This window comes from Lactuca saligna, chromosome 8 (assembly GCF_052625555.1).
Source record: "Lactuca saligna cultivar CGN05327 chromosome 8, ASM5262555v1, whole genome shotgun sequence".
Lineage (NCBI taxonomy): Eukaryota > Viridiplantae > Streptophyta > Magnoliopsida > Asterales > Asteraceae > Lactuca > Lactuca saligna.
This window is the reverse complement of record NC_136424.1, coordinates 236,521,974-236,594,062: the sequence shown is the minus strand read 5'-3', so window position 1 is coordinate 236,594,062 and position 72,089 is coordinate 236,521,974. Positions and strand designations below refer to the sequence as shown.

Here is a 72,089-nt window from a genome sequence, read left to right as displayed (position 1 = left end):
TTTATATATATATATATATATATATATATATATATATATATATATATATATATATATATATATATATTCAATGTAATGGTTGTGTTTACTTTGATTACTATGGTGCAATTGTTGTGATACTACAAATGACGTCCTCCACCTCCGAACGTTTCCACCATTCCGGTTTGGGGGTGTGACAATTTGTGCTTAGATAATTGAATTCCTGTTCCGCTCATGCCACCTCTTCTTCAGAACAAGATTCACTTATCATCTGCTTCTTTAGCTCTTCCCACGGGGTTTCATAGGCCTTTTGTATGCATAATGGAGTTGTAATCGAGTCCTTATGTGTCTTGATTTACTAGGAATATTTTATTTCCTTTGTTATAGCAAGCCACCAATGTTATCCTAGCAACCAGTTTTCTTATTGCTAAATTTTTTTCCTTTTATCCTATGAAAAATTTCCTTTATTGTTAATAACATCCTAACAAAATTAGGCGTTTAGGGTATTTACGGTATAATATAATCTAAGGGTAAAAGGGTCATTTTTGAAATTTTGAACACGCGCGACGGGCACACGATATGTGTTGCACGCACCTGAAATAGATCAACATTAAAGTCGATTTTTGGCTTCATTTTACATTCATTTGGTCCTCCCTTTCTCTCTCAATTGGTCCCACTTGCACGACGAGCCAACCACAAGCTCGATCCTAGGCTTCAAATTCTAGTATTTCCTTTGATTCCTCTACTTATAAGCACTATCTACACTAATCCTAACTTTGTATATTGCTTAAATTCGGGTTTTAGGGTTTTTTTTAGCAATTTTTGCATTGGTTGAATTTTGGTTGAATTTCTTGTAATAGGATACCATTTAGGCTTGTTATACTATCGATTTTACCACCTTAATACTCAATTTCGAGTTTAGATTTCTAAAATTTCAACTAAAACTTTCAATTGGTTGTGTTTTAGACGAAATAAACTACTTACTTGTATTCTAGAAGCTTAGTTGAACATCCTTATGTGGTAATTCTGTTGAAATTTGGACGAAACAACAGGTTTCCATATTTGTTATTCTTCGTGTTCTTGGAGCACGTCGCGTAAAGGCTTGTGCGCCACGTGTACTCGCATGCAGTGCACACCCTTGTGTGCTTGGTCCCTTTCAACACCTTTTGCAGCATTTATCTAATCTAACTCATGCCTAACTATCTTTTATCTATTTTTCTACAAATATGTTGAGATGAGGTCGACAAGTTGTGGGTTAGTTACCTCCTAACTGGCCATCACATCGATGAGGTCGACATCTTCCTGATCGAAGTTCATTCGTTTCTCGCCTGATTGCTCTTTTATCCAAGAAGATCATTGTTCCCCAGACTCTTTCCTGAAGTGATGCGGATGGGTCTGGGTTAATGGCTGGTTTGGAGCCCACAGGTCGTACGAGAAGAAAGAACTTGAAAAATCAAATGATATTCCTGTCCACCACCACCAAATCATTGCTTAAGGGCCATTTCTTTTCAGAAATCAAAATTAACTCATCTAAAGTCGAAGAAGGGGCTTTTCAGAAATCGAAATCAAATCACTTAAAATTCAAAATTGATGTAGAAAGGGGTGTATGGTTCTTGATTTTCAAACCTATTTGGGATTTCAGAAATGAAATAAGGAAACCTTGTTGGAAAGATGGTGGTGACATACATGGATGTTGACATGGAAGAAGATGATGTTGGTGGTGGGAAAGAAGAGCTCGTCGAAGCCTTGTCGGAGAGGAGAGACAGTAAGAAATAATGTTAGGTAGAGATTAGTTGTTGAAGAAGAAGAAGAAGAAAAAGAGAAAGAGAGAGAGAGAGAGTATTTTCTAACTTAACTAAGAGAAATAGAAAAAAAAGAGAGATACCGGATAAATGTTATTTTATTTTTAAATTATAAATAATAATAAATATTATTAAATTAATTGGAAATAAACATTTAAAGATATTACGGTCATTTCAGATTTCAGATATTATGTCTCTTTAAGATAAAATATTGAAGTTTAAAACAAATGAAAACACTTCAAACCAATTTTTGAAAATAAAAATTTAAATCTTTGTTTACTGGGCCGCTTTTGTCGGGCCTTACGATTATTGGGCTTTGTAACCGATATCAACCCTTTATCCTTTCTTTTAGAACGCTTTCCCTCGTCTTCTCCATCCGACGTCTGTTCTTCACGGCGAATTCAACGATTTTTTCCGATCGCCACCGTCATGTCTCAGGTAAAATCTTCCTCCAAAGCCTCTCATTACCCACTACTTTTATTACTAGATCTGTATTTTGAACTTGATACATCATTTTCCATTTCTTTTCCTTTTATCGTAGATTGAAGAAGTGACTTTAGGTTTGTTATTCCAATTTCATGTTTTTCTCAGTGCCATGATTTGTCTTTGGTAATTTTTTTTCTAGGTTGATAACAGAAACTCCTCTGCGGCCAAACGTGCCAGAACTGATGGTATGCCTTTATCGATAATGTGTTTACTTATTCCTCTTTCTCTTTGTTTATTTCTTTCTCTTTTATTTGGCTTCTTTTTCGGTGTTTGTCTATAAAAGGGTTTATCCCGAGAACGATTTTCTCCTGAATTGTAGTCCTTTCTGTACGTTTGTGAATGCGTTAGGTTTGTTATTCCAATTATACGAGCAGTAATAGTATACAATTTTAGATATAAACCAAATCACAAAGCAAAATTTCCGTTGTTTAAATTGCTACTATTGATATGCTATAATACGAATAAAATAGGGTTTGATGACTTAAAAATTCACATGTAATTTAGCGTTGCTATGTTGATATGCGATAATATGAAATTGATATAGAATCTTAAAACTTAAAAGTACATGTTTTTTGATATATTGTAAAGTTTCTTCCTATAGTAATCATAACCAGTTATTTTAATAAAACAGGGGGTCGTAGAGAAGATGATTGGACTTGCCCTAGCTGTGGAAATGTGAATTTCTCTTTCAGAACAACATGCAATATGCGCAATTGTACACAACCTAGACCAGCTGATCATAATTCTGTAAGTTCCACATTTTGTTTATATTTATACAATTATACCATTTAGCCCCTATTGTTTCATTTTAGTCCCCTCTTTATGCAACTTTTGTTACACTTGTACATGTACAACTAATAGTTTTTACTGTGTTGTAGAAATCTGCTGGAAAGCCAATGCAGACCCCACAAGGGTATTCATCTGCTACTGCTGGTCCTTACGTTGGTTCTGGTGCACCTTCATCAATGTATATTGGTGTACAACCTTATGGCTCCTCTCTCTCTATGCTTCCTTATGATGTTCATGTTCCCTCTACTTATCATTATAATTATGGAACTCGCCTTTCTGGAGGCAGCCCCTTTCGACCCCTCCCACCCCCCTACTCTGGTGGCTCAATCATAGGTAGTAATATATATATATATATATATATATATATATATATATATATATATATATATATATATATATATATATATATAATTGTTTTAAATATATATTTTTTTGCAGGTGGTATGTATGGAGTACCACCGATGATGGACCGATACTTGCCATTGGGCCACAATGCTGCAATGGTATGGTTGTATGAGTAGTAACATTTTTTTGTTATGAATTTATAATGAATTGACTGTTTTGACCCTTGAAAATTGATAGGGTCCACGACCGGGGTTTTATCCAGAAGAGAAAGCAAAGAAAGGTATTGAAAACATTTTGTAGGTTGGTTTTATTTTTGAATGAACAGATGGGTAATGTTTATTATTTTTATATTTTAGATGGAAAAAGCGACAATGATTGGGTATGCCCTGATTGTGGAAACGTGAATTTCTCATTTAGGACAGTTTGTAACATGAGAAAATGCAGTACACCTAAGCCAGGTTCTCAGGTATTTAATATTTTCTTTACACCTAGTTTCATCTTCTGTATTTCTTACACCACCAAATGTTACAATAAAACCATTTTTTTTGTTTGAACTTTTTTGTAGGCTTCGAAGTCAGGCAAGAACTCCAGTAAGTTAAAATTTGTTTTTGGAAATCAAAGCTTTTGATATTCATAAATCATAAATGATAACGTGTTTATTTTCAGAAGGAGATATGCCTGATGGGAGCTGGAAGTGTGATAAATGTAACAACATAAACTACCCATTCAGAACAAAATGCAACAGACAAAACTGTGGAGCTGAAAAACCAACAGAATCCGGGAAATCCCCTTCAGAAGAAGCAGAAGAAAACGATCAGGTCTGTTTAATTTCATTTTCATCAAAATTATGTTGCTTCAAAAATGTTTGTTTTCTAATTCTATATTCTATAATGCTGTTTTATAAATGTAAAAGTCAAAAAAGCTATTAGCAGCCCTTTTTTTACACAAGTCAGTAGTCATCTATCTCCCTTTGGTCGTTTTAGCAAAGTTGTTGTTGAAGGGTATAGTCGTCTTTTTATTAATCCGCATTTATCTACTGTTCCAGTGAGTCGTTTGAGAAGGTCGTCCAGCTGTCGTCTCGTCTCGTCTCTTCGGTCATGTTGCTGCGCTTATGTAGTTACTCATTTGTGGTTGTTGTGTCTTGTTAACTTTGTATCCAATAAAAAATATATTTAAAAAAAAAAGGTATGTTTGTGGTCGTTATGAAGAAGGTTGGCTGGATGTTTAAGTCTCAAGGTCTAAGTTTGTTGGGCGTTTGGAATCATTTAAAAAGAATGTGAATGGAATTCAGATCCATCATCTGTTACAAAATTAAAAGATTTGTCAATTCTTTAATTTCTAAAAATCAACTAATGTTTTAAAGAATTATTAAAAATAATGCGCAAGTAAAAGTTAATTGTTTACAAGACAGGTGATAGCGAGAGTAGGGTGATGGTGATGTTGTGGCAAGGTGCCAGGTGGCTTATGGTGGCTCTGCCAGGTGTTGGTGGATGAAGAGTGGTGGCCGGTGGTTATGAGATGGATTGCAAAGGATCAAAGGAATTGAAATTCGATCTTTTATTTAACCAAACGAGGGGTTGGAATGGATTTTAATTCCAAATCCCCTATAAAACCAAACACACCCACATTATGAAGATTGGTTACATCCTGTAGTTTTTATATAATCATGTGGGTTTGAATATATAAAAAATGACGACAGTTGAGCAAGCAAGAGCGTAGAGAGTGAGACACAAGCCTATAATTCCTTGCTCGTCTAATTCTTACAAACATTTGCTGAATGAGATCCCATGTATTTTTTATACTTAAAGTGAACTGCAGGCATCATTTTCTTTCTTTTTAGCGTTGCGCCATATTTTTTTAAAACATTTTTTATGTTGTTACTTTTAGCAAGCTAAAAAATAGTATATAATAAAACTAGAAAAGGGTATTCGGCACTGCCGTTTTTGGACTTGATTGCAAATCCTTCAATGTATTGTGGCAAACAATGAAATTAAAAAATTTTGGTGGCCAATTTCTTGTACCTGAAACTTCTCTATTCATAAATCCCTTGGGATTTAATTATATACATAATATTTATGTTAGTTTTTAAAGAGTTTTTTTTCCCTTGTAAACGTCTTTTTATATTATTTTATATCTTTTAGTTAGTTTGTCAGTTATTTCTTTTGATCAAATATTATTTTTTTATTTGCAAATTTATAATCTAGCAGTTATTTTTTAGCTAACAATTACTTATTCAGTTAGTAGTACGTAAAACATAATAATGAATCTACTTATCTTTTTTGTATTTGTACTTTACAATTCTAAATTAGTTTATTAGTTTAATATAAGTCTAAAGAATTATAATTTTTTATTTGGACTTTTTTTTTCTGTTATAATTTTCTAACGATAGAAAGAGGTTTTTAAATTAATTAACAACAATAACTAATTAATGGCAATTAAATTATAGGTTACATTATCTTACAATTTCTTTTTTGATATTTTACTTAATGAAATTAAAAACTACGCCGAATAAATAATTAATGATATAACATTAAAATGAGAATTGTCTTTAATTTTATTCACTTTCTAAATTGTGGGTAGATGTCTAAGACCTGGTTTTGATTATGTTATAACTAGCATATTGGTTAGGAAATTTTACCTACGTGTACTCAACTCTTATATAACTTAAATTGATGTTATGTTTTATGCTCATTCAAAATCAACTATTCGAATCAAAACTCATTTGTGAAGTCCAAAACCTAATTCAATACATCTCATATATTCAACTGTGGGTTTGAAACTGTAATATCCCGGTTCAAACATTTTAATGGGTTAGGAATCATTTATTAGGCCTAATGGATCAATAAACCCTCAACTTGATTCTTTTAAGCTAAGAGTCTTCAATTGAATCGTAATTGGACCCTAATTGGCTGTAAATGGTTTGTTGAACCTTAATGGGCTATTAGGCCGTAAACCCTCATATGGGCCCAATGGGTCGAAAACTTTCAATTTGGACCTCATAATTTCGAATATAAGCAAACATGACCCAAACTCTTCATTTTCTTTTCTTTCTCATTTCATTCTCGGTTTTGGAACAAAAAAAATAAAAAAATAAAAAAATAAAAAAAAATAGAAAGGATAATAAGGATTAAGGCTTGACACCTCATAATTATTTAATGGATTTCCATCAATTACCCAACAATTATCTAGTCAATTCTCATGCTTCCATGCACCATCACATCTCACTTCTCTCTTCCTTCTTCTTATCCTAGGCTAAGAACACCCACAACACTCCTATTTTCACTTCATAATCCACTAACAAACCCTCTCATATCTCTTTATAACATCAAAGATATTCTACCCCTTGTTTCTTAAAAAATTTGTGAACTAGAGTTTGCTCACCAAAGTTTTCATCTAAGATCATCACTTTTGGGTAAGCTACTCCCTAGGCTTGATGATTAACTTCATTTTATGTAATCCTTCACTCCTTAATACATCATTTCATGATCCATGCTCTTAGATCCATCTTAAGTTTGAAAACTCCACCCAAGAAGCTTGCTAGGGCCAAGATCATTCTCATCCTTCATCAAAAACCGAAATCTTCAAACCAATGTGAGTTCATACCCCTTATTTTTTGTTTTTACTATGTTTTGGGGGAGAATACAAGTTGTTTTGTGTAGATCTATGTGTGTATTCATGATTATGTGTGTTTTTCATGCTATATGTTGTGAGTATGTGTTATAGGCTACATAAACTCTAAAATATACTAAAATATGATGATTTTTGTAGAACATAACATTTGAGACAACTTATTATGCAAACAAAAGGCTTAAAACATTTCAAGGTTGTTTAAACAAAGAAAAATCGTATAAGAGGGCCAAAAATGACAAAATAACCAAAAAGTGAAGTTATTATGCATAACTCACGTTTTTAAAAAGATTTATTTGAATAATTATGGATCTATATGGTATTTATGATTTTAGAAGGGCTAAAAGTGTAAAATTTCACAAATAGGCCTCATATTTGGCTTTCACGGTTTTTGGGCTAAATTTGTAAAATTTTGGACCTTCGTGGGCTTAAGTGTCATTTTAAACAAGGTTGAGCTAAAAGTGTTATTTTACTCGAGTCAAGCCCTTAAATGTAAACTCTTAGTTTTAAAGGACCTAAAGTGTCATTTTTACTAAAAATGTGCCTTAATTGTAAATTTTCGATTTTAAGTACCAAAAATGTCTTTTTACAAAAAGTGGGCCTTTATGTCATTTTGGTAATCAAATAAACTTAACAACCAACGTAACAACAAACAGAGCAATTACGTCATTTACACTTCTTATTGGGCTTGGAATATAATCTACATGTTTAGTGGATCTTAGTTGTCCACTTACATGTTTATTGAGCCTGATATATACCTTAGATGTTTATTGGGCCTTAGCTTCACACATTCACATACATACTCGTTTGGCTTTGTAAACTTAAAACTTATATGAAAACAATATACACTGTGCAATTCAATATTTGCGTAAATACCGTTAAGGATCTTGAGAGGCATTGCATTTGACACTTATTGAGTGTATAACTGTAGCATGTAGTTATAACAAGAATCTTCTGGAGAGAGAGCGAACGTTTGTATATATATATATATATATATATATATATATATATATATATATATATACGGGGGTGACACCCCACACCTGAGTTGTTCGCTACAGTTAGACTAGGTCAGTCTAGGGTGACAAACCTTACCTTAAACAAGTCGGCGTTTGAAAGACGTCATGATAGTCGAATTTGTCATTAGCAAGCATGTTTATAACGGCTCACTTAGAGGAATTAAGACCATTATAAAATTTACGGGAAATAATTTTTGTGGATAACATGGTAACCTACACGCACTAGTACTCAACTTCGGGTGTTGAGATCCCAACGTTTTCATAAAAAGGCAACATCGGGTTGTCTGAGATCATTCTCTTTATATTCTTACAAACATTAACACACATGCATTAATACAAGATCGGACGCAAACATTTCAAACCGTTTTTCAGAAAATATTGGATTTTCTGGCGGTTACAAAGTAATACAAAACATTTTACTCTAACATGTTTATGAACTCACCAACATTATATATGTTGACCTTTTTAAATTAACTTGTATTCTCAGAAAATCGTTGAGCAGGTTGGTCAGTAAGAATATCTGGATATTTTGTTGTGTTTTGCTTTCATCATACTTTGGATATTTTGGCATGTAATATTGAAATGCAATACTTGATGTAAACAATGACAGTTGTAATATTACATGAATGATGATGATGATGCTTTGTTTCAATTATATACACTATGATGATACTACAAGAATGAAGTCACTCAAGCCCTCAGATGTTTCCGCCATCTGGTTCGTGGATGTGACAGATTTTTAGCAGATCATTGTTTATAGTGAACTGGCATATCTAATCATGCAAGATATGCAACTATAAATACAATGGGACTAAACTACTCTGCGCAAGATAATTAAAATCCATACCTATGTGTACATTTTAGGGTAGTAACATAATAAGAAACAGTAAAAGTCTTTGGAGGATTTGAACATCGCGGTTAAACCAGACAGTTATGTAGTCGTATTGGGGCTAAATGTAGCCTGGTCAACTACATTTATTCAAAATACAACCAACATGTGTTTGGGAGTGATCGTAATGGTAAATGAACCACAAACTTATCATCTAATTATCCTAAGAGTTATGGAACAAAACCTAAACAATTAAAATACTATAAAGCATTTAGAATGCTATTTATAAACACTCCTCACACCCTTCTCACCCCTTCATTTCTCGCGCAAACATCATGGAAGAATTCCAACAAGGTGTCCTTTACTATCAGGCCCTAGTGGAAAATGGACTGATCGAAGGAGAACCTGGTATGGTTCAAGGGGCAGATCCAGGTTTAGGACTTGAGGAGTATGTGGAGACAGACTATGAGTATGAGAGATCCGATGAGGAGATGGAAGAAATAGGGGACATTAGGGGAGTCTCTAGTGAGCCTCACTCTTCAGAGATGATACAGGACCACCCTATAGCACCAGAGGATTCCACCAATCGGATGCGCTCCTTAGAGGAGGAGGTTGCCACCCTCGAAACCAAAATAATCTATGCACTCTATGGATAGACTTAATATTCGTGCAAAATCTACGATTACTTACCACCATAAACACATCATACGGATGTAGATTGAAACATTGTGAACCATACAACAAAACGCGAAATTTATAGAGTACAACCAGGAATGACCATCGGTACTTATGATCTTGCTTGTCATCATGCAGTAGAAAATGTCATCCCATAGAAATAACAAGCATACCCGTGAGAATATGGCCACATTATGAAGATTGGTTACATCCGGTAGTTTTTATATAATCATGTGGGTTTGAATATATAAAAAATGACGACAGTTGAGCAGCAAGAGCGTAGAGAGTGAGACAAAAGCCTATAATTCCTTGCTCGTCTAATTCTTACAAACATTTGCAGAATGAGATCCCATGTATTTTTTATACTTAAAGTGGACTGCATGCATCATTTTTTTTTTTAGCGATGCGCCATATTTTTTTTTAAAACATTTTTTATGTTGTTACTTTTAGCAAGCTAAAAATAGTTTATAAGTTAGTTTTTTATAAAAATATTTATGTTAGTTTTTAAAGAGTTTTTTTTCCTTGTAAATGTCTTTTTATATAATTTTGTATCTTTTAGTTAGTTTATCAGGTATTTCTTTTGATCAAACATTATTTTTTATTTTCTAATTTATAATCTAACAGTTATTTTTTAGCTAACAATTACTTGTTTAGTTAGTAGCTAGGTTTTTTTAGTTAATACATCAAAGATAATCTTCATGAATGAATCTACTTATCTTTTTTGTATTTATATTTAACAATTCTAAATTAGTTTATTAATTCAAGATAAGTGTAAAGAAAAAAATAATCTTTTTATTTGGACTTCATTAAATTGATATCATGTTTTTATGCTCATTTAAAATCAACTATTCGAATCAAAACTCATTTGTGAAGTTTAAAACCTAATTCAATACATCTCATATACTCAACTGTGGGTTAAACCCTAATATCTCGGTTCAAACATTTTAATAGGATATGTGACAACTCGATAGTTCGAGACAATGAAATATAACATCAGTCAAATATAGGTAAAAATTAAACTTTCCTAAAACCTTATATGGGTTAAATAAAGTAGTAGGAATCATGTCAAGGTTTTCATACATATGAAGAACCCTAAAATCCGAGTTATAACGAAGAAGTTATGGTCAATCGAAGATTCTCGGCAAAACCGGCAATACTGATAAACGTAAAACACAAAGTTTCAATACAATAGTTTTTGGCCTTAGGTATCTAAATGAAAGTTTTAGATATCATCAAACCGTAAACGTACATAAATAGAACGTCCAAATCTGACTTCATATGAGGAAGTTGTGATTTTTCTAAGTTACAAATATAACAGTAGACAGCTAAAAACTCGAAATAGAGATCGAGAGACTTTTAGCCGACACAATCTAAATGAGAATCGAAGGGCTCAACAATACTAGCACGACGGTAAAAAGTCTGACGAAAACGGACGTCGGATAAAGAAGTTATGGAACTTTAACGGACTTTTCCTGTCCCGACCTATTAAAAATATAATATTAAAAATAAATTCAAAACTAGCCGACGGAGTCTAAAAGAAAGTTGTAGATCGTAGTCTCACCTTCGCATGGATATAAAGAACGTCAAAAACGGAGTTCGTATGAGAAAGATATGAATTTTTGAAGTTTGCTAATTAATTAAAATATAAATTTAATTAAAACCCGGTATTATCCGAAGAACGAGTCAGCGGTCCGATCCCTCGTACGCCCAGCGTACTCAGATGCTAGGCTCCAGATCGTCCACGTCGCCCAGATGCTTCGACCGAGGATGCGGTCATCAGTGACGTCTCGTACGCCCCGCGTACCGAGGTCCTCCAGCCCCTATATAAAGGGTGCGAGGGTGCCGGCCAAAATTGCTAATTTCCTTCTTTTCGAGCGCTGAAGCTCTGCGTTTCAACCCTCGAAATCATCCTAAAGGCCCGGTTTTCATATCCAAGGTGGGAAGAAAGTTTTACACTCCCGAGACTCCCAAGATTTCCCGAGAATCTCGAGGGATCCGCTTTCTCGAGTAGAAGTTCTGCTCGGTTTTCGTCACGCTTTCTTCAATCAATCAAGTGAGTTCATACCCCTATAAACTACACTTTTAAATGTTTTATAAGTACTTTTATATGCTTTTAAGGGGGGGAATACAAGTTAAATACTCGACTACTATCGGGTGTTATATATAAAGATTATTATACACTTTTAATAAGTAGAATCATATGTGATTTATAAACCTTATAGGAAACTTTTGTATGCAAAATATATCACGATAACATCATAGCTTTTGAAATAAAAAGTGTTGTTATATATATATATATATATATATATATATATATATATATATATATATATATATATAAATCAAACACTCTGCTTATACTGTATGTATATGTGTCCATCTTTGATACTACAAACATACGATTATTTTGGCACGAAAAACATCAATATTTTGGGATACTTGTTGTTAATAAATCAATCATATGGGATTTATAACTAGTATACAAATGGATTTACTACAAGTTTAACAGTTTTACTAAACATATTACTTCAAATGACTTTCTTAAACGTTTTTACATGATTAAAGCTCGTCATCAAACTGTCTTACATACTGTAAGCTTCCTTTCAAACTCGGTTACAAAGGTGTTTTCAAACAGTGGTTTTCCGTGTACTTAAACTGTCTTATCAAACGAAATACTTTCAATCATTTTATAAACTGACATCAAGTCACAAATTCTTTATTAGACTTTTTAACGGATTTACAAAACTTCTTTATGCTTTTATATTATAAATTGCATGCCTCTATACGTATTGTTATATAAGAAATGTTTAAAAGACTTACGAAGGCTATCCACCCTGTTTCCTTTTCCTCGATTTGGATGTGGTTTGGTAGGATATCGGGTACTCCTACGAAGGTCGTTTAAATATTAGTTATATATCATGTATACATATATGGTCATAAATGTTCCATCAGTTAATTTAGTTCCGATACTCTTGGGTAGCAAGAGTGTATAAACCTACTTGGACACTCATTAATTACATTCTAGTAAACTATTATAGGAATAGTTTAGAGTAAACAAAACATTATCCCTACTACAAGAAAGTACACCAGAGTCAGTTCATTCATGAGTCTAGACTACATGCTATATGAAAGAATACTCTTACATGAATACTTATACATGAATACTTTTACATAGACATTATATGGCAAATTACTATTACATGTTATATGTCTAGATACTGTTATATATTTCTCCTTTCTATCTTTACCTTGTGATACAATCACATCATCGACGAGATAGATTGGACTTTATATCCTAGTATAAAAGGATACTTTGAGGGACTAACCATTCCTAGAACCACTGTTAGCTACAGAGGTAAATGAACAATCTACGGATGTTTTAGGTTGATACCATTTCAGGTATACTTAAGGGACTAACTATTACTAAACCCGATTGTTAGCAACAGAGGTAAATGCACATCTACGGTTGATCTGTTTACGGCGAGTTTCCACGCCGTGTGTATCTTAGTACCAAAGGATACAACATGATTTATTATATTATTACTTTTAGAGTTTTATAATAAAAATAGTTAAACAGGGAAAAACCATAACATTTTCAAGTGATGCATACTTTCAAAACATTCGGGTGTTGGTAGAAGACTACTTTTATACTAGTAGGAAATAAGGGATTTTCTAGAGTTTTTCATACTTATACTAAATGTTTCATCAATCATTCACTAGTCTTTCATAACACTAATCAAAGCAATGACATTAAATACTTATGAACTCACCAGCTTAAATGCTGACCTACACTTTCAAAATAACTTGTATTCTCAGGTTACAAATAGACAGGTGCCGGTGCGAGGTTTAGAGAAGACAAAGCAGTCAAGACTCGTCTTTTATTTTGATCAGTTATCTTGTTGTCTTGTACTATGAAAGAAAACAATTGTAACTAAAATTATACTATTAATGCAATGGATGATGTTGTTGCTTATTTACTACTTTACATTTGTTGTGATACATTACATGACGTCCTCCGCCCCAGAACGTTTCCACCGATCTCGGTTTTGGGGTGTGACAGGTCAGGAATCATTTACTGGGCCTAATGGACCAATAAACCCTCAACTTGATTATTTTAAGCTAAGAGTCTTCAATTGAGCCCTAATTGGATCCAAATTCATTAAACAATAACATTTTGGGCCATAAGACTTATCATGGGCCTTATTGGGCCTAAAATGTCTCACTTTGTTATCATGGGCCTTAATGGGCTGTAAATGGTTTCTTGAACCTTAATGGTTCGTAAACTCCATTTCCTTATCATTATTAGGCTGTAAACCCTCATATGGGCCTAATGGGCCGAAAACTTTCAGTTTAGACCTCATAATTTCGAATATAAACAAACATGGCCCAAACTCTTCCTTTTCTTTTCTTTCACCCTCCATTCTCAGTTTTGGAACAAAAAAAAAGAGAAAAGATAATAAGGATTAAGGCTTGACACCTCATAATTATCTAATGGATTTCCATCAATTACCTAACAATTATCTAGGCAATTCTCATAGTTCCATGCACCATCACATCTCACTTCTCTCTTCCTTCTTCTTCTTCTCATCCTAGGCCGAGAACACCCACAAAACTCCCATTTTAACTTCATAATCCACTAGCAAACCCGCTCATATCTCTCTATAACATCAAAGATATTCTACCCCTTGTTTCTTCAAAAATTTGTGAACTAGAGTGTGTTCACCAAAGTTTTCATCTAAGATCATCACTTTTGGGTAAGCTACTCTCTAGGTTTGATGATTAACTTCATTTTATGTAATCCTTCACTCCTTAACACATCATTTCATGATCCATGCTCTTAGATCCATCTTAAGTTTGAAAACTCCACCCAAGAAGCTTGTTAAGGCCGGTATCCTTCTTGGTCTTCATCAAAAACCGAAATCTTCAAACCAATGTGAGTTCATACCCCTTATTTTCGGTTTTTACTATGTTTTGGGGGAGAATACAAGTTGTTTTGTGTAGATCTATATGTGTATGCATGATTATGTGTATTTTTCATGTTATATGTTGTGATTATATGTTATAGGTTACATAAACTCTAAAATATACTAAAATATGATGATCTTTGTAGAACATAACATTTGAGACAACTTATTATGCAAATAAAAGGCTTAAAACATTTCAAGGTTGTTTAAACTAAGAAAAATCGTATAAGAGGGCCAAAAATGACAAAATCAACTATTCGAATCAAAACTCATTTGTGAAGTCCAAAACCTAATTCAATACATCTCATATACTTAACTGTGGGTTTGAAATCCTAATATCCCAGTTTAAACATTTTAATGGGTCAGGAATCATTTATTGGGCCTAATGGACCAATAAACCCTCAACTTGATTCTTTTAAGCTAAGAGTCTTCAATTAAGCCCTAATTGGACCCACATTCGTTAAACAATAACATTTCGGGCCATAAGACTTCTCATGGGCCTTATTGGTCCTAAAATGTCTCACTTTGTTATCATGGGTCTTAATGGGCCGTAAATGGTTTCTCGAACCTTAATGGGCCGTAAACTCCATTTCCTTATCATTCTTAGGCCGTAAACCCTCATATGGGCCCATTGGGCCGGAAACTTTCAATTTGGACCTCATAATTTCGAATATAAGCAAACATGGCCCAAACTCTTCCTTTTCTTTCCTTTCTCCCTCCATTCTCGGTTTTGGAACAAAAAAAATATAGAAAAGATAATAAGGATTAAGGCTTGACACCTCATAATTATCTAATGAATTTCCATCAATTACCCAACAATTATCTTGGCAATTCTCATGCATCCATGCACCATCACATCTCACTTCTCTCTTCCTTCTTCTTCTCATCCTAGGCTAAGAACACCTACAACACTCCCATTTTCACTTCATAATCCACTAACAAACCCTCTCATATCTCTCTATGACATCAAAGATAGTCTACCCCTTGTTTCTTCAAAAATTTGTGAACTAGAGTGTGTTCACCAAAGTTTTCATCTAAGATCATCACTTTTGGGTAAGCTACTCTTTAGGTTTGATGATTAACTTCATTTATGTAATCCTTCACTCCTTAACACATCATTTCATGATCCATGCTCTTAGATCCATCTTAAGTTTGAAAACTCCACCCAAGAAGCTTGTTAAGGCCCGGATCCTTCTTGGTCTTCATCAAAAACCGAAATCTTCAAACCAATGTGAGTTCATACCCCTTATTTTCGGTTTTTACTATGTTTTGGGGGAGAATACAAGTTGTTTTGTGTAGATCTATATGTGTATGCATGATTATGTGTGTTTTTCATGTTATATGTTGTGATTATATGTTATAGGTTACATAAACTCTAAAATATACTAAAATATGATGATCTTTGTAGAACATAACATTTGAGACAACTTATTATACAAATAAAAGGATTAAAACATTTCAAGGTTGTTTAAACTAAGAAAAATCATATAAGAGGGCCAAAAATGACAAAATCAACTATTCGAATCAAAACTCATTTGTAAAGTGCAAAACCTAATTCAATATATCTCATATACTCAACTGTGGGTTTGAAACCCTAATATCCCGGTTCAAACATTTTAATGGGTCAGGAATCATTTATTGGGCCTAATAGACCAATAAACCCTCAACTTGATTCTTTTAAGCTAAGAGTCTTCAATTGAACCCTAATTGGACCTACATGCGTTAAACGATATCATTTTGGGCCATAAAACTTGTCATGGGCCTTATTGGGCCTAAAATGTCTCACTTTGTTCTCATGGGCCTTAATGGGCTGTAAACTCCCTTTCCTGATCATTATTTGGCCGTAAACCCTCATACTGGCCCAATGGGCCGAAAACTTTTAATTTGGACCTCGTAATTTCGAATATAAGCAAACATGGCCTAAACTCTTCCTTTTCTTTTCTTTCTCCCTCCATTCTTAGTTTTGGAACAAAAAAAAAAGAGAGAGAGAAAAGATAATAAGGATTAAGGCTTGACGCCTCATAATTATCTAATGGATTTCCATCAATTACCCAACAATTATCTAGGCAATTCTCATGCTTCAATTCACCATCACATCTCACTTCTCTCTTCCTTCTTCTTCTTCTTATCCTAGACTAAGAACACCCGCAACACACCCATTTTCACTTCATATTCCACTAACAAACCCTCTCATATCTCTCTATAACATCAAAGATATTCTACCCCTTGTTTCTTCAAAACTTTGTGAACTAGAGTGTGTTCACGAAAGTTTTCATCTAAGATCATCACTTTTGGGTAAGCTACTCTCTAGGTTTGATGATTAAGTTCATTTTATATAATCCTTCACTCCTTAACACATCATTTCATGATCCATGCTCTCAGATCCGTCTTAAGTTTGAAAACTCCACCCAAGAAACTTGCTAGGGCCGAGATCCTTCTCGTCCTTCATCAAAACCGAAATCTTCAAACCAATGTGAGTTCATACCCCTTATTTTCGGTTTTTACTATGTTTTGGGGGAGAATACAAGTCGTTTGGTGTAGATCTATGTGTGTATGCATGATTATGTGTGTTTTGCATGTTATATGTTGTGATTATGTGTTATAGACTACATAAACTCTAAAATATACTAAAATATGATGATTTTTGTAGAACATAACATTTGAGACAACTTATTATGCAAATAAAAGGCTTAAAACATTTCAAGGTTGTTTAAACTAAGAAAAATCATATAAGAGGGCCAAAAATGACAAAATAACCAAAAAGTGAAGTTATTATGCATAACTCACGTTTTTAAAAAGATTTATTTGAGTAATTATGGATCTATATGGTATTTATGATTTTAGAAGGGCTAAAAGTGTAAAATTTCACAAATAGGCCTCATATTTGGCTTTCACGGTTTTTGGGATAAATTTGTAAAATTTTGGACCTTCGTGGGCTTAAGTGTCATTTTAAACAAGGTTGACCCAAAAATGTTATTGTACTCGAGGAAAGCCCTTAAATGTAAACTCTTGGTTTTAGAGGATCTAAAGTGTCATTTTTACTAAAAATGTGCCTTAATTGTAAATTTTCGGTTTTAAGTGCCAAAAATGTCTTTTTACAAAAAGTGGGTCTTTTATGCCATTTTGGTAAACAAATAAACTTAACAACCAACGTAACAACAAGTGGAACAAGTACGTCATTTACACTTCTTATTGGGCTTGGAATATAATCTACATGTTTAGTGGATCTTAGTTGTCCACTTAGATGTTTATTGGGCCTGATATATACCTTATATGTTTATTGGGCATTAGCTTCACACATTCACATACATACTCGTTTGGCTTTGTAAACTTAAAACTTACATGAAAACAATATACACTGTGCAATTCAATATTTGCCTAAATACCGTTAAGGATCTTGCGAGGCATTGCATTTGACACCTATTGAGTGTATAACCGTAGCATGTAGTTATAACCAGAGTCTCCTATAGAGAGAACGGGAGTTTGTATATAGGTCTATACGGGGGTGACACCCTACACCTGAGTTGTTCGCTACAGTTAGACTAGGCCAGTCTAGGGTGACAAACCTTACCTTAAACAAGTCGGCGTTTGAAAGACGTCATGACAGGCGAATTTGTCATTAACAAGCATGTTTATAACGAATCACTTAGAGGAATTAACACCATTATAAAATTTACGGGAAATAATTTTTGTGGATAACACGGTAACCTAGACGCATTGGTACTCAACCTTGGGTGTTGAGATCACAATGTTTTCATAAACAGGCAACATCGGGTTGTCTGGGATCATTCTCTTTATATTCTTACAAACATTAACAAATGCATTAATACAAGATCGGGCGCAAACATTTCAAACCGTTTTTCAGAAAATATTTGATTTTCTGGTAGTTACAAAGTAAGACAAAACATTTTACTCCAACATGCTTATGAACTCACCAACATTATATATGTTGACCTTTTTAAATTAACTTGTATTCTCAGGAAATTGTTGAGCAGGTTGGTTAGCAAGAATACCTGGATATTTTGTTGTGTTTTGCTTTCATCATACTTTGGATATTTTGGCATGTAATATTGAAATACACTACTTGATGTAAACAATGACAACTGTAATATTACATGAGTGATGATGATGATGTTTTGTTTCAATTATATACACTAGGATGATACCACTAGAATGAAGTCACTCAAGCCCCCAGACGTTTCCGCCATCTGGTTCGGGGATGTGACAGATTTGTAGCAGAGCATTGTTTATAGTGAACTGGCATATCTAATCATGCAACTTATGCAACTATAAATACAATGGGACTAAACTACTCTGAGCAAGATAATTAAAATCCATACTTTTGTGTACATTTTAGGGTAGTAACCTAATAAGAAACAGTAAAAGTCTTTGGAGGATCTGAACGTTGCGGTTAAACCCAGACACTTATGTAGTCGTATTGGGGCTAAATGTAGCCTGGTCAACTACATTTATTCAAAATACAACCAAAATGTGTCCGGGAATGATCGTAATGATTAATGAACCACAAATTTATCATCTAATTATCCAAAGAGTTATGGAACAAAACCTAAACAATTAAAATACTATAAAGCATTTTAGAATGCTATTTATAAACACTCCTTACACCCTTCTCACCCTCCGTTTCTCGCGCAAACATCATAGAAGAATTCCAACAAGGTGTCCTTTACTATCAGGCCCTAGTGGCAAGTGGACTGATCGAAGGAGAACCTAGTATGGTTCAAGGGGCAATCCAGGTTTAGGACTTGATGCGTATGTGGAGACAGACTATGAGTATAAGAGATCCGATGAGGATATGGAAGAAATAAGGGACATTAGGGGAGTCTCTAGCTGGCCTCACTCTTCAGAGATGATACAAGACCACCCTGCAGCACCAGAGGATTCCACCGATCGGACGTGCTCCTTAGAGGAGGAGGTTGCCACGCTCAGACAACAACTTTTAGCAGCAGAAGCCCGAGCAGTGTGAGCAGAACATGAGAGGGACGAGGTCAATTGGGAAATGAGTGAGATGGCTGACCTCGTGGCGCGACATTTTGGCATCTGAGCACCACCACCAGATGCATCCACCCACGATTAGGATCAACTCCACCCCCTAATAATATTTGTTATGATTCTCTTTCGTGTACTAACATGGTATTTATTAATGAAACAATTATGTGTTTTCCCTATTTCATGTTATTGCATGAATTCACTTATATGCACAACCAAACCCCCGAAACCGCTAGATACTCAAGGATCTCGAAACCAAAATAATATATGCAATCTATGGATAGATTTAATATTCGTGAAAAATATACGATTACTTACCACCATAAATACATCATACGGATGTAGATTGAAACATTGTGAACCATACAACAAAATGCGAAATTTATAAAGTACAACCACGAATGACCATTGGTACTTACGATCTTGCTTTTCATCATGCAACAGAAAATGTCATCCTACAGAAATAACAAGCATACCCATGAGACACCAATCCTGCATATGGACTCTGCTATATTCCAAGTTGTTGTAACAACTGTCGTAACCGCTTCTGTGACACAGCTTAATGAAAACAACACCAACAGAGGTGGCAATAGTGTCGACAATGCCAACCGAAGTAACAACCATGGGAACCAACGAGTGATAACTTATCAAGGCACTCCAAAACCCAAACTTAAGAGCAGGAAACAAGAGTCTGGGAATAAGACAAAGGGATAACTCAAGGGTCCTTGAAGAAGCAACATGCTGCTGCTATCCATGTGGCCATATGTAACAACCATAAAAATCAAGCCAATTTAAAAGTTGTCAAAAAATTTAAAACTAGCAATTATTATAAATTTGTTTTCAAAATAGTCTAATATCAGAGTTTTCCCAGAAACATAAATAAAACATGAGGAGCTATACGATCACGCCTTTTCCTTGCCGCGATCCCCTGATGTACATGAAACACTAAACTGCAATTGTAAGCATGAAAGCTTAGTGAGTTCCCCCAAAATACCAACCTTATATAACCATAATCATATCATATCAAGAAATACAAAACAACATGCATAATGAGGCTTTAGTATGACTGGACCGCCTTGCAGGCGCTCAGTCTTTCTAGACCGGTCTCTGAGCTTTCAACACGTTTGGACCGCCTCTCAGGGCCTTCAGCATATCCGGAACGCTCAACGGGCCTTCGGTTTGACTACCATACTCTTTTGGGTTTGTAGTCTATCCGGTCAGCCCTAGGTATGTTGGCATTCTGAACAAAGCAGGACTGCCATAACCTATCCCAAATCAAAACAAACATCTGCACATAAGTATCATACGCTAGCATACATATATAACAATCAAACCAATCTAACATATCATATATCATAACAATACCCTATAACCAGGACACCGACCTAACTAGGTCACTAAGCATAAACATAACCTCATCCTAACTACCAGGATGCAAACCAATAAATATATCATGCCATAACCGGATAAAATCCATAAAGGGTCGACCTTGGTGCCTTAGACCGTGTAGATATAGTGAGGATAGCTCACCTCACAAGTAGTGCTGAAATACTGTAAATCTCTGAGTGCTGTCTCGCCGGGAATCCCAAACTATTACACAATAAACACTAAGTTAATACCCAAAATAACCTTCTTGACTAAATTTCCACACCATTCATTAAATCCATTCTCTTTATTGGGCCAAGGCCCAAATACCCAGTCCTTGACTTGAAAGTCTATATATAAAGCCCATTATCGGCCCGATTTACTAAATTGGGCCCAACTTCATAATTAGGCCTCACCCTCTGATCCACTGTCACTACCGGGCTCAAAATATCTTATTTACAAAGTCCAGCAAAGGCCCAATTCCATTTAGTCCATAAACAACCCAAAATCCGAAGCCCATTTGACAAAGGCCCAACTAAGGATGTACGCGGGGCGTACTCGTCCAGATGTTGACCACCATCGGGATGGTTGACCTAGTTCATTGAGAGTACTGGATTTACGTTAGGCGTACTCGACAGTTTGCCAAAACCTTATTAAGTGGTTAACGGCTTAAGCACATAAGCCCAAACTTAAGATCCAGAGACCTAACATGCCTATGATCCATAATGTCATCAACTTTATCACTTTGGACGTCCATAAAGTTCTTAATGCTTGGTATTAATCCATCAAGACCTTATTTCTCCATGCATGAGACACATACAGCTAATGCAACCTTATTTTTATTACTCAAGGTCCCTTTAAGAGTCTAGAGGGACAACCCTCTTCGTCCAAATCACATCATGCACCACCTTATGGCTTTTGGGACAAGAAATGCTTCCATTGAAGTAAAATGGTGAGATCTATGCATATATGCATAAATTTTGTAACTTTATACCTTCTAGAGCTTCTTGAGCATAAGATAACTTCAAATCTACAAGCTTGATCTTCTTCTCCAACTCTTTGATGCAATACCTTCCTCTTAAAGCACTCAAGAACACACCAAATAAGCTTAAACACACAAAGGAAAGGCTAGGGTTTGGGGAGGAAAAATATAATCTGTGGAGGCCGAGGTAAGGGAGGTTTTGATGCGCATGTTACTTATATAAGCCCTAAACCCTAAATATTAGGGTTTCACCCTGACATTAGTATGCCCAACGTACTAAGGCGAACCTTAGTACGCTTAGCGTACTCTTATGTACGCGCAACGTACTCCCTCTTGGCCCAAGATTGCAAACTTGGCCCTTAAACTTAAATTGGCTCTTCACTTCCAACCCCAAGGACTGTAAATGACAAGGTAATGATAGAAGAGGGTTTGGGAATACCTGCCAAACCTCAGGATGTTACAATTCTCCCCCACATGACTTAGACTTCGTCCCCGAAGTGTGTTGCAGAAAATATATCTAGGTAATGCTCCCACATCTCAGACTCGAGTTCCCACATCCACTCGGATCCCCTCTGATGCTCCCACTGTACTTTCACTAATGGTATCTCCTTGTTCCGTAGAACCTTCATTTTCCTCTCTAGTGTAACAACGTAAATTCTCAACCAACATTTTCATTTTTAAAACACACTAAACCACAAGCCTCATTTTCTTAAAACTCACAAGTAACAAATTATTAACACATTTTAAAAATCTTTTATCACAAATCCAGGATCCTCCAAAGGCATATCTCCAACTCGGATGTGTGTACAATCAAGCCGACGCCTTCCCGCGATAATGATAAGAACCCAAAACACATAACACTTATCACGGTAAGCACGAAGCTTAGTGAGTTCCCTAAAATACCACATACAATACATTAGCCACTCGAGGCTATAACACTATAAGACCCTCCGGTCTATGTGTCTCAGTGGGACCCTCCAGTCCCACGGCTCGTTGGACCTTTGGTCCGGTTTGGTTGGGACCCTCCAGTCCCATAGCTCGTTGGACCATCCGGTCCAGTCACATAATATAGCATATATATCACATAGAAAAATGCACAAATCAAGTAAAGCACATAAGACCTTCCGGGCACACATAAATACCATTCTAGGTAAAGTATAGTGAGAAGACTCACCTCACAAGCAGGTGACCAAATATCCTCACGCTCAAATCTCGAACTAGCCTCCGCCTAACACAAAGGATGAATATCTCTAATTAATAATCTTTTCATGATTCAATTAATTGAAGCCTATTCTTTCTCTCTCTAACTCATTGAATTGGATAAAAGTCCATTTTACCCCTTCAAGGTCTCTATTACTCATGCTGACCAAAATCCCAAAGTCAACAGAAGTCAAACTCGATTCAACAGTCCATGTTTGACCTGGCTCATCGAGTGCAATCTTGCGACTCGTTGAGTCCCCTTGTATCCTCACAAGTCTCAAGAAAGTCCATATAAACTCGTCGAGTTGACCTCTAACTCGCAGAGTTATCACACAATCAACCCATCGGGGCAAACCCTCACCGAATCGTCGAGTCAGGCCATGGACTCGGTGATTCCCTTCGATAAGATTCCTCATTCAGACGATTTAAGGTAGATCCATCACTCCAAACACTAGATCTACCCTCCTAAGGGTCGATTGTCATGTAAAGCTGCAAGCTTTACGTTTAAACATGGCATATAAGACTCATAATGCCAATACATGCTCCCACAAGGGCTAGATGCATGAAAGCTAGACTCTAGCTCAATAAAGCTTGGATCTTTGGTCTCTCAAGTCCTTCTACATTCCAGATCGGAGGTTTTAACCTCATGATCTGCTCAAATAACTCATTGCTAAATATGGATGGGAGAAAACCCTCAAAATCTCCCTAAACTAAGATTCTTACAAAGGAAAGGTAAAGATAGGATCTTTTTACCTTTGCACTAAAGCAAACCATTGAAGAACTCTGGATCTACAGTCCCTCCTTGATCAAACACACCAAGCTCTCCAAATCTCCTTCAAAGGATGCACAAAACCACTCAAATTAGCTCCTTACTCAATCTATAGCTCTAATGGCGATTAGGGTTTGCTCTTAGCGATGTAGGGTAACTGGTGAGGCGTAAATGGGGGCATAAGTTCCCTTACATAAGCCCTAACCCCAAGAAAATAGGGTTTCTCTGCCCAGAACCTACTCAATGATTCGGTTCTCTGACTCGTCGAGTCCACTCATTAAATTCACGCGAGCAACTCGACTCGACTCGGCGTGTTGGACCCTCAACTCGCCGAGTCTCTCCTTAAATCTCAAGATTAACATACACAATAATAACCCTAAAACTCCTAATGTTACATCTGGTATGGCCACATGCCTCTCTACGTAATTCAGGTCCTCATCGACCTAAATATCATCCAACGACACCACTGCCTCCTGATCCATAATGCACTTTCGCAATTGCGAAACGTGGAAAGTGCTATGGATATGGCTAAGCTCCTCTGGTAGATCTAGCGTGTATGCTACCTTGCCAACCATGGAAACAATCCTAAACGGTCCAATGTAGAAGGGAATCAATTTCCCCCTCTCCCTGAAGCGGATCACACCCTTCCAGGGTGAGACCTTCAAGAGTACCATATCACCCACTTGGAACTCTAACTCAGATTGGTGTATGTTGGCGTAACTCTTCTGTCGACTCTGAGCGATCTGTAGTCACTGCCTAATCTTCTAAATCATCTCGATAGTATGCAAGACTACCTCCATTTATCCCATCACCCCGTGTCTGACCTCACCCGAAAAAACCGGGGTGAGACATCTCTGCCCATATAACAGCTCGAAAGGTAGGGCAACAATGCTGGAATGATAGCTGTTGTTGTAGACGAACTCTGTAAAGGGTAGGCGGGAATCCCAGCTCCCACCGAAGTCAATCAAACACACCCTCAACATATCCTCGAGGGTCTGGATGGTCTATTCACTCTCACCGTCTGTCTGCAGATGAAATGTTGTACTAAAATGCAGCCACGTGTCCAGTTCCCCGTGGAACTTCTGCCAGAAACAGGAGGTAAATCTAACATCTCGGTCGAAAATAAAGGAGACTGGAACCCTATGGAGAGCGTCAATCTCGCGAACATACACATTGGCCAACTTATCGGCCGATGAAATCTCCTATATATCCAAGAAATGGGCACTCTTGGTCAATCGATCCACGGTGACCCATATAGCATCAAACCCCTTCGTCGTCCTCGGCAACTTGGTAATGATGTCTATAAGATCCGTTCCTATTTTCACATGGGAATAAGGGCTACAACATACCATGCGGCCTCTGATGCTCGGCCTTAACCATCCTACAGGTCAAGCACCTCTCGACGTACCAATCAATTTCTCTCTTTATACATGGCCACGAGTAACTCAAACTCAGGTCTCTGTACATCTTGGTGCCCCCTGTGTGAATAGAGTAGTGCGAATTATGAGCCTCCTCCATGACTGTCTGTCTGACCCCACTAGAAATCGGAACCCATACCCGACAGCATCAGGTCAATAATCACCGGCTATCTTGCACAAACTGGGTGTTCTCACCCCTGATCCTCTCCAGCTTCCAGTTCTCTGGTTGCATGCCCTCAATCTGAGCATCTCTGATCAAACTCACAAGCGGAGAATCCACCGATATCCTCATACATATCGCTGGGGTGGAAGTCCTAACTGACTTGCGGCTCAAGGCGTCCGCCACCACATTCGCTTTACCAGGGTGGTAAAGGATCTCGCAATCGTAGTCCTTGACTACATCCAACCACCTGCGCTGCCTCATGTTCAGGTTCGGCTAATCCATGATATATCTCAAGCTCTTTTGATCCGTGTATATGGTACAATGGACCCCATATAGATAATGCCTTCAAATCTTGAGTGCGAATACCACACCCCCTAACTCCAGATCATGCGAAGGGTATCTCGTCTCTTGCGGCTTCAGGTGCCGTAATGCGTAGGCTATCACTCATCCTCTATGCATGAGGACCGACCCCAAACCTATGATGGATGCATCACAGAACACCACATAATCCTTAACTCCCTCCGGGAGAGTCAAAACTGGAGCCTCGCACAAACGCTGACAGAGGGTCTCAAACGTCCTCTGCCGCTCAGGGCCCCACCGGAAATCCACTCCTTCCTCGTCAGATAAGTGAGGGGTACTGCAATCTAGAAATCCCATATGAATCTCCAATAGTACCCTGCTAATCCCAGAAAACTCCTGATATCTAAAGGAGATCTCGACACCTCCCACTGCATGACTACCTTGATTTTGGCTGGGTCGACAAAAATCCCATCCTGGTTAACGAGATGCCCATGGAACTGGACCTCTCGTAACCAAAACTCACACTTTAAGAACTTAGCATACAATCTTTCTCATCTCAGAACTCCCAATAACTCCCTAAGGTGCTCCTCGTGGGTCTTAGAATATCCCAAGATATCATCAATAAACACTATGACTAAGCGATCTAGCATCTGTCTGCAGACCCAATTCATTAGGTCCATGAATACCGATGGCGTGTTCATGAGCCCAAACAACATCACCACAAACTCGTATTGACCATAACGAGTCCAAAACGTGGTCTTCTCTACGTCCTCTTCTCTAACCCAGACCTGATGATACCCCGACCTCAAATCTATCTTGGAGAACCAAGATGCACCCTGTAACTGATCAAAGAGATCATCTATCCTTGGGAGTGGATAACGGTTCTTCACCGTCAACTTTTTCAACTCCCTATAATCAATGCACATCCAATGCAAACCGTCCTTCTTTCCGATGAAGAGGATCGGTGCTCCCCATGGAGAACTGCTAGGTCGAATGAAATGCTTGCCCAATAGTTCTTCTAGCTGTGATGACAGCTCCTGCATCTTGGGTGGCACCAACCGGTACGATGCCTTGGCAATAGGGGCCACACCTGGCACCAGCACCATGTCGATTCGAAACTCGACCTGTCTCTCCGGAGGTATCCCTGGCAACTCCTCCGGAAACACATCATCAAACTCCCTGACTACTGGAACCTCTAAAACTGAAATCTGATCCCTGGCTCGCGTATCCACCACATGTGCCAAATAACGCGCACACCCGTGCTAAATATACCCCTGAGCCTTTGCAGCTGAACAAAAACCTGATCCCACTCTGGTGCCCTCGACATATACAATCAATTCTCCCCCACTTGGGGTTCGGACTACCACTTGTTGGCCCTCACAATCTATCATGGCACCAAATCGAGTAAGCCATTCCATCCCCACAATCACGCACACCTCCCTCATGGGGATCGAAATCAAATCTATCAGAAAGGACACTCCAAAGATCTCCAACTCGCATCCTCAGTAGACCGAAGAAGCATAAACACCGTGTTCGTTGGCGATAGAGACTCAAAACGGACACTCTAGCTTGCCTATTCGCACACTGAACTCCCTACTAAATGTCTGAGATACGAAAGACCGACTCGCCCCCAAGTAAAATAAAACAATGCAGGAAAGGAGTTCACTAAAAACGTACCTAATAGGTGCAACAGATAAGCATAAAACATATATATAATAAATGAGATAAAGGATAGAAACATACCAACAACCACATGTAACACCCAGAATCAGAAAGACTAAGAAAGAAAGGGAAAACCCTAAGTCAAGGGGTTAACTCGTCGAGTCCATAGGTGAACTCGATGAGTCGGAACGGGATCCGGGTTAAGCAATAAATGACCGACTCGACGAGTCGGAAAGTGGACTCGGCGAGTCTAGTCTGATCGAGGAAAGCCTTAATCCGAGGGTTTGCACCCTATTTAAAGGACCTTAAGTCGTCTCCTTAGTCCCTCTTGCCGGCCAGAAGCTGTTATACACGATTCCAAACCCTAGTTGAGTGAGAGAAGGATCGAAGTGGGTTTGGGGCTTTTGCAAGAGGAAGGTTTGGAGGATTTGACCATGAAGGAGCTGGAGGATCCAATCCTTTTGTTGTGAGCATCAGTTTGAAGGTAACAATATCTCACTTTGCCTTTGTTGCTTCTAGATCTTCTCATGGATGATGTTTTAGGGCCATTTTGCAATGATAAGGAGCCTTTTTGAGTTAGAAGTCCAGATCTGAGGTTGCTACTTCAAATCTAGGTGTGTCTTGGCCCAAAGATCCATAAAGTATCAGTTTTTGGTGTGTTGGTTAAGCATGATTTCCCCAAACCCTAATCAAAATTTTATTATTTCGAGTAATTTTTGATCCAATTTAACAGATCTTTTACATATCTATATTTCTTTTTTATGAAGAGAATATTATTTATAGAAAAAATAGATAATGAATAATAAATAATAATTTGTTTTGAATAATAGATGTCTTTCACATCCAACTATAACAATGATTTTCAAATGGCAGTTCCAAAAAAACATACTTCTATATCAAAAAAGCGTATTCGTAAAAATATTTGGAAAAGGAAAGGATATTGGGCGGCGTTAAAAGCTTTGTCATTAGGGAAATCTCTTTCTACTGGGAATTCCAAAAGTTTTTTTGTACGACAAAAAAATAAGTCCTAAAATATTGGAATAATCGGAATGGATTTGACTCACAAATTTGGCTCAATACTTTTTGAATATGAAATTAACAATGGGCAGTCCCTATTCTAATCAATAAGAAATAGACCAGGTTTCCATCTTATAAGATGTCTAAAAAAAGAATTCTTCTGTTTTCTGAATTCTAAAAAAAAAAAGAATAAAGAAACAAATACAAGATTTTTTATTTCTTTGTAGTATATTTTCACTAATATTTTTATGGTGGGGAGTCTTATTTTCCCCATTGACCTTTACAATAATGAACAATTTTTCTCTTTCTCGGGAAGGGCGTATTTTAAGCCCATATCTCTTTGGTTTCACGTAAAGTTTGCAACTTTACGTGAGGAATAGATTTGGGAAGAGTGGATCTATGAGTTGAAGCCCCATGCATGGCTTGAAAAGCCACTGTATGGATTAAGATCTGAAGCGAATCGGCGAGTCACATGGGTAGACTAGGCGAGTTGGATGAAGATGGGCATGGACTCGACGAGTTGGAAGAACAACTCGGCGAGTCTGTTAAAGATTGTCATGGACTCGGCGAGTTAGGTAGGGAAACACTAACCCCTTCTGGTTAAGGTTCAGATCAGTGAGTTGAATGGTGGCCCAGTGAGTTAGACAGGATGGGACTTAGAGATCGTTAAACTCGACGAGTCTTGGGGTGACTCGGCAAGTTGGGTCGCATTATGAGAGTTTTGAGTATATGTACTCGACGAGTCGAAGGACTGACTCAACGAGTAGAGTCAGCCAGAAAGATTGACTTTGACCAGAGTTGACTTAGTTTGGCTTCTAGAGTTCAGTTGGAACTAAGTGATATATGTATTGATATTGGTAGCTTGGGGAGCTAATGGAGTGACGGTTCAAAGAATTGTCGATCAGCAGTCAGAGGGTTATTAGCAAAAGTTCAGCAGTGCAAGTGAGTTTCCCTTTGTGTGAATGGGTCTACGGCCACAATTCCGGCCCATGTAGTTATGAGTAGGAAGACCCGGGGGTTAGCCCTAGGCACTGTTTTCTAGTATGATATTCCGGACCAAGGTCCGATGTCGGGTGGGTGCCCAAGGATTGGTTTGCATGATAGAATATACTTGTTGTCTGTGTGATGCATGTGCCTGGTAGGAAGATGAGTGTGGGCGAGGTCCCATATCTCACCAATAGCAGAGTATGGACGGTGTTCCATATCTCATTAGTAGCAAAGCATGGGCGAGGCCTGAGATAGGCATGGGGTGAGTGTGGGTGTGGGCCCGTATCTCACTTACCGTAGGATCTTGGACGGGGTTCCATGACTCACTAGTGACAGGATAGGGGCGAGACCCAAGACAGGCGAGGCCTAAGGACAGCATTACAGTAGGGTATGTTCAGTTATGTGTTATATGCTATTTTGTACTATATGTGGTTAGCGGGCGGGGCCCAGAGATAGGCGAGGCCTAAAAGAAACAGATTTGTATCCGAGCGGGGCTCGAAGCCAGACGGGGCCTGGAGCGGCGGGGCCGTTGTAGCGGGCGGGGACCGAGGTAGGGGGCGAGTCCCGAAATAGCGGGCGTGGCCCAATATATGCTGTATGTGTTTGTGCAGGGTATGTGGTAGGTTAGGGAACTGACTAAGCTTTGTGCTTACGGTTTTCAGTTTTGGTTTCAAGTACTTCCGGTAGCGGAGGGAAGAGGTCGGGGTGATCGCATGGCACACACATTGATTAGTCAGCCTGGGATGTTTTACTCTGATAATGAAATATGTTTTGGAATTAATACTCTGAATTTATGTTATGACTTATGATATGTTTTTATAAATATGGCTTGATAATGATTTAAAGAAAAATTTTTGGTACGGATTTTTAGGATGTTACAAGTTGGTATCAGAGCCTTGGTTTGAGGGATTCGGACATACTCTCGGGTGTGTCTGAACTCAAACTAAGGGATTGGTCTAAAAGTTTTCAAAATGAAAAGACAGTTTTGTAAAAAGAGTTTTTAGAAATGAAACAGTTTTAGAAAAGCGAAAAGAATTCAGAAAGAAAAAGAACTTTGATAAGAGAAAACGGTGTGGTGAATGCAATAAGCCGAGCTCAAGTAAGTACCCCAAAATACCAATACAAGTTTATGTTATGATTATCAGTTAGTAGAGCAGCATGCTAGATTAGAACTAAGGATCTAGGGAGGATGACTTATGTGCCTGTTATATGTGCTTTGAGCAGCATGGTAGTGCTGATTAGATAGTAGTAGGATAGCCTGTTTAGGTTATGCTTGAGTTTATGAGCTTATGTCGCATGCTAGTGCAGATTCTTGATAAGAGATTATGATTGTTGAGTATGTTATGGTTAGATTTTTCCCTTGTCCGAATGTTGCTTGCTTTGTGTATTGTGGGATTCTGAGTGATGGGAGTTAGCCATTGGGTGAATACGTCACATCACATGTGATCAGGGTTGAATAATCTCAGAGTGCTGGATTTGGCCCTATTGCACAACTCTTGTCTGAGTCCAACTTGGTTGTAGGGACGAGTCTTCTACTCGAAGGATTATTTGAGCCTCGTCACATGTGATGGTATTCAGGTGATGGCTAATTGGCATCACAAGGAGGCCTTCAACAGCTAAGGATTGGTTTGAGTTGAGTCAGAGGTTTCCATAGGTTAAGCCTAGGATGAGATAGTGTTGGGAGCAGTAGTAGTAGAAAAAAGGACCTGGTGGAGTCGAAGAAGTTCTTGAGGAACATACGGATAGATGTGGAAGGTAGTATGGGCCAGTACTACTGAAAGTAGAGGATCCGTACTCTATTCGAGAAAGGCCGAGATGAGATCGGTAAACTTGTAGTGTGTGTGTATGATCCCTCAGCAGTGATGAGTATTCTGATAGTATTGCGATATGTTTTCAGCATGGTGACATTACGAGAGAGACCAGTGGGCGGAACAGGTACCGGAGATGGATCAGGCTCGGGTTCAGGGGCCGAGCAGCTCAAGGAGCGGATGAGGGAGTTGATATCAGCCGAGGTTACGTGCAATATCCTAGATTAGACTCCTGTGCTCTTTGGCATGGTCAAGGAGGGTACACTGGAGATCTTGGATCAGAGGCTGGGAGCCTTTCGTACTGAGATAATGGCTTTGATGGGAGCATGTACTATGACATTCCGAGAGTTTAGAGCTTGCGGAGCCCCAGATTATCATGGGGCTAGGGACCCCATCGCTAGCAGCAGGTGGTTGGCCGATGTTGCCAATGCATTCCGTTTGAGCCGGTGTCCCGAGGGGGACAAGGTCAAACTTGCCTCTTATCTTCTAAAGGACAGAGCGAGGGATTGGTGGAAGGAGGTTGGTCATGCCATTGGTGATGATGCCGCGTTGGACGCGATGACATGGAGCGATTTCTCTACCAGGTTTAGGGCTGAGTTTTCACCGATTATTGAGGTGCAACAGTTGGCATGGGTGTTTTAGGATTTGACGCAAACTACTAAGACTGTGGCGGAGATCACCACCAAGTTCAGGGAGAGGTACCTCCTTGTTCCGCAGTATGTCGCGGACGAGGAAATGAAGAAGGCCCGATATCACGAGATGTTGAGGGTTGACATCAGGGAGTTCGTGAGCCGGTCCGACTATAAGACGCTGGAAGATATGATTTTTTAAGCTAGAGAGAGAGAGAGATTGATTTGGAGCAGATCCGGAAGAGGAAGCCGGATGAGGTTCAGGTAGCCACATGTTCGGGCAAAAGGCCTAAGGGGTCAGATTCGAGATCGAGGGATTACCAGAGCTGCGGTCGATACGGGAGGTGCGGCAGGATGCATGAGGGTGCGTGTAGGAGTGGTAGTGGTGGAGATTCGGGCTGCTTCAAGTGCGGCCGGATCGGTCATCTTAGCAGGGATTGTACTGCTACCACCACATAGGGATCAGACTTGATATGTTCCAATGTAGTCAGTGGGGCCACAAGAAGGCCCATTTCCCTAGTTTTTTTTCGGCAGGACAAGTGATAACACCTGCCCCTACAACTATGAGGATCACAGACGGCCATCAAGGACGAGCATAGGCGCCTGCGGGTCAGAGGCAAGGCTTTTTAGATGACTACCATGGAGACGCGAGCTGCGCCGGATGTTGCAGGTATGCAAATTCTGTTTTCTGTTTCCTTCATTCATGATTATATTGTTAAGGTTCTGCATCATTATTGGTATAAGTATTTTAGAATTGTGTGGCTTGCTTGTGATTTATATATGCCATCTGCATACCTTGGGTATTAAAATGGTAGTTAGGGGTCGTGCCCTATGGAGGCAGGTTACTTAGGATGCAGTAACTATAACATGCTTGTGCGGAACTCAGTAGTGACCTGCTGGATTCAGGAAGGTGTTATCAAGTGATGGATCGGTTAGACCCCTAGCTATGGCAAGCTTGGTCCTTCAGCAGATTGATTGCGGTATAGCTACAAGATTGGGAATTCTTCTCAAGAATTGAGTAGTGAGCTATAAGCAAGATCAAAGTGGTGGAGAACCCTCCGAGTGTACAAGGGTAAGAGCATGCAGATCCAGAATGAGTACACGACCTCTGAGAAGGAAAAGAAGTAGCACATCGATTGATGGGTTGAGGAGTTTAGCGTTGGGAGTTTGGGAGACTTCCCAACAGTTAGTTCATGTATTCAAGATGGTTAGTATCTGGATGGGAATTCAGGTTAGAGGGTTAACTGTAGGGCTTGAGAAAGTTGGAAGGAGGATTTTAAGAGTTGTTATCATGGGATGCTTTCGTGTTAATAGTTAGTGGCAGAGACAACATGTAGAGCATGATAGAGCGGCGGGAGAGCCACAACTTTCTCTAGCAGCAGTCAGAGGTGGAAAGTGTTGTAAGACTATGGGGTAGCCATAGCATTCACTAGCAGTCAGTGAGTATGGAAGGTGTTGTAAGACTACGAGTAAGCCGTAACAGTCCCTAGCAGCTTAGTTAAAAGAGTTGGGGCAAGGCCCTTACCTCCTAATGATCCAGGTAGGAATCAGGAATTGTAGTGGATGAGAATAGTATGGAGCTTGCCTGCATAGCCTTAGAGAGGTGAGACCTTGGGAGAGGCCGCTCCAGGATGTAGTTGGGTAAGACCCGTGGGCGAGGCCCGTATGAGAGTAGCAATATAGGTGAGACCTGAGAGCAGGGTTGCTCAGTAGTATAGTCAGGTGAGACCCATGGGCGAGGCCAGTGAGTTTTAGTAGCACAGGTGGGACCTGGTAAGGACCTTAAGGTCGAGTTAGGGGGATCTTCGTTACCAACTCCCCATCCTGTCTCAAACTCAAAAACTATTGAGCCAATCGTTCCTGCTCAACCTGTGGAATGTATCAGGTCGGAACATATCCCTGAACTGCTCCCAAGTAATAGCAGCTCTATGATCATCAGTGTACGACCCTGTTGTCAACCTCTACCAGTCCTTGGCACTGGACCTAAGTAGGGTCAGAGCACACCTGAGCTTCTGGTCAGTAGGACACAAGCAAGTAAAGAAACACCCCTCCATATTAGAAACCCACCTCATAACCATGATGGGGTCCTGAGTCCCATCAAAAGTAGGGGCTTCGTGTTATCGAAGTCCCTGTACTGGAAGCTCCGAGTGGCTTTTACTCCTCCCCTTGCAACTGATACAACCGATGCAACTATAACGACAACCGTCTCTGCAAGGTTTGCATATCTATCATCAAAGTACTCTATCATAGCGGTCTTGATAGACCTAAAAATATCCGGAATCTTACCCCAGGCAATATCAACCACCTCCTCATGGATGATCTCCCTGAATCGATCCTCTATCAACACTGGTCCCTCCTAGCCGCTAATCCCATGCGTTGCTGGGGCCTCCTGATCGCCCTTCCCTGATCCCGATCCGGATCCAGTCACAAAATGCCTTGTAACCACCATACTAAAAATATAACAGGAAGATATCATACAATCCTCATAAATAACTGGGAACCAACTCTTGACTAAACCCTAGGGGTTGTGACTTCCTTGCTATACGTATGGGTCCTGTGCTTTCAGTAGTATGAGCCTATACTACCTTTCACACCTACCCATAACAATATACATGCATATGGTGGTCGCTCAACCTTAATCCTAGAGGAAGGCTAGCCGTCTCACAATGACCTACCGGTCTCACTCAACTAAATCATCCATGAAACTTCCACAAACCCTGCAGCACTAGTGTATGCTAACCATACATAACGCTGGACCCTATAGAATTTTGAATATTGGATCCTACCCTAATCCCTAATCAATAAGAACAGATATGGCCAAATCAAATATTCTCGGGATATAAGATCTTAATTATGTATAGTCGTGATACATACACAAGCAACTACAATAATGATGTCAATCTCATATATGGAAACCCTAGGCTAGCATGCATCATGTAATCAGAAAATTCTATCATGCAATTCCTGAAGATCCCTAACCTGGTACTACAATGCTGCTCTAACATATCACATAATCAAATAACTGTATGGTATTTTGGGGTCTACTTACTGCTCCGGCTGATTGTACACCCTGCATCCTCCTTTACTTATTTTGAAAACCATTTAAAACTGTTTTGAAAATCTTTCCTCTATTTGAGACTGGATTCACATGAATGGTCCTCCAATTCACTCAAACCAAGGCTCTAATACCAACTTATAACACCCATAAAATTCAAGCCAATTTAAAACTTTTCAAAACATTTAAAACCAGCAGTTATTAAAATTTGTTTCCAAAATAGTTTAATATCAGGGTTTTCCCAGAAACACAAATAAAACATGAGGAGCTTTACGATCATGCCTTCACCTTGTCGCAATCCCATGATGTACCTAAAACAATAAACTGAATCTGTAAGCCCGAAATCTTAGTGAGTTCCCCCAAAATACCAACCTCGTATAACCATAATCATATCATATCAACAAATACAGAAAACATGCATAATGAGCCTTCAGTATGACTGGACCGCCTTGCAGGCCCTCAGTCTTTCTACACCGCTCTCCGAGCCTTCAGCACGTCTGGACCGCCTCTCAGGGCCTTCAGCCTATCCGGGCCGCTCACCGGGCCTTCGGTCTGACTACCATACCCTTTCGGGTTTGTAGGCTATCCGGTCCGCCTTGGGTATGTTGGCCTTCTGCAAAAAGCAGGACCGCCTTAACCCATCCCAAATCAAAACAAACATGTGCACATAACTATCATACGCTAGCATACATATATAACAATCAAACCGATCTAACGTATCATATAGCATAGCAATACCCTATAACAGGACACCGACCTAACTAGGTCACTAAGCATAAACATAACCTCATCCTAACTACTAGGATGCAAACCAATAAATACATCATGCCATAACCGAATACAATCCATAAAGTGCCGGCCTTGGTGCCTTAGACGCTGTTGATATAGTGAGGATAACTCACCTCGCAAGTAGTGCTGAAATACTGTAAATCTCTGGCTGCTGTCTCGCCGGGAATCCCAAACTATTACACAAGAAACACTAATTTAATACCTAAAATAACCTTCTTCACTAAATGTCCACACCATTCATTAAGTCCATTCTCTTTATTGTGCCAAGACCAAAATACCCAGTCCTTGACTTGAAAGTCCATATATAATGCCCATTATTGGCCTAATTTACTAAATTGTGCCCAACTTCCTAATTGGGCCTCACCCTGTGATCCACTATCACTACTGGGCCTAAAATATCTTATTTACAAAGTCCAACAAAGGCCCAATTCCATTTAGTCCATAAACAACCCAAAATCCGAAGCCTATTTGACAAAGGCTCAACTAAGGACGTACGTGGGGCGTACTCCTCTGGTACGTGGGGCGTACTCGTCCAGATGTTGACCACCATCGGGATGGTGGACCCAGTTCTTCGAGCATATTGGATTTACGCTGGGCGTACTCGGCAGTTTGCCAAAACCTTGTTAAGTGCTTATGGCTTAAGCACTTATGCCCAAACTTCAGATCCAGAGACATAACATGCCTATGATCCATAATGTCATGAACTTTATCACTTTGGACGTCAATAAAGTTCTTAATGGTTGGTCTTAATCCATTAAGACCTTATTTATCCATGCATGGGTACAACTAATGAGACCTCATTTTTATTACTCAAGGTCCCTTCAAGAGTCTAGAAGGACAACCCTTTTCGTCCAAATCACATGATGCACCACATTATGGCTTTTGGGACAAGAAATGCTTCTATTAAAGTAAAATGGTGAGATCTATGCATATATGTCACACCCCCAAATCGGGACGGCAACAATGTTCAGGGGCGGAGGACGTCATGTTTAGTATCACAACACATGCATCATAGTAATCAAAGTAACAAACAACCATTTCATTAATATTTAAGTGTTTACAAAGATATGTTTCACAAAAGGTTGACTCTTATTAGTAAATAACACAGTAAGACATGAAGCTACTATGCTCCATCTTTTGAATCCCAGTATGCGTACCTGTCTTCTAGTTTCCTGAGAATACAAGTTATTTTGAAAGAGTAGATCAACATTTAAGCTGGTGAGTTCATAAGATTTAGGTGATGTAAAGTAAGTTGTAACTTCTTTTTAGAAAAGTTCACCAATTCCTCCAGAAAATCGTATATTTTCTGATATAATGAATGATAAGTAAAATGACTCTACAATCCTTTCTATGAGTACTAAATGGATACAAGTTATATAGAACTCCGAGTAACAAACAATCGACTGTGTGAATCTGCCCTAAGTCCACAACTAAACAAGGAACAGGAGATGAGGCGAAAGTCACACATCCCATTGTTTGGTAGATCTTTATTGTATATAACCATGGTGTATTCATTTGGTACTCACAGAGTTAACTGTAATAATTTTTTATATTTGATGAAAACATTCTTTAAGAAAATCATATATTCCTTTAGTAAAAATGGTAACCATAATAGTTCCTTCTATAACCACTTAGTTCATCCAAGCTATTTAGGATCTAATATCGAACGGAGAGTAAAATGAGTGAATCTGTGTAACGACCCGTCTATGGTATGTTGTTTTTATATTATTTATTTTAGAAGTTTGCAGAGGGACTCGACGAGTCTATGGCCCGACTAGTCGAGTAGAGTCGTGATCTTGAACAACGTATAGATCGGCGACTCGGCGAGTCCATATTCGGGACTCGACGAGTCGGCCTGCCAGGTAGAAACCCTAAATCCTCGGGTTTGCACCCTATTTAAACCATCTTATGAGCCCCCAAACTCGTCTCCTTCACCCTCAAAGCATTATTTAGCAAACCCTAACCATTCCATTGAGTATTTGAGCATTTCTTGTGTAAATCTTGAAGTTTTGAAGAGAAGAAGGAGGCTAGATCCAAAGGAGAAGAAGAAGATCCAAGGTCTTGCACCCATTTCAGAGTTTATTGAGGTAATAATCGGATTCCTTCTGTTTCTATGATTTATTCTCCTTTATAAGCATATTTAGCCCATTTGATCCATTCCTTAGCTTGTTCATAGTAGAGAAATCATATTAGATTGCTTAGCCTTCAGATCTAGCCATGTTTCAGTTCCAAAAACGTAGATCTATCACCTTTATGGAGCCATTTTGCATGATAGCCCTAGATCTATCCTTCCAAGTGCCTTTTTAGCCTTTATATCATTTTTCATGCATTTGTACACGTAAAGTTGGAAACTTTACGTGGTAAACCAACCTTAGGAACTCAGATCTATAAATTGTATGCAGTGGTTTTGAGCAGAAACGAGTTTTTAGTAGCTGCATGCATGTGACTCGGTGAGTCGTTCTTCGGACTTGGCGAGTCGAGTCGCGAGTCCCCGATCTCTCCCCTTTGAGTGATTCCGAGTAGGGACCAGTGAGTAGTAGCATGGACTCAGTGAGTCGGAGGTTAGACTCAGTAATGGAGGGACTCGAAGAGTTGTTCATACAACTTGGCGATTCTAAGACAATCTTCTTAGATTCAAGAACAACTCGTCGAGTTGGATACAGATAGCCTGAGTTTTAGAATCGAATGGGAACTCGTCGAGTTTATGCCATACTCGACGAGTAGCAGCGAGCAGGGTTGAGAAATGAGAGTAGGGATTCAACGAGTTGGCGGCCCAACTCGGCGAGTCAGGTCAACTGTAAGTTGACTTTGACCAGAAGAGTTGACTTTGACCAGGAGAGTTGACTTTAGCCAGGGGTAAAAGAGTCATTTTACCCCAATGCAGTTATTAGTATTTGATTGAGTGTATTTGTGGAATTGTAGCTGGGGAGATACCGGAGCAGCAGCAGATAGCTTCTAGAGCCATACACTCAGCAGCCAGATCAAGAGGTGAGTTTCCTTTCAGTAGGAACGGATCTAAGGCCACAATGTCGGCCCGTATAGCTAGTAGTAGTTTCTGGACTTCGGCCCGATGCAAATTTTAATATGTTTGATGCCTTTGTGGCTCAGACAGGATTTATATGTTATGTGTTCCGGGTTACAGCCCGATGCAGTATGCAGTTTATGTGTTCATGCTAGTTGATATGTTTATGCTATGCTATGTTCAATAGTTTCAGACTTCTATCCGATGCAATCAGTTCCAGACTTCGGTCCGATGCAGTTAGTTCCGGAGTTCGGTCCGATGCAGTTAGTTCCAGATTTCGGTCCGATGTAGGAGGCAAGGCCTCAGTAGTTCCGGACTTCAGTCCGATGCAAAGGGCAAGGCCCTGGTTAGTTCCGGACTTCGGTCCAATGCAATTTCCGGACTTTGGTCCAATGCAGTGGGCAAGGCCCAGTATGTGTTTATATGTATTGTATGGTATGTGGTAGTTTGGGGGAGCTCACTAAGCTTCGTGCTTACAGTTTCAGTTTTGGTTTCAGGTACTTCCGCAAGCAAAGGGAAGAGCTCGGGTTGATGGCATCGCATAGACCACAGTTTTAGTTGTCCTAGGAGATGTTCTAGTTTTTCATAATGTGATTTGATACAGTTTTGACACAGTCTACATAACACTTTGCTATTGTTTTGAGATATTGACGTATGAGTTTTATTTTATGATATTATCTTAGTATTTTTAGTAATTGTTAAACAAAATTTTTTGGGTCTTATTATGGGATGTTTCAAGTTGGTATCAGAGCCTTGGTTTGAGGGATTCGGATACACTTTCGGGTGTGTCTGACCTCAAACTAAGGAAACGATAAAGATTTTCAAAAGAAAAACGTTTTGAAAATGATTTTGGAAAAGAACTTAAAAAGAAGAAGAGTTTTTATAAAAGGAAAATGGTGTGGTGTATGCGATCAACCGAGCTCAAGTAAGTACTCCCAAATTACCCATACAAGTTATGTTATGATTGCCAGTTTTAATTTCAGTAGAACAACATGCTAGAATAGGACTAAGGATCTAGGAGGATGCCTTATGTGCCTGCTATATGTGTTTCAACTTTTCGAAATTTGCATGCTAGTATTGAGTAGACAATAGTATGATAGTCTGTTAGGGTTATGCCTGATAGTATGAGCTTAGCCTTGTATGTTAGTACAATATCTCGTTATGAGAATAGATTTGCTTGAATAGTTTCCTGTATCCGAATGCTGTTTGCTTTGTGCTTTGTGGGAATCTGAGTGATGGGAGTTAGCCATTAGAATACATCACATCACATGTGATCAGGGTTGAATAATCTCAGAGTGTTGGATTTGGCCCCATTGCGCAGCTCTTGTTTGAATCTAACCGTTGTAGGGACGAGTCTTTTACTCGAAGGATTATCTGAGCCTCATTACATGTGATAGTATTCAGGTAATGACTAATTAGCATTACAAGGAGACCTTCAGCAGCTGAGGATTGTTTTGAATGGAGTTAGAGATTTCCCCTAGGGCAAGCCTAGGATGAGAGTAGCAGAGATCAGTAGTAGTAGAAGTGACTTGGTGGAGTCAAGGAAGTTCTTGAGGAAAGTACAGATAGATGTGGAAGGTAGTATGGGCCCGTACTACTGAAAGCAGAGGATCCGTAGTCGAATCAAGGAAGGCTGAGACAAGACCAGGAAACTAGTATTGGTATCAATGATCCCTTGAGATACTCCAGTTTTTTTCTGATGTTGCTATGATTTGTTTCAGAATGGTAGTTTTGCGTTCGAGGCCAGCAGTCGACAGTTCAGGTGCCGGAGGGGGATCAAGATCAGGATCAGGCCCGGAGGCCGGGCAGTTGGATGAGCAGACTAGAGAGTTTCTTTCTTCTGAGGTTACTCGTATCATACTGGAGCAGACTCCTGTGATCTTCGGTTCGATCAAGGAGGGTATTCTAGAGCTGATGGATGAGAGATTGGGCACCTTCTGTGCCGAGGTGGCGGCCATGATGGGGTCGCGCACACTTATGTTCAGGGAGTTCAGGGCATGTGGAGCTCCAGATTACCACGGGGTGCGGGACCCCATAACGAGTACTAGATGGTTGGCGGATGTGGCCAATGCTTTCCGCACGAGTAGGTGTCCCTCGGGGGACAAGGTTAGATTGGCGTCCTGTCTTCTGAAGGATAGAGCACGAGATTGGTGGGAGGAGGTCGGACATACCATTGGAGATGATGCAGCGTTAGATGCCATGACCTGGGCTGATTTCTCCACCAGGTTCAGGGCGGAGTTTGCACCGGTTATCGAGGTACAACAGTTAGCCAGGGAGTTTCTGGACCTCACCCAGACTACAGAGACCGTGGCAGAGATCACCGCCAAATTCAGGGAGAGGGCTCTTCTCGTTCCTCAGTATGCAACCGATGAGGAAATGAAGAAGGCTCGTTATCATGAGATGTTGCGGAGCGATATCCACCAGTTTGTGAGCCGGTCCAGCTGTAAAATGCTGGATGACATGATTGCTAGGGCTCGGGAGAGGGAGATTGACCTTGAGATGGAGAAGAAGAGGAAGCCGGAGGCGGTTTCGGGTGCAGGCAGTTCGGGAAAAAAGCCCAAGGTTTTAGATCACAGATCCAGGAGTCAGCAGAGCCACAGTCGATGTGGCAAGTGTGGGAGATTGCACGATGGGGTGTGCAAGGCAGGGAGTTTTGGCTGCTACAAGTGCGGTCGGACTGGCCATTTGAGCAGGGATTGTACGGCTCTAGCTACCGCTATTGCAGCATCAGATCTGATTTGCTTTCAGTGCAATCAGAGGGGACATAAAAAGTCCCAGTGTCTGAGTTTAGCTGCAACAGGGAAGGTGGTTGCACCTGCCCCTGCTACTTTAAGGATAACAGATGGCCGGCAGGGCCGAGTAGAGGCACCAGTGGCAAAGAGTAAAGCTTTTCAGATGACAGCAGAGGAGGCGCGAGCGACTCCTGATGTGGTGACGGGTATGTATCTTCCCTTCATCTCTATATTATTATTGATTATTGCTTATGGTTATATGTTTTGTATAGGGTCATTCTCTGTGAACGGCTTTCTGCTACATTATTATTTGATTCGGGGGCTACCCGATCGTTTGTATCGCTAGCGCTTAGCAAGAGATTTAGTAGAGCTCCAGGGGAGCTGGATTGTCCACTAGAGGATGTTCTATTCAGTTGTTCGACGAGCAGTTTTCGGTGGATTTGGTCCCTATTCCCCTGCGAGGGAATAAGGTTATAGTAGGCATGGATTGGTTGAGTCCAAACGGGGCAGTGATTAATTGCGAGTTACAGCTAGTGAGGGTTCGCACTCCCAGTGGGGGAGAGTTAGTGATTCCGGGCGAGAGGCCACAACGTGGACCAACTTTTTGTTCATCCGCGAGGGCGAGGCGCTATTTTCAGCAGAGTTCCGCCGGTTATGTAGCTTATGTCTTGGATGTCCGAGAGAAGGGCAAGACGATAGTTGACGATGTTCCGGTAGTGTGAGACTTTCCGGATGTATTCCCGGAGGATTTACCGGGAATACCTCCTGAGAGATAGGTCGAGTTTGGGATCGACCCAATTCCTGGTACGGCTCCGATAGCCAAGGCACCGTACCGGTTAGCTCCCCTTGAGATGCTGGAGTTGTCTATGCAGCTACAGGAGTTGCTAGACACGGGTTTTATTCGGCCGAGTAGTTCACCTTGGGGAGCGCCGATCCTGTTTGTGAAGAAGAAGGATGGGTCGCACCGTATGTGCATTGACTACTGGGAGTTGAATAAGGTAACGGTGAAGAACCGTTACCCCCTCCCGAGGATAGATGATTTGTTTGATCAGCTTCAGGGGGCGTCTTGGTTCTCCAAGATCGAAGCTTCCCTAAGTACTTGCAAGAAGTGAAAGATGCCAAGGCCAAAGCAGTTGGATCTTCTTCTGGTATGTATTCTATTCAATTCGATAATACTAATATGTCAAATTCTTCGGTTCTTGATACAAGATGTGGTTTCCCTATTTTTTATGATATGAAGGGATTAATGGAAAGGGAAGAGGTCGAGCATGGGAAGCTGAACCTAATCATGGGGAACAAAGGAAGATTGTATGTTACCAGGATTGGGACTTATGAGCTTATGTTTGATAGTATTAGGGTTGATTTGGCTAATTGTTGCTACCCTCCAGAAACGGCTCAAAAGTATTTCTTTTCATGATTTATTTAGACAATATCGTTATGGTTTTGATAATAATTATGGTACTATTATAGTTTATTTTGATGGTGTATTTATTTTTAAAGCTTATCCTTGTGATGGTGTGTATGAAACTATTGCTTGTGTAAATGAATTAGGAAACAATGTGTATAATATTGGTTCTTCTAATAGTTTAGACAAGTCATGCCTATGATATTTTCGTCTTGGGCAAATCACCAAGAAACATATCGCTTAACTTCAAAAGGAGGGAGTGTTTGGATTGTTTGACCTAAAACCATAGGTTGAATGCGAATCTTTCTTGTTGGGCAACATGACTAAATCACCTTTTATTAGAACATATGAAAGAGGTGAAGATTTGTTGGACCTAATCTATACGGATGTGTGTGTACCTTTCACTGTAACATGTGAAAGAGGTGAAGATTTGTTACATCTACTGACGATTCTAGTAGGTATGGTTATTTTTACTTGATTAAACATATATTGGAAAATTTTGAAAGGTTTAAAGAGTTTAAGAACGAAGTAGAGAATCAATTGGGAAAAAAGAGAAAGATTCTACGATCTAATAGATGTGGTGAGTATCTTAGTATCAAGCTTAATGACAATCTGAAGCAATATGGAATTATTTCACAATTAAAACCTCCTAGGACACCACAACTAAATGGTGTAGCTGAGAGGCATAATCGGAACTTACTTGATATGGTTCATTCCATGATGAGTCGAGCTTTGATTCCAATATCACTCTCGGGGTATTCCTTAGAAACAACTGCTATATCATCAATCTTGTTCTAACTAAGAAAGTTGCCAACATACCTGATGAAATGTAGAAAACAAAACCTTCCTCACTCATACACATCAAGGTCTTGGGTTGTGAGGTTCTCGTTAGGCAAGAAACCTCTTACAAACTTGAACCCAGAGCAGAGAAGTGTTTTTTCAGTGGTTATCCACAAAAATCCTTTAGATACTTGTTTTATAGACCCAATAACAACGTGGTGTTTGTAGCCTAAAGATGGACTTTCAGATGATAACTCATTTACAAAGAGGGCAGTGGGAGCACGATTGATCTTGAAGAGATTCAAGAGTCATCTAATGAAGCAACTTCTGAAGATACTAGCTTGCAACCTGAGAATTAAACTCTTGAGCCCACTGTCAATTTATTTCCCCTTTATTGGTCCAGTAGGGTTAGCATGCCACCTTCGTTTTATGGTTTCCATATAAGTGCAGAAGGTGATACATTTATCAATGATGTAACACTGGTAAATTTGGATGAGCATGCTAACTACAAGGAAATGATGCCAAACCTTGAGGCAATGGATAGTGACATGCAATCCATCTACGATAAACAAGTATGGACCTTAGTTGATTAAGCACCCAATCGAAAGACAGCGGGGTGTAAATAGATCTTGAAGAAGAAGACTATCATGGATGGTAATATACAGACTTACAATGCTAGACTAGTTGCAAAATGACTTACTCAAACAAAAGGGATTGACTATGATAAGACATTTTAACCTGTTGCCAAGATTAAGTCAATTAGGGTAATGCTTACCATAACTGCTCACTATGACTATGAAGTGTAGCAAATGGATGTTAAGACTACTTTTCTTAATGGGAAACTGGTTGAGGATGTTTATATAGCTCAACCAAGGGTTACATGCATAATAAATTACCTAATAAGGTGTGCAAGCTTAAGAAATCCATCTATGGACTGAAACAAACATCTCGTAGCTAAAATCTTTGCTTCCATGAAAAGGTCAAAGAGTTTAAATTTTCTAGAAGTGAAGATGAATCTTGTATGTATGTCAAAGCTAGTGTATGTGGATGTCATACTCCTAATATGAAACAGTGTTCCAAACTTGCAAGAAGTCAAGTCTTGGCTTAGAAAATGTTTCTTTATGAAGGATCTAGGAGAAGCTAGATATATTCTTGGTATAAGAATATACAAGAACATGCATGAGCGATTACTAGGATTAAGTTAGATACATACTTGGATAAAATATTGAAAATATTCAATATGGAAAATTCTAAGAAGGGAGATTTACCCATGTATCATACTGTTAAGAGAGCAAGGCTCAATGTCACAATAGTGATAAGGAGATAGATACTACGAGTCTCATTCATACGATTCGGCTATAGGATCAATCATGTATCCTATGAAGTGTACTCAACCTGACATGGCTTATGCTTTGAGCAAGGTTAGCAGATATCAAGGAAGAGCTAGGTTTAACTCATTGGAAGGCAGTGAAGAATATTCTTAAGTATTTGTGAAAAAAAAAGATATTATCATAGTTTTTGGCGGCAAAAATGAACTTAAAGTGAGTGGGTATATTGACGCCAGTTTTCAAATAGATTAAGATAACAATTATTTTCAATCTGAATGGGTTTTCTTGTTAAATGGCGGAGTGGTAACTCGGAAAAATTCCAAGAAACAAACTGTGGTTGAATCTACTTGTAAATCAGAGTATATCACAGCAAGCGAGGTAGAAAAGGAGGCTATATGTTTAATGAATTTTATTAGAGATCCTGGAGTTGTTCCATCAATCCAAGAACCAATGGAGATTAACGAGGGTGCGAAAACTTTGACAAAAGAACCTAAAGACATGGTAGATCTAGAAACATCTAGAGGAAATATCACTATATTAGACATAAGGTTGAAGAGGAAATATCACTATATTAGACATAAGGTTGAAGAGAGTGCACTCGTGGTGAATCGTGTATCATCAGAAGGAAGTCCTGCTGATCCTCTCATGAAGGGTCTAAGCAAGGTGAAGCACTTTGAGTATGCTATGAGCATAGTTATCATAGATATACAAAACATCAAATGACTAAAATAAATTGTTAGAAAAGAATAAGGAGCATAACAAAAATTGTCTAAATAGAAATTACACGCATCGTTGACGTTCAAAAACATTAAGGAACATATCAAAAATTGCGTAAAGGGAAACTACAAGGATTGTATGTCCATTGCAATATAACATTCTGAAACTATTTTCCAAAAGAAAATTACACACAAAAAGAAAACTATTCACCGCCCCACACATTCATTGCCCGTAGCATCCATCGTGATTCACCAATAGCATTGATTAATGAAATGATTTCATGTTCTTTGAAACGTTTCCAAAAAGAGAGATATTTCGGCAACTTTGTACAATGTACTTTTCTTTTGAACTCCAAAAACAACATATTTTTTAACCGAAATAACTCTTGATCAACATGTTGCAAAGAGGGTATTTTTGTTAATAATTCTTCTATGTTGGTCTGAAGATGACATCTTTTATTTCAAGCTAAATAGAAAACAATTTCCAGCTCGATTATGTTTTATAATGACAGTCAAGGGATAAACAATTTCAAATGTAGGTATGTATCTTTAAAAATCGGTTTTCTCACATGACCCACTTTATGTGGCATTGTCCGGAGGGATATCACGTGTCAATACACAAATATTAGTCAATCTAGATGAACAATTCAACAACAATAAAGTCTACACATCAAATGACGTGCATAAAAAAGTGTTGTACGATTAATAATGCACAATCATTAATACGTTCATGTACATTTGTAAATAATCTTAAGTTTTCATGTTAATTCTTATTGATGTCATTTCTACTAAAATGACTCTTATTGATAATTATTTAGATGTAGTAAACTTATTCGCACAAAATAACTAATCGTCTCTACAACTAATTTCTGAAAAAAAAAAAATTATTCGCACCCGACGTTTGTCACAGGTAAACGACTAGTATATATATATATATATATATATATATATATATATATATATATATATATATATATATATATATATATATATATATATATATATATATATATATATATATATATATATATATATATATATGCACGCATACGATATAAAGTATTATTTTTATAAGTGATTAATCGATGCAATATAACATTTTAGTAAGATATTGAGATACAAGAATTTGATTTTCATCAAGTTTTCTAATTCTTTATCATTAAGAAACTATTTAGGATGCATGATACGAAACACGTAATTATAAGAAAAGATGCACATAAATTTTATTGAACCCTAATACATTTTGTATGCTAGTCATAGAAAGGGTAAAAAGGTAAATTCAACAAGTGACACATGAAAGAAAATCATCAATTTGGAGGTTGTACTTCCGAGTTTGTTTAATTTGTAGCAGATTTGGCGATGCTCTCCAACATTTTCTCTCTAATGAGCCTCCTCATGATTTTGCCGGAGGGTGATTTGGGTATTGTGTCTACAAAATGAAGCACCCTCACTTTCTTGTAATGTGCTACATTGTTCGCAACATACTTCATCATATCTTCTTCGCTCTCTTTTGCATCATTGCTCATTACCACATTTGCCCCTGGTATCTCGCCTGCCTCTTCATCTGGCAACCTGCACGTTTTAAAATTTAACTACGTATTTAAAACAGACTAAAATAACCAAAATACAATTTTTTTTTTACAGCTATCACAAAATAACTATTTATTTCATTAAAAGTTTATAAGAAATGCCTTTTAGTTTGCACTAATACTCTATGATTCTATTAGAAAATTCGTTCATTTTTCATTTATTGGGAAGGCCTGATCATATTGCACAAAATAAGTTTCTTTGCATGTTTTTCTAGTTTAGTTGTTATATCATTCTTCGACTTAGTTGTATTTTGTGCTTTCAACATGAGAAAACGTCTTTTACAAATAAGGACTTTGTCCAAATATATAGTACGGAGCACATAAAATAAACTCAAGTACTTTGTTCTTTAGTTGGTGTTCGAAGATGGAATATATCAAGATAGTGCAAAGTAGTAGGATTTCCTTCCATTGAAAAAAAAATGATATTTTAAGATGAAAAATATCAAGGTTTAAAAAATTGTAATTTCATTGTCATTTAACTTCTTCATTTTACTCAAATAAAGTGGAATTTTGTTAAAAGCTATGTAAAACCTAAAAAAAATATTATTGTCAAAATTCATTGCAATGAGTCAATGACATGAAAAGTAATATCGCAAAATTAAAATTATTATACGAATGATTTATGAAAAAGTTATTTATTCGAGGATAGAGTTCATAGACATGAAGTTCAATAGTCAAAATCATAATTTTTTAAATTCTTCAATAAATGTCATATCTTAAATTTTGTAATAAATAAATTTTATTTTCCTATTTTATATAAAAATTTAATAAATATAAATGATTTATAAAATGATACTATTTTGACAATCGATTTAAGTGCTTAAAACGTTCGGCTGCTAATAAAAATATAAGCGTAATCACCCCACAACAGCGGCATCTTCAACAGAAGGGTGGCCTAAAAGTATTCCCTCTAATTCAGCTGGTGCAACCTGTTAATTTGCATGACAAACCTATTATTAGTCGTTTTAATTCATATCTGCATGATCAAAGTTTGAGTAAAAACTTACTTGAAATCCTTTGTACTTTATTAACTCCTTCATACGATCAACAATAAAGACATCACCTTCTTTATCGATGTACCCAATATCGCCGGTGTGAAGCCACCCTTGTTCGTCGATAGTTTGAGCTGTCTCAGCTTCATTCTTGTAGTAACCTTTCATGACACATTGACTTCGAACACAAATTTCACCCGGTGTATCAGTAGGTAGTGAACGACCTGTATCAGGATCAATAAACTTCACTTCTAAATTCGGTAGTATGTAACCCACCGATCGTTTCTTGGCTGTGTGGTGACCCTTTCTTGGGTCGCCGTGGGTTAGTGTTATGCAACTATGCTCCGTCATCCCATAAGCTTCTTGAACCACTACTTGAGGGAATCTCCTTTGGAATTCCTCGTAAATCTCCGGGGCAAGAGGCGCTGCGGCGGACATGACGGATCTCAGTTGGAGCTTCGCGATATCTTCAGCGATGGGATGCTTAACTAACCCTAAAAGTATCGGTGGAACAATTGGTGCGAAAGTGACTTCATGTTCGATCAGTGCTTTCAAAACAGTTGACAGATCGTATCTTCCCATCACCACCACTTTCCCTTTGTTTTTAAGTGTCGCGCACAAGATTCCGGTGAGTCCATAGATGTGAAAGTACGGAATTAACCCTAATATGGTCACTTTTCCGATGAGGTCAGGGCCGACGCTAAAGAGAGTCGAGCAAAGGTTCGCGACTATATTCCGGTGAGTTAGCATGACACCTTTTGAAAGTCCGGTGGTCCCGGAGGAGAAAGGAAGGGCACAAAGATCGTCCTGAGTCACGACGCTTTCAATCATACTGTTGCTGGCTCGTTCTCCTGCTTCCAGCAATTCGTCCCATAAAATGGTCCCTGGCACCCGTTCTTCTCCGACAATTACCACCGGTAACCCTAATTCGCTCACCTGTTACAAAAATTCAAGAAAATAATGTTGGTTGACCTTAAACAAGATTTGAGTATTGGAATTGAAACTGAGGTTGATTAATTAATTACCTTGTTATAAGTCTTGTCATCAGTGATAATTAGTGTGGCTCCGGCTAACTCCACTTGTTTCTTGATCTCAGACGAATGGCTTGAAGGATTAGCGCCGGAAAAAACACCACCGCCACCCATTATGCCGAGGGCCACGATACCGTACTCCACCACGTTAGGGAGGACAACGACGATGACGTGACCAGTTCGCATGCCAAGGGACCTCAGCGCTTTAGAAGACCTTCTGACATCTCTAGCAACTTCACCATAAGTGTAGGATTTCTTTGTGGCGGCGTCAATGAATGCCACATTTTCGGCGTAGGATTCTGCATCTTTGAGCACGAAGTCCGGCAACAAGAGGTCGGGAATGGGGACAGACGGGTAACGACTTCGAAATATGATTTCTTCATCATAATCTTTTGCCAAATCCTGTGCGTTTTTACCCATTGTAGATAATTTATGTGAATGGAAGAATTTATTAAGGCATCGATTTTATAGGACAAAAATGCTTGAATCTTGAGTTAGTGTGCATGAGGGTTTTAGGATGAGATTAGGAGTAAGGTGGGGTTGTCATGCTCGTTTTCTTAGGTTGGAGATTGTTGAGTCATGTAATACTTTGTTTGATTTAATCCTTATTATAGGTAGCGAAATAAGCATGTAGAACATATGGAGTAAGTGGTAATTAATAACATGCTGATGTTACATATAGAAATGTATTTGATTAAGTTGGATTGATCCGTCTATGCATTATTTGTTTATTATTTTGTTTCGTAATAATATGCGTATAATAAACTTTATTACAAAAGTTAGTAAAATCGTTTTTTTAGTTTCACTACTAGAAACATGAGTTTTAGAGACGGACGAATCCGTCACAAATCCGTCGCTAAATATCATTTGCGATGGATCAACCACAAACATACTCCATAGCGAATTAGAGGGTGGCTAATAACTTAGCAAGGGATTTAGCAACGGATTAGTTTTCTCTTGCGACGACCTTAGCGATAGAATATTCATAGCAAAATGGCACTTAATCCTGTTATTTAGTACATTGGCGACAAAACCTAATAACAACATTCTCTCACTAATCCCTTGCAAACCTGTATATCTGTTTTTTTTAATCCGTCGCTAATCCCTCTCAAACTTTAGATGTGATTTTTTTTTTCTTTCCGTCGCTGATCTCTTGCAGATTTAAGATGTCATTTTTTTTTTTCTTTCCGTAGCTATTCCCTTGCAAATACATAATATCATAGTTTTGTTTGTTTTGAATCTAAAGCAAAATAATACCAAAAAATCAAATAATTATATAATCCCAAAACAAATATTAACATTTAGACACAAAAAACATCCAATAATTATGCAATCCTAAACCAAACTTTAACTTTAACATTAAAATACAAAAAGAATCTAACCATCAAAGTTTACCAAAACATCCATAAACATCAAATATCAAAGTTTAACATCGATTGATATTTGATTTCAAAGTATAATGTACCATAATTCTAAATTTCCTCTCATATTTTTCATTTCCGCATACACCTTCTCCATTGTTTGATATCTTGCGTCCAAAAGAAGGATCAAAATGGAATTGGATTCCAATTCCCGTTCAATCCCATGGAATTGAGAGAACCAATTTTGCACTTAGTTTTTCATGCGATGGAAGGAGACTTGGTTGCTTGATGTCTTCATGCTTTTTGCTAGATTCAGGGTCTTTGTTGGAAGCAATGCTGTTCTGTTGATGAAAAAGAGATTAGTGTTTACTCATTTGAAACCAAATGCAGGACTGGAATGGAATTAAATTCTGAATCCAACCAAAAAGCAAATACACAATCATAAACATCAAATTTGTAATCTCTTAAACATAGACATCAAATTTGTCTTGCCATGAGCCCTTCTCAAATTTGTCTTGCCATGGGCCCTTCTCTGATGTATGTTCTAAGGGTCATTGCTTAGATGGAATGGAATGGACAAAGGAATGGAATGAACAAGGTGATATAAGGCAAATAATAAATTTGAGGTTTAATCCGGAAAAAAACACAAAATGTAAGGCCTTTTATGAGATTAATCCTAAAAAGAATTTCATTGAGCATAATATTAAAGCCCAAATAAATTTACAATAAAAACAATAGTTTTTTTAGTTATATTCATACCAAAATTTGTAATTTAATGCAAATATAAAATATAAAAATACTTGGCCTTTGATGATTCTTCCAGCACGATCATATTCAACTTCTCCTTCACTTCAGATTTTAGCTTCTCTTTGTTCACTTTAAAATTCTTATACAACAATTCAACTTGTGAAGGAGTAGCTTGCATATGGACATCATTGCCCTTCTCAAATGCTTCCTACGCATGTATGTTCAGTAACTCCAATTCAACAACATATAATAATATTAATCTTTGAAAAAATATTTATAAAAATAAATAAATAAATAAAGATAAATCAATAAAGGTTATTACTCATAGCATATAACTTCTCATTTTTTTTTTATAATTCTCATTTATAAAAACTTAATTTTTAAAACATACCATTGGAGTTGCCAACAAAGAGGTTCCAGAATCCGTAATTGTTACACAACCATCACTGCAAAATCCTGAAATTGAAAACAAGAATAGCATGAGATTACGAGTAGTTGTATCTCCAATAAGGACATCGCCCATATCAAACTTAAAACAAAAAGAAAAATGAAATTTAGATAAAGAACTATATATATATATATATATATGTTATAATAAGATAGTTACCTGCAAATAACCCTTTTGAGCCACAGGTACATATGTGTGTTTGCCCTTAAAATGATTAGGATCGACCTTGATTTACCATGTTGTACCTAAAAGGGCATGCAAATATTTTAATTAACAATCTGAATCTGAGTAAATGACCAATTTACCCTTTATTTAGAAATGACACTAACATATTAAGCCACCTCTGTTAGAAATAACTCAAAGAAACACTGCTTTATATATGTCCTGATTAAGTTATGTATCAATTAAGTCAATAAGAAACAGGGCAAGAAAACTACCACACAAGAACAACATTTCCAACAGAGATTTCTTGAAATCCAAGGCCAAGAATACCATCAAACTTGGCTGCTAAAAGAGTGATGCCTCTATAAAATCCTGAAAAAAATAGATTAAAAGAAAAAGTATAATGAGAAAATAGTAGTTAAGTGAATCAAAAACCAAAATTTCTTAATTCTTACGTGTTCTTTAACAATAAGATCACCAAGTTGGACAAAGTCTTGGCTAAAGATACCAGAGATAGCTCCAGTTCCATATTGAATAGCAGCAGATGTCCCTAATTGACATATGAAGAAAATACAGTTAATTACGAAAATGCCATCAAGAATAAATCAAAAGAGACTATACCATTTTTCTTGTATGTGCTTGAATGGATCGCCTTGTACTTTGAGTGAAAAAGGCAAGCAACCTGTATCCATATCAAGAATTATAAGCACATGATTGAAGTTATAGATTGAGAGAAATCTTGAATTAGAAAAGTCAAAATTCACTGAAAAGTAGCACTTTGAAGAAGGCACCCATACATCAGAACTTCCAGTATCAAAGATCACAGTGAACTTTCGAGAGGGAGTTCCAATACCAATCTCACCATAATACTGAACATCCATGTAGTTCTTTAATGCCATAATGTCAGTGTTTGAATATGTGAGAGGGTCTCCAAGACCAAAGTTTCTTCATTATCTGTTGGGTTTTGAGCATTCTAACACTCCTAAGTGTACATGCAACCTAAATACCTTGGATCTATGTTTTCTCTATTATACATGAAAATATCAACTTTCCAAGGTATTGTTACATTCTAGCATACTAAACGTTAAATAACACAAGTTAGAATAACATACCATTTGTTAGTGCTTGTCTTCATGAAGCTTGAGTGCCTAGTGCCCCAAGTGTGACACCTCAAATGGTTCACACAACACCATAAACACTTGGAATAAATTAGAGAGAATTCTACACTTCATGAAATCGGCTAGCCCTCTCTAGAATAATACTAGTCCCGATTTTGTCAAGAATAAGATCTTTATATATTGTTACAATTAGGGTAAACCCTAATTGTCATGATTTTCCATCTCCTTGGATCCATGGGTTCAAATACACCATGGAGCATCCATGGACTATCCTATGGGTTTTAGCCCAACTTGATTATCCATGGAGCATTAGCCCACTATACAAGTATGGATGATTTATACAATCAACCCATATATTTAATTAGTCTTCTTTTGATCACTTAATTAATCCTAGATTAATTCTTGATCAATACTAATTAAATAATCTCATTATTCTTATTATTAATATACTAGAACTTATAATATATTAATAACCATAAGTGTCTTATTTCTCGCATTATAGTCTATCCAAGTGCATGATGCCATGCAACCCAAATGGACCATGCCGGGTTGGGTCAAGTCTTACCAATTATAGTTATGGACTTAGACATTAATCCAATAGTCTCCCACTTGGATAAGTTTAAAACTATTATTGCGTATGACTTCAGGAACCAACTGGCAATCGTAGCTCTCAAAAGCTTCTGTCGAACTCTGACCTTGTCGATAAACTCTGACCTTTTTCAATGACTTGTCCATTAGATAAGGGATCATATATTCCTCAATTCTAGATATCATATGGACTGAGACATGGATTATAATCATTCTCTCTGTCCATTTGTTGTTTCCCGATTTCCGATTTATGACGACTGACTAATTAAACAAATCAAATCAGTCCTGGCCCGGCCGAGCACTTCCATTTGTCATCATCAAATCATCGAGGGGCCCACATATATCGCTTTTATCCCGAAGGTAAAAGGAATGGATAAACTTCGACTCATATGGCTTGTTCTATTACTTGTTGAATCATACACAAAGGCACGTTTTATAGCACCGAGTTAACAAATGCGGTTTCGTGCAATCAATGTACAACCAACTCATAGTAACAACTCATATCTCTAGGTTTGAAGAATATAAGATATTATCGTCTCATGATCACTCGTGATAAAATCCATGAAGTGATTCCAATGAGCGCGGGTTGAATCCAATACTCAGAACTTATGAGCACTCATGAGTGTTGTAGCCCTTTGTCCAACACCTTAGACCTCTACAAGCCAACCCATGACAGTCTTAATTCATATCTACTTCCAACATATGATCTACTGTGGATGGTTTGAATAACTTAGTCATTCCGGAAGAATAACCTAGTTTATTTGGGAAGTCAAAACATGCAAAGTGAAGCACAATAATAATTGAATCCAATATGGTATCAAAACCTATGAACATAAATAAAACACCTTTTATTTATCACCATATGATTACACATTATTCATTGTATACTTTTTCATCTATAAACTTTATTCTTGAATTTAAAACAATAGTTGTCCCATGCTCCAAGCATGTACACTATGTTTTCTAAACACTAGTCATGCCATACACAAAGTATGCATACTATGTTTGTCTATGATCTTTACTTTGTGAACTAGATCAATTGAACATAACTTCAATGATTCTCTTTTCACACTCCCAAATCCTTACTGCAAATGCAAGAATTCCAAATTCATGCCATTTACTGAAATCTGTTAGATTCTAAACTTATATGCATTGATCCTCTTGTAACGATTATGCACAAATTCACAAAGACTTGGCAACAATCATTACAGAGTATTCCAAAGGAGATCAATTCCTTGGAAACATCCTTCTTGCATTAAGTTTCCTTAATCTTACACAGATTGAAATTTCTGACTTTGAAACATTTCCAGATTGATTTTGACTATCAAGAGTTGCCTCCTTACAGATTATGTCAATATGGTCCTTCCAGAATTATCACTATACTTCCAATTGTCCTTGAGAAACCAATCTTTGGTAAACCTTAGATTGTCCTTGAAAATTGTTTAATCCTTTTAGTCATATCTAGTTCTAAACCTTTTTCCTTCTTAATGCCCCAGGCATTTGGAAACTTTTAGAATGGATGAATATAGCACATGTAATTGAACCTATATCCGAAGAATATGGGACATGATTCATGATGTCTCACATAAAGACTAAACCAGTCTTTTGCTATAACATTTCCATTTCTATTTGCCGAGTTCTCATAATTAGATTATGAAAAGGGATGCCGTAATCATAATCGAATTTAAGAACGCAAATAATGGACCCATATACATAATTTCCTTATGTTGAGCCATTCCAACATGAAATTCATATATATTTCCTTGACTAAATGATTAAAACCTCACGATCTAAGCTTATAGATTTGAGATGAAGTATAATTTCCTCTCCCTTAATTATAGCAAAACAACTTTTTCCCAATTGAAACCTTTTGTTTTCTATAATTAACGTTGCTAACTTGCAATACTTATCATAATTATCATGCTCCCACTAACATGATGATTATTAGCATAACACTTATGCTCCCACTAGCTTTGACATGTACTCAGAAATCAGCTGACTTTCTTACCAAAGTTCAGATTTCCAATACTAGATTATTTTGATAAAACTTTATCAAACAAAACATACACCTTCCCTTAGATAACACACTTGTATGTCTAAACAATTATGAAGAGGGATGCCGTAATCATAATGCTTAGACCTTTTGGTCACTTCTCACAAGTCCAGGTTAGTGTGCCGGTAAACCACACACGCTCCACTAACGACTTTGAGAATGCAAACATCACAATTGCTATCTAGCTAAAATCTACTTAGTGAAAGTGTTTCCTCACCATCATTTTTATGAATCGGAGAGAAACCTTATGACACTTAGATTTAATGGTGTATGTGTTCTTATCCATGTAAATTGTCAAAACCATAGTCACAAGACAAGGATAATGACAAATCCGAACTCATATGGACTGAACTCAATCTTAACTTCTTGCCACCTGGCAGCTCAAGGGCCCGCCATTGCTTCCAAGTTGTTGTGCAACACATTGAGAACTCTAAGAACTCATATGCAAAGCCAACTTTAACTGGAATGGGCATAGAATATGTCAACACGATAGGTTATAAACCTCAAGTTGTGTGCTAGTGAGGAACTTCAAGTTTCATTCTTGATTAGTTCTTGAGACTTTCAAGACCTTTAAGACTCCCACTGTCCTCTTGACCTATAAGACTCCGTTGTCAATCATCCAAGAGATAGTGCGGATTCTAATCAAGACAAACACTTCACACAATTGGCCTTAGTTGGTCTTTGTTTTATCCAAAACATCACAACTTACCAATTTTAAATGTACAAGAGTAGAAAACTTTTACTCTTACATTTGATAAGTGTTTTTAAACCTTCTTAAAGACATGTCACTCAAATTATAATCTTGGAGTATGACTCTAAGACTTGTATTGGAACGAAGTATGACTCATCTTCTTGATTTAACCATTTCAACAATTCAAGATCCCTTCTTCTTAGTCATAAGAATGCACTAAGACTTCCTTAGAGAACTAATTTTGATATGGTTTCTTAATCATTAAGATGATCACAAAACTGGTACTAAAGTACTCTCCCATCTTTTCAGATTTGAGAAACTTTTATCTTTCTGCCTAAGTTGATTCTTCTTATTCACTCTGCCATACGTTGGAATCTTTTCCAATGTCTCATAGTTACACTTGAACTTGTAAGTATAATCATATTTACTGAACTTTAGTAAATTATGACGAATAATCTTATTGATCTTTTGTGGTGGACTTAATCAGTGCACATGACTATGTACTCGATCCCTTAGTCCATTACTTGACTCACACATCCAAGTGAACAAGTAATTAGTCTTAATTTTTCCAATACTTGAAAGTTCTCATTCATCATGCTATACAACTTGCATGATTCCAAGTCCCGGTCCAATTGAGACTTGGGTGATGAGAATCTTTCCTTATTTGGTAAATTTAGACATTACCACAAATGAAAGAATCAATTTCATATTTCCACTCTTGCTATTAATGGAATCATATAAGCAACAATTTTTCCTCAAATGCCATTGTAAGGATATTTTAAAATAACTAAAATCAAAAATTTTCTTTTATTTTAAAACTATGCGGAAAACTTATCCTTACAATCCATATGAAAACTTGTTGTTATCTATTCCTAAGCAATATCTCATAACTCCTAAGAAGTAGCTCAAGAATCCGATCTTCAAATTACGCGATAGAAATCCATCTATGTGATCAGATTCAACATATTCTTCCTTTAAGTTCCTTCAATTTTCTTTGATTCTTAAAACATCAACATGTGACCTTGTCACATCATGTAATAAGAATCTCAGAATAGAAACTTAGCAGAGTTAGATAGTGGACTTTACCTGAAGTGGAGTCAAACTTATTGACTTTAACATCCTTAGGTAAACTTGGCAGCTTTGCAACCAATGCCCCTTCCTTTGGCAATATAAACATATGGACCCTTTGATAATTGTACACGAGACTATCACAGACTTAGCTTTTCTCTTTACCATTTGGTCAACCGAGTTAACTATGGCCGATCCCTTTCCATTAGGAAGAGAATGCTTTACTAGATATCCAATGTCATCATTGTCAATGTCCATTAAGTTTTAGGAAGTTGATCTTAGCAAACAGATAAGATCATTAAGGGTCTTGTCATAGTCTGTTTCATAGGTGTCCCAAAGGAACTCACTATGTGACTTAGAAAGTAGTTGAACCACCAACTTTCTCAAGACTTTGACACCCAACTCTCCCGACTTGTCAATATGTGACTACATCTCCAAGATGTGATCACACCTAGACCTTGCCTTGCCAATAGGGCTTGAGTGACCTTAAACTTTTCAAGAACTTGTGGGTTAGGTAGAATAATTGGAGGAGGTGAAAGAAGTATGATTTCCATGGGACATCATCTTCATTTAGGAAAGCTTGTTTCAAGAGATTTGGGAAGATCATAAATGTCTAAACCAGACATCTTTTGGGAGATATTCAAGATAGTTGATCTTAAAGTCGTTAATATGACACCCAATATGAAATATTAAGGCTAGGACCCAACAAACTATTTTTATAACTTAGAAGAGGTATGCCGTAATCCAAGCTATAAAATATTTGAAGGTAGGCGAATGACGATTCACCAATTTCCACCAAGATAAACGAAATGTATTATTAGGTTTTAATCGGATTTGAAACTCCTAGATCTTTGAGATTCATTGAACTGTTCAATGGCATGTTTCAATCTCCAGTGTGCCCTTCAGTTTTTGTGACTGGGATGCCGAGGATCATAAAACAAGGTGTGAAGTAACCATGCAAATTACTTGGTACCCTTAAGTGTTTACCCCTCAATCGATGTGCTGGTTAACCACACACGCTCCATCGATACGATGATAAACATTAAGTTACCCTTTGCCTACCTTGTTAAATACGAGTTAGTGTGCCGGTTAACCACACACGCTCCACTAACCGACTTAAACAAAGTGCAAAGTGTAATTTCATGGATTAGCACCTTATTCACATTTTCCTAAGTAACTAAGATTGGGTATTATTAAGAGTTTAGTTACTTAGTATTTCTCATTAATACTTTTAATGAAAGGAGAACTATAGTCATGTCAAACCCATTCGGCTAACGACCCTCCACCAGTCAAGCAAGCGGTGGGTGAGAGTGGACACCCATTAAGTTGCCATTTTATAGGCAACAACCTTATACCCACCTTATAGACCGGCTTCGTGAATGAGGCGTACTAGCGGTAAGACTGACTTTACTCTTATACATATACATATATATATATATATATATATATATACATATATATATATATACATATATATATATATATATATATATATATATATATATATATATATTATTAACTTATAATATTATAAAGTATAAGGGTTGAATTTTAACTTTTAAAATTCTAAGGGCTAACTTGGAATTAAAGTATTCATAAGAGAAAACTGTACAAATTCCAAAACTTGAGGGCAAGTTTTGAAACTATTCAAAACTAATTAATTCCATAACTTATGTGTTTAAAGTAGTTTTAATCCAAAAACTCTTCAAGTTCCATAACTTATGGAAGACTTTAAACTAATAAAAGAATTAACTTTTCTTTATTTTTATAACTTATGGAATTAATTAAGGTTACACTTTTTTTTTATTGTTTTTTATTTAATGAAAAGACTCTTGGTCCTCCATAACTTGAGGACAAATTATGGAGTCATAACTCCAATTAATTAGAACTAGACTCTTCATTTTTGTAACCTTTGCCAACTTTTATGAGTTTTATGAAACTTAAATGTGACTTTTCATATAACTTGAGGACAAGTTACAAAAACACATTTTAGAATCAACTCTTAGATTAATTTGGATTGAAAACAACTTTTTCACTCAACTTTTTCTATTAATCTAAGCAACTCATAAGAACAAGATAATTCAAATCAAACTTTTTTCATGTAATTAGTCTAAACCTTAAACTAATCCAAAACATGAATCTATCGACAATTATCTTTAAAATTGGATTAGCATGAACATTACCACATCAAAAACAAGTTTATAAGTTCAAAAACATCTTAGGGTAATGTTCCTAGTCCAATTCCAGCCAAAAAGTCGAATTTATGCTGTTTGGGGGTCCAACTCGTCGAGTGCATGAACCAACTCGGCGAGTTGGATCGATTTGATCACTTTTTAGACATGGACTCGCCGAGTCTCCTGATGGTCTCACCGAGTCTGATGATCAGACAGCAACAAATTCGTTTTTTCAGCTTCTATTGCAGGTATAACAAGAAAACAAGCCTAGGCTCTGATACCACTGTTGGGTTTTGAGCATTCTAACACTCCTAAGTGTACATGCAACCCTAAATACCTTGGATCTATGTTTTCTCTATTATACATGCAAATATCAACTTTCCAAGGTATTGTTCTATTCTAGCATACTAAACGTTAAATAACACAAGTTAGAATAACATACCTTTTGTTAGTGCTTGTCTTCATGAAGCTTGAGTGCCTAGTGCCCCAAGTGTGACACCTCAAATGGTTCACACAACACCATAAACACTTGGAATAAATTAGAGAGAATTCTACACTTCATGAAATCGGCTAGCCCTCTCTAGAATAATACTAGTCCCGATTTTGTTAAGAATAAGATCTTTATATAGTGTTACAATTAGGGTAAACCCTAATTGTCATGACTTTCCATTTCCTTGGATCCATGGGTTCAAATACACCATGGAGCATCCATGGACCATCCTATGGGTTTTAGCCCAACTTGATTATCCATGGAGCATTAGCCCACTATACAAGTATGGATGATTTATACAATCAACCCATATATTTAATTAGTCTTCTTTTGATCTCTTAATTAATCCTAGATTAATTCTTGATCAATACTAATTAAATAATCTCATTATTCTTATTATTAATATACTAGAACTTATAATCTATTAATAACCATAAGTGTCTTATTTATCTCATTATAGTCTATCCAAGTGCATGATGCCATGCAACCCAAATGGACCATGACGGGTCGGGTCAAGTCTTACCAATTATAGTTATGGACTTAGACGTTAATCCAACATTATCTTCATCATCACTAACAGCTTCTTCCACATTTTGAGAGTTACCCTTTTCCTCTAACTTCTTAAGTTGTTGATCTTTCAAGAATTTCTTTCTAGCTTCATCACAAGCTTCATATCGTTCAATCACATGAGCATAAGATGTTGCATCATACCCATTCCACATGTCTCTTTTTCCATCATAATCAAGCTCAAAAGTCTCTATTTTCTCATCAGGTGCTATGTTTTTACTTGTCCATTTTGCCCCTAGCTTACGTGGCCTCTCCATGTGTGTCTTGGTTGTGTGTGTCATAGCTCCACAACTTAAACAATTAACAAATTTAGCAATCAAGTTATAAAAACTAGAAAAGTAAAACAAAATTTGCTTACTTTTTGCATGCACCCTTTCTGTACTTATCAGCTTGATATATTTTTGCTCCTCTGTCATACCATGACTTTGTGTAATTAGGATCTGACTTCCATTTCCTTTAATGTTTTAAACGCTTCAGGACACATAAAAGATGGTTTTACTTTTAGTTATATGGTGACATGATTAATGAGAATGCAAGAAAAAGAAAATGGAAAAAGGTGTATAGGTCTCTCTGCATTGAGATACCAAGGAGCAGATGGCATATACTGAGGAATATATGGATTAATATCTTTTCCATCTTCATCAACTTTTGCAGGAGCACGCCCAACTTTTCGGGCTTCTTCAAGTTCCATCTGTTTTTTGTGATCCTCCATGGATTTGAAAGCTACTACAATCAAAATGAAGATGGTGTGATCGGTGAGAAACTTATTTTCAAGTTAAAACATACTTTTAATTTAGATTACATAATGGTAACTATTTTAGGAGTTTTACATGATGAAGTACTGATTTTCATGTGAACCAATGAACATTAATCGTGTTCCCACTTCCATCCGAAGTGAATCTTACATGACAGGGGCAATTTAGTCTTTTAACTTGTTAGATAATAAAGTCAAATTGGTTACTATCACATACTTGATGAATATCTCCCATGAAATGAGAAAGAAAGAGCAGAGCTTCTGTGAGATTATCTGCAAATTTATAATAATGTTTTTCCTCTTCAAAGTTGATAAAATCTAGAAGCAAAGAATCAAATGAAGAAATTTGTGAAATTAATTACACTGAGATGCTTGTTTGCCATAGTCGAGTAGCTGAGTGGTGTAGTTGTTAATTGCTCCGGCAACACATCTTTTGGCCACTCTATACATTCTTGTCGTTTTTGATATCAAGCCCCTTGTCAAATGCCTACACCCAGTACCAAATTCATATCATACAAACTCATCCTGTGAGATTATTAAATTGTAATAGGAAAAAAAAATGTATGTCAGTAACAAGAAAACCCTAGGAAAACCAAAATTAAGGAATTATAGAAGGCAGTGCTTAGAAAAACGAATTCTGATTTGATTTAAAATGTAAGAGAAGAAAGAGAGCTACATGAAAATAGAACTTATAGACAACCAGAAACCAGACTAGGAAGGTGATGAAAGCTAGAGTTTACGATAAATGATGAACCAATAGACCAATTGTTGTTGCAGGAAACGACGAGTCAACGAGGAAAGCATATGGACCGAGAGGAAAGCAAGAGATGATGTGATTTATGAGGTTTTCCTATACTTTTCAAGTATACTTCAAAGGGGGACGACACAGGTTGACGGTGGTGGAGGTGATTTTCCGGGCGGAGGAGGAATTTGAGTTGACAGAGGTCGATTACGGCTTTTGGAGAAAATTGTTTAGAGTTTGGGAATGAAAATAAAACGAGGAAAAGAAAAAAGAAAGAAAGGCGGGGAATGAAAAAAAGAAGGCGTCCATTTCTGTGAGCGATTGGCGAGGGATGGGAAAAAAAGGCTTGTGATTTTATAAGTCCGTCGTTGTTCCCTCACTAAAATGTTTTAATTTGCGACGGATTAGCGAGGAGCGATTTTGTTGATAAATTCTTGCAATTTAGTTGTTGATCCCTCGGTAATACCTCTCTAAAAGTCTATAAGTATTTTGGTCAAAATATTTGTGTGTTTCGTCGCTGATCCCTCGGTAATCCGTCGCTAATTAGCTATGGATAGAATTAGAATCCGTAGCTAATTCCGTCGCTGAAATTTATGTTTCTAGTAGTGTAATTTCCTAATAAGACAAAATTACAAAAATGGTCATCTGATTTGTCAAAAGTGACAAATTTACGGTGTTATATATAAAAATGTAATTGATTACGTTGGATTGATCAGTCTATGCGTTATTCGTTTATTTTTTTGTTTCGTAATAATATAACTATAGTAAACAAAAGTTAGTAAAATTGTTTTTTAGTTTCATAATAAGACAAAATTATAAAAATATCTCTTTGTTTGCCAAAAATCATAAAGTTAGCATCTGTTAATTTTTTTTGGATGCAAATGATCTTTATGGTTTGCAAAACTTGCACTGATAACCATTTTTACTAATTTCGTTTGTATTCAGCTATTAGAAAGACACTTTCGTCTTTTCAAAGGAAAATAGAATGATTTCGTGACATTTAGTAAACAACAACGATCATTTTTATTATTTGTCTTAAAATAATATGAATGGTAGAAAATGAAGGGAGTATTATTTAAACTTGTGGCCTCCTCGCCCTCTTCTTTAATCAAACAAAGCTTTTAGCCAATTAAGATAAAGTCACATTTATTTCATATTTTCGAAAACTAATTAATATTGTCTACAAATCGTAAATAAATTAATAATAAAAAATAAAAAAAAATCTTTTACAAAAAACATTTTTTTTTTTAATAAAACAAAATATGTTTTTAGTGTATTGTAAAAAAATTACAAACAATTTATATGTTTCTTTTACGTATTTGTTTTACATTAAATATATGTTTTTACTTTTTCATATATATATTTTTTTCTTTCACATAGAAAAAAAAATATTTTTTTCGTATTTACTTTATGTAAAATATGTTTTTTTATATATTTAAAAAATATGTTTTCATATAAAATGTTCTTACGTTGTTATAATATGAAAATATATTTTTAAATCCATAAAAAAACATAATAACATATTATACAAAAAAAAGCCAATTCTAAAAAAACATAAAAAAAAGTGTTTTATATATATTTATTTTATGTCAAATATGTTTTTTTTATCTGATAGCAATTTAAATTGTATTTTTTTTAAAATATATAAAAAAATATATTTTACGTAAAACACATACGTAAAAATATATATAAATTGTTTGTAATCTTTTTTACAAAGCTAAAAATATATTTTGTGTTATTAGAAAAAGATTTTCGTAAAATATGTTTTTTTTTTTTTTTTTTTTTTTTATAATTAATTTATTTACGATTTGTGGATAATATTAACTAGTTTTCAAAAGTAGAAAACAAGTGAGACTTCAACCTAGTTGGTTAAGACTTTTGTTGTTTAAGGGAGAGGGGTAGGAGGTCCCACCTTTGCGGTCGAATCCTACTGCTTTAATTTTCTATCACTTATATTATTTTAAAACAAATTACAAAAATAGTCTTTGTAGTTTATCGAATTTCACGGATTTAGTCCTTTTTATACTTAAAAATACGAAAATGCCCTTACGAATGTACTCCCTAACAGCTGAATACTAACATAGTTAGTAAAAAGGGCAATCTGTGCAAGTTTTGCAAACCACAATGACCATTTTCATCAAAAAAAATATTAGCAAGGACTGACTTTATGACTTCTGACAAACCATAGTGACAATTTGTAACGACCCAAATTTCACGTCCAAAAATTTTGTTTTTAAATCAATACTTTAGAAAACATTTGTAAATAAAACATTGTCTGATCAAACCAATTCATAACATACATCGTGTCTGAAAACCGAAATATAAAAACAATCAAATATCAGAGTACAAAATCCCAGAATGACTCATGGTGCGGAAAACAATGTGCGTGTATGATGTGCCGTTACCGCGCCAGCTCCTTCCCCTTCGCTGAGGAGGTACCTGAAAACAAAACTATAAACCGTAAGCACAAAGCTTAGTGAGTTCCCTCACCGTACCACATACCAAATAACCACATAACATACATATGTTGTCAGGCATATCTGGGTGCCCGACCTACCCCTTCAGTCCTCTCGACCGGATACTGACTAGCATATTTGAGTGCTGGTCTCCCCTTCGGTCCTCTCGACTGGATGTGTTGGATAAGGTGTCTAAGTCCATAACTATTTCTGGTATGTACTTGACCCGACCCGGCATGGTCCATTTAGGTTGCATGGCACCATGCAATTAGATAGACTAAATGAGAGAAATAACACTTGGAGATTATTAATATATTATAAGTTCTAATATATTAATAATATTATTTGATTAGTTTGATCAAGAATTAATTTAGAATTAATTAAGTGATCAAAAGATAACTAATTAAATATATGGGTTGATTATGTAAATCATACATATCTTGTATAGTGGGCTAAGAGGCTCCATGGATTATCAAGTTGGGTTCCACCCATAGGATGCTCCATGGATGCCCCATGGAAGTTACAAACCCATGGGTCATGGAAATGAAGAGTCATGACACATTAGGGTTTACATGGTGTAACCCTAGATGTGTCAACACTATATAAGGATGTCATTCTCCACCAAAATCGGCTACACTAAGGAAACAAGAGGGCTTGGCCGATTTCAACAAGTGTGTGTTCTCTCATAAGTTTTTCCAAGAGCATTTGGTGTTGTGTGAAGCATTTGAGGCATCACACTTGGGGTGCTAGGCTCACAAGGTTTCAAGGAACACAAGCAACAACAAGGTAAGTTATTCTATCTATCATTCAAGTTAAAATTGTTCCCCATGTATGCTAGATAGGAATATAGCCTTGGAATTCAACTTTGCATGATAATTAGACAAACATAGATCCAAGGTTATTAGGGTTGCATGTACACTTAGTAAGTGTTAGAATGCTCAAAACCCATCAATGGTATCAGAGCCTAGGCTTGTTTGCTTTTTATTTGTGCTTAAAAGTTGAAAAAAGTCGAAAATCTTGTTGTCTACGAATGGACTCGTCGAGTCTATATGGGGGACTCATCGAGTCTATAGGGGGGACTCGTCGAGTTCACGTGTATCTTCAACCAACTCGGCGAGTAAGTTCATGCACTCGGCGAGTAGGGTCGACAGGTTGCAGAATTTCGACTTCAGTTGCTGGAAATGAATTAGAAACATTACCCTAAACTGTTTTGGTACTTGAAAACTTGTTTTAGATGGTGTAATGTCTTTGCTAATTCATTTACAACAACTAGTTATCAAAATTACAAAGTTTTAAGTGTAATTTTTGATTTATGAATGTGTTCATATTCATGTTCTTGTTCTTATGATGTTTTAGATGATCATAGGAATTATTTGTAACCTATGTGGTAGATTAATTCTTGATCATAATGTGTTTTAATGGAGTCCATAACTTGTCCTCAAGTTATGGAAAAACCAAGAGTCACACTTGAATTAAAACCATTAAAAGAACACAAGAGTTAGAAAATGAAGAGTCTTCATTTTATTACTCTATTAAACTCATAAGTTACAAGAAATGAAAAGTTTTGAAAGTTACAAAACTTGCCCTCAAGTTTTGGAACAAGTAAAGTTAAGTTAAAACTTTAGTTCCAACCCCTAGAATTTTAAAAGTTAAAATCCAACCCTTATACTTATATTATGATGATTTAATAATTATATATATATATATATATATATATATATATATATATATATATATATATATATATATATATATATATATATATATGTATAAGAACAAAGTCGTCTTACCGCTAGTACGCCTCATTCACGAAGCCGGTCTATAAGGTGGGTATAAGGTTGTTGCCTATAAAATGGTGACTTAATGGGTGTCTTCTCTCACCCACCGCTTGCTTGACTGGTGAAGGGTCGTTAGCCGAACGGGTAAGACAAGGACTTATAAATTCTCATTCAAAGTATGATGAATATTATAAAGTAACTAAATGTTTTATTAAATTCCCAATCTTAGTTACTTTAGGAAAATGTGAATAAGGTGCTAATCCATGAAATTACACTTTACACTTTGTCTAAGTCGTTGGTGGAGCGTGTGTGGTTAACCGGCACACTAACTTGGACTTAACAAGGTAGGTAAAGGGTGACTTAAGGTTTATTATAGTATCGGTGGAGTGTGTGTGGTTTACCGGCACATCGATTGAGTGATAAACTTTAAGGGTACCAAGTGATTTGCATGGTTACTTCACACCTCGTTTTGTGATCCTCGGTATACCAGTCACAAAACCTTGAGGGCACACTCGAGATTGAAACATGCCTTTGAAAAGTTCATTGAATCTCAAAGAATCTAGGAATTTCTAAGAACCAATCATAAAACCTAATATCTAATATTTCGGTTTTCGTGGTGGAAATTGGTGAATCGTCATTCACCTACCTTTCAAATATGTTATAGCTTGGATTACGGCATACCTCTTCTAACCTATAATATATTGTGATTGGATCCTAGCCTTAATATTACATTTGAGTGTTTTATTAAGGACTCTCTTAATATCTAAACTAATCTTGTCCTCTTCCTTCAGATGTCTTCAAACAATGCTGCTTCTGGCTCGAATCCTAATGGCTCCTTTACTCTTATGAGCTTGTGTGGGAAAGTCACTTTTGATGGATCCAACTTCAATGAGTGGATCAGAAACATCAGGATGATTACCCGCTACGAGGACAAAGAATATGTACTTGACAAGGAGCTTAAGGAGATTGATGAGACCACTACAACTCCTCAGGAGATCGCTGACTTTCAGGCACATGAAAGGGATGCTACGAAAGTAGCATGCATCATGATGGCCACAATGACAGCAGAACTCCAAAAGTCCTATGAGGATTTCTACCCTTATGAAATGCACCAAGATTTGATGGAAAGATACCATCAAAGTGCACGACAAGAGAGGTACGAAATCATCTGCTCCATGATAACAACCATGATGAAGGACGGGGATTCCGTCACGAGCCACATGCAGAAAATGCAAAGGTATGTGGATCGATTGCTGAAGCTTAATGTGAACTTCCCTGAGGAGCTTGCAATAGATATAATTTTGTGCTCCTTACCATCGTGCTATGATCAATTCCGCATGACATATCACATGAATAAGTAAGAGGTCACACTCAGCAAACTTCAGGGACTTCTCAAGACCGCAGAATCAGGTCTTAAGGGGAAGTCGGTTGTTAACACTCCTACTCCAAACTCCACTCCGGTTTTGGCAATCGGGAAAAGTCGAGGGAAGAAGAGAAAGAGTTCTTCGAAGGGTACCAAGGTTAGGACCCTTGATGGCTCTTCTTCAAGTGGAACCAAGAAAGGTTTCGTCACTCCTTCTTCTGACCCAAAAGAGGCTGAATGCTTCTATTGCCATGAAAAATCACATTGGAAGCAGAACTGCCCAAAATACCAGCAAGATGTGAAGGATGGGAAAGTTAAACCCAACCATGCAGGTATTTACACTATCATTTCTAATAACTCACCCCATTCGAAATCTTGGGTCCTTGATACCGGTTGTGGTATTCACATTTGTTGTGACTTGCAGGGACTAGGAAGAAGTGATAATGTGGAGCAAGGAAGAATAAACTTAATCATGGGGAATAGGAAAGTTACACCTGTCACCAAGATTGGAGTTTATACTTTATCGCTAAGTAGTGGGTTAAATTTAGATTTGAATAAGTGTTGTTATTCGCCAGAAATGGCAAGAAATATTATTTCCTTTCATGCATTGTACAAACAAGGTTTCACCTTTTCATTTGATAATGAAGTTGGTTCGATTAATGCTTTCTTTAATAATGTTCTTTATTTTAAAGCATTACCTTGTGATGGTGTGTATGAAGCTGTATCTGTTGTAGATAACTCAGGAAATAATGTTTTGTGTATTGATTCTCCTAATAATAATAACTTGGATAAAGCATCATTATGGCATTGTCGTCTTGGACATATAAGCAAGAAACGCATAGGCCAAATCCAAAAGGATGGAGTCTTGGAATCGTTTGACCTAAAGTCAGATGATAGTTGCGAATCATGCTTACTTGGAAAAATGACAAAGTCACCCTTCACAGGCTTGTGTGAAAGAGGTGAAGGTTTGTTGGACCTTATACACACAGATGCGTGTGGACCATTCAAACATGCCACAAAGGATACTAATCGTTATTATTTGACTTTTACTGATGATTACAGTAGATATGGATATGTCTACTTAATCAAGCATAAGTCAGAGACTTTCGAGAAGTTTAAGGAATTTAAACAGGAAGTCGAGAATCAATTGGGCAGGAACATTAAGATGCTTCGATCCGATCGAGGTGGTGAGTATCTTAGTTCAGAGTTCCTCGACTATCTAAGGGAATGTGGGATTGTCTCACAATTGACACCTCCCAGGACACCGTAGTTGAATGGTGTGGCTGAGAGGCGTAATCGAACCTTGTTGGACATGGTTCGTTCCATGATGAGTCGAGCTTCGCTACCAATCTCATTCTGGGGGTATGCCTTAGAGACTGCCGCCCATATCCTTAATCTAGTCCCTACAAAGAAAGTTGCCAAAACTCCTCACGAGATGTGGACTGGTAAAGTACCTAAACTAGACCACATCAAGATTTGGGGTTGCGAGGCTTTCATGAGACGCGAGACTCATGATAAGCTCGAACCTCGAAGAGAGAGGTGTATTTTCATCGGCTACCCACAGCAATCCTATGGTTACCTCTTCTACAGACCTAGTGACAATGTGGTCTTTGTAGCAAGAAGAGGAGTCTTTCGAGAAAGAGAGCTTATAAGCCAAGGAGACAGTGGGAGGCAAATTGATCTTGAAGAAATTCAAGAGTCAAGTGGTGAAGGAACTTCAAACTCTAGCCCTCAACTTGAGGAGGAAATTCCTGTTGAGCCAATTGACGAATCTGTACCTATGAGGCGTTCCACGAGAGTTAGGAGTGCACCTGAGCATTACTATGGATTCCATATTACTGCAGAAGGTGAGACATTTATTAGTGATGGGAGACTAGTAAGTCAAGATGACCCTAACAGCTACGAGGAAGCCATGGCAGGACCCGAGTCTGCTAAATGGAAAGAGGCTATGGATAGCGAGATACAATCCATGTATGACAATCAAGTTTGGAACTTGGTTGAAAATGTACCAGGTCGTAAGACAGTGGGGTGCAAATGGGTCTTCAAGAAGAAGACCGACATGGATGGTAAAGTACACACTTATAAGGCTAGACTGGTTGCAAAGGGCTTCTCTCAAATTCCTGGAGTGGATTATGATGAGACCTTTTCTCCGGTAGCCAAGATTAAGTCTATTCGGGTTCTGTTAGCCATAGCTGCATTTCATGGCTATGAAATATGGCAAATGGATGTCAAAACCGCTTTCCTTAATGGAAAGTTGGCTGAAGATGTTTACATGAGTCAGCCAGAGGGTTTTGTCAGCAACGAGTACCCTAATAGAGTGTGTAAGCTTGAGAAATCCATCTATGGGTTAAAGCAAGCACCTCGCAGATGGAATCTTTGCTTTGATGAAAAGGTCAAGGAATTTGGCTTTTCTAGGAGTGAAGATGAATCTTGTGTGTATGTCAAGGATAGTGGGAGTATAGTTAGCTTTTTAGTATTGTATGTGGATGACATACTACTCATAGGAAACGACATTCCAACCCTGCAGGAAGTAAAGTCCTGGCTTGGGAAGTGTTTCGCTATGAAGGACCTTGGTGAAGCTGCTTATATTTTAGGGATAAGGATCTTGAGAGATCGGAGTAAAAGACTAATTGGACTTAGTCAGAGTACCTACTTGGATAAGGTGCTGAAGAGATTCAGCATGTAGGACTCCAAGAAAGGAGAGTTACCCATCCAGAGTAACGCCAAGTTGAGTAAGACAGAAAGCCCTAGCACTGAGGCTGAGATAGCAGAAATGAGTCGAGTACCTTATGCTTCGGCTGTAGGTTCGATCATGTATGCTATGACGTGTACTCGACCTGATGTAGCCTTTGCCTTGAGTATGGTTAGCAAGTTTCAGGGGAACCCTGGCAAGGCACACTGGACTGCGGTAATGAATATTCTCAAGTACCTACGAAGGACTAAGGACTGGGTCCTTACCCTCGGTGGGAGTGATGACTTGAGAGTTGTAGGGTATAGTGATGCTAGCTTCCAGACTGATAGGGATAATTTCCGCTCTCAGTTAGGCTGGGTCTTTACCCTAAATGGAGGAGCAATTTCTTGGAAGAGTTCCAAGCAAGAGACAGTGGCAGATTCTACTTTTGAATCAGAGTATATTGCAGCGAGCGAGGCGGCAAAGGAGGCTATATGGCTAAAGAACTTCATCGGAGACCTTGGAGTTGTACCAGCTATTAAAGAGCCAATGGAAACTTTCTGTGATAGTGAAAGCGTTGTTGCCTTAGCCAAGGAACCAAGGGATCACGGGAGATCCAGACACATCGACAGAAAATACCATTTCATTAGACATCGAATAGAAGAAAGACTCCTCGTGGCAAAGAGGGTATCATCGGATGAGAACCCAATAGATCCCCTCACGAAGGGACTGACTCGGGTTAAGCATCTCCAGCATGCTCGGAGCATAGGGCTGAAGGATGACATTAGATTTAGTAGTTGGATAACCTAGAAATTTGTAAAGTGTAATTGACATTAGATGATGAATAAAAGGTGTTTTATTTATTAGTAAAGTGTTGCTATCTCTTGTCAATCGTTTACTATATTTCTTTTGCATGTTTTGACTTCCAGAATAATTTTGTTTGGTATAACATATTATTCAAACCTCCACAGTCGGTCATATGTCGGAAGTAGGTATGAATCAAGACTATCATGATTGGTTGCAGAGGTCTAAGGTGTTAGACAAGGGCTACAACAATCATGAGTGCTCATAAGTTCTGACCATTGGACTCAACCCACGCTCACTGGAATCACTTCATGGAATTCTATCTCGAGTGATCGTGAGACGGTAATATCATATAAGTCTTCAAACCTAGAGATATGATTTGTTACTTACAAGTTGGTTATGCATTGATTGTACGAAAACGCATTGGTAACTCGATGTTATAAATCGTGCTCTTGTGTGTAATTCAATGAGTGGTAGAACAAACATATGAGTCGAAGTTTATCTGTTCCTTCTTGGATTAGAAGCTGATATCTGGGCCCCTCGATGATTTTGTTTTGACCCATGTATCGGGCCCGGTCAGAACTAAGTTGATGTGTTCAATTAAGTTCTTTGTCAAACAAATCGGAAATCGGGAAACAAACTGTTGGACAATAAGTAAGACATTGTTCCATGTATTTGTCCGACTGATATCTAAAACGGAGGATTATATGATCACTTATCTGAAATGGTGTACCATCATCTTCTCAGTTCCAAGAAACCTTGAAAAGAGCTACGATTGCCGATCGGTTCCTGA

At 37.6% G+C, this 72,089-nt stretch overlaps 2 protein-coding genes across 5 annotated transcripts; one reads left to right on the top strand and one right to left on the bottom strand.

Annotated features, from left to right (window-relative positions):
- Positions 1-2,142: 2,142 nt before the first annotated feature.
- LOC145012960 (Ran BP2/NZF zinc finger-like superfamily protein) lies at positions 2,143-5,234 on the top strand. 4 transcript variants are annotated; one of them, XM_078971746.1, is made up of 10 exons: positions 2,143-2,219; positions 2,407-2,452; positions 2,899-3,014; positions 3,146-3,389; positions 3,495-3,559; positions 3,639-3,681; positions 3,758-3,867; positions 3,967-3,991; positions 4,071-4,219; positions 4,809-5,234. In XM_078971746.1, the coding sequence occupies exons 1-10, from the start codon at positions 2,211-2,213 to the stop codon at positions 4,893-4,895; spliced, it is 894 nt and encodes a 297-aa protein (XP_078827872.1). In that variant the 5' UTR covers positions 2,143-2,210; the 3' UTR covers positions 4,896-5,234. The 4 variants fall into 4 exon arrangements, with proteins under 4 accessions (XP_078827872.1, XP_078827873.1, XP_078827874.1 ...); XM_078971747.1 differs by having other exon boundaries at positions 4,068-4,219; positions 4,813-5,234; XM_078971748.1 differs by lacking the exon at positions 4,809-5,234 and adding an exon at positions 4,447-4,718 and having other exon boundaries at positions 4,068-4,219.
- A 41,571-nt stretch (positions 5,235-46,805) lies between these two features.
- On the bottom strand, positions 46,806-49,759 carry ACOS5 (acyl-CoA synthetase 5). The gene is made up of 4 exons (XM_078970649.1): positions 49,256-49,759; positions 48,246-49,166; positions 48,100-48,167; positions 46,806-47,221 (listed from the first exon to the last, which is right to left on the bottom strand). Exons 1-4 carry the CDS (start codon positions 49,679-49,681, stop codon positions 46,987-46,989), a joined length of 1,650 nt encoding a protein of 549 aa, XP_078826775.1. The 5' UTR covers positions 49,682-49,759; the 3' UTR covers positions 46,806-46,986.
- Positions 49,760-72,089: the final 22,330 nt, after the last annotated feature.

Bases quoted from the DNA above. Each gene is read 5' to 3' on its own strand.
- LOC145012960 (XM_078971750.1), top strand. The intron at 2,453-2,898 runs GTATGCCTTTAT...TTAATAAAACAG, and splicing joins CAAACGTGCCAGAACTGATG to GGGGTCGTAGAGAAGATGAT. The intron at 3,390-3,494 runs GTAGTAATATAT...ATTTTTTTGCAG, and splicing joins CTCTGGTGGCTCAATCATAG to GTGGTATGTATGGAGTACCA.
- ACOS5 (XM_078970649.1), bottom strand. From the start codon at position 49,681: ATGGGTAAAAACGCACAGGATTTGGCAAAAGATTATGATGAAGAAATC. The intron at 49,167-49,255 runs GTAATTAATTAA...TTTTTGTAACAG, and splicing joins ATGACAAGACTTATAACAAG to GTGAGCGAATTAGGGTTACC. The intron at 48,168-48,245 runs GTAAGTTTTTAC...GCAAATTAACAG, and splicing joins TAAAGTACAAAGGATTTCAA to GTTGCACCAGCTGAATTAGA.